Source organism: Alnus glutinosa, chromosome 6 (assembly GCF_958979055.1).
Source record: "Alnus glutinosa chromosome 6, dhAlnGlut1.1, whole genome shotgun sequence".
Taxonomy (NCBI): domain Eukaryota; kingdom Viridiplantae; phylum Streptophyta; class Magnoliopsida; order Fagales; family Betulaceae; genus Alnus; species Alnus glutinosa.
The window spans coordinates 5,786,597-5,858,039 of record NC_084891.1 but is presented as its reverse complement, the minus strand read 5'-3'; the positions used below and the strand labels follow the sequence as shown (position 1 = coordinate 5,858,039).

General features: G+C 36.9%; 4 protein-coding genes and 1 pseudogene across 15 annotated transcripts; 2 read left to right on the top strand and 3 right to left on the bottom strand.

Moving 5' to 3' along the window:
• Nucleotides 1-5,108: 5,108 nt before the first annotated feature.
• On the top strand, nt 5,109-7,323 carry LOC133870153 (gibberellin 3-beta-dioxygenase 1-like). Its single transcript, XM_062307211.1, has 2 exons — nt 5,109-5,678; nt 6,470-7,323. The coding sequence occupies exons 1-2, from the start codon at nt 5,200-5,202 to the stop codon at nt 7,053-7,055; spliced, it is 1,065 nt and encodes a 354-aa protein (XP_062163195.1). The 5' UTR covers nt 5,109-5,199; the 3' UTR covers nt 7,056-7,323.
• A 22-nt stretch (nt 7,324-7,345) lies between these two features.
• Nucleotides 7,346-7,453, top strand: LOC133872086 (U6 spliceosomal RNA; annotated as a pseudogene).
• A 6,306-nt stretch (nt 7,454-13,759) lies between these two features.
• Nucleotides 13,760-22,639, bottom strand: LOC133871863 (uncharacterized). Of its 7 annotated transcripts, none has more exons than XM_062309302.1 (12): nt 22,376-22,639; nt 22,105-22,267; nt 21,687-21,726; nt 21,320-21,453; nt 18,985-19,174; nt 18,119-18,198; nt 17,001-17,040; nt 16,733-16,840; nt 15,080-15,160; nt 14,304-14,426; nt 14,149-14,175; nt 13,760-14,058 (listed from the first exon to the last, which is right to left on the bottom strand). In XM_062309302.1, the coding sequence occupies exons 2-12, from the start codon at nt 22,110-22,112 to the stop codon at nt 14,011-14,013; spliced, it is 879 nt and encodes a 292-aa protein (XP_062165286.1). In that variant the 5' UTR covers nt 22,113-22,267; nt 22,376-22,639; the 3' UTR covers nt 13,760-14,010. The 7 variants fall into 7 exon arrangements, with proteins under 7 accessions (XP_062165286.1, XP_062165292.1, XP_062165288.1 ...); XM_062309308.1 differs by having other exon boundaries at nt 21,687-21,764; nt 22,376-22,638; XM_062309304.1 differs by having other exon boundaries at nt 18,985-19,164; nt 21,340-21,453; nt 22,376-22,635.
• A 1,277-nt stretch (nt 22,640-23,916) lies between these two features.
• LOC133870474 (transcriptional corepressor LEUNIG) lies at nt 23,917-60,761 on the bottom strand. 6 transcript variants are annotated; one of them, XM_062307607.1, is made up of 18 exons: nt 60,490-60,761; nt 59,874-59,971; nt 59,635-59,744; nt 51,972-52,373; nt 51,801-51,901; nt 50,830-50,908; nt 50,673-50,748; nt 50,384-50,433; nt 49,778-50,086; nt 49,394-49,606; nt 43,065-43,295; nt 42,848-42,983; nt 42,388-42,497; nt 42,050-42,199; nt 37,778-37,933; nt 37,247-37,363; nt 35,411-35,617; nt 23,917-24,386 (listed from the first exon to the last, which is right to left on the bottom strand). In XM_062307607.1, the coding sequence occupies exons 1-18, from the start codon at nt 60,519-60,521 to the stop codon at nt 24,243-24,245; spliced, it is 2,721 nt and encodes a 906-aa protein (XP_062163591.1). In that variant the 5' UTR covers nt 60,522-60,761; the 3' UTR covers nt 23,917-24,242. The 6 variants fall into 6 exon arrangements, with proteins under 6 accessions (XP_062163591.1, XP_062163588.1, XP_062163592.1 ...); XM_062307604.1 differs by having other exon boundaries at nt 43,065-43,310; nt 60,490-60,760; XM_062307608.1 differs by having other exon boundaries at nt 42,848-42,956; nt 43,065-43,310; nt 60,490-60,760.
• A 4,529-nt stretch (nt 60,762-65,290) lies between these two features.
• LOC133871445 (uncharacterized) lies at nt 65,291-66,023 on the bottom strand. The gene is made up of 2 exons (XM_062308896.1): nt 65,718-66,023; nt 65,291-65,647 (listed from the first exon to the last, which is right to left on the bottom strand). The coding sequence occupies exons 1-2, from the start codon at nt 66,021-66,023 to the stop codon at nt 65,291-65,293; spliced, it is 663 nt and encodes a 220-aa protein (XP_062164880.1).
• Nucleotides 66,024-71,443: the final 5,420 nt, after the last annotated feature.

The window sequence follows — 71,443 nt, the reverse complement described above, 5'->3', positions numbered from 1 at the left end:
GTAAAAAATATAGTATCTAACATTACTCTTTCGTTTCGATTAAGTGTTTTTGATAGATGCCACCAAAAAAAAAAAAAAAAAAAAAAAAAAAAAAAATCTTGATAGTAAAATATTGGATCCTCTCCATTTCAGTTGGTATAAGGAGAGGAATATCATATTTCCCTATTTCATATCCAATTTCGTATGCAATTAATTTATTACCTAAAATACTATATATATTTAATTAGTATTTAAAAGCAAATTACATTACAAATCCGCAAACCTAAATAGTTCCAGCAGCCAAGCCCACTACAAAAGTACTAGAAGATTAATTGACATTCCACTGATTTATGAGAATTAAATCCCACTATGAGATTGAATATTTCTCTCTCTCAATTAACTTTTTTAATTACTATATTAATGAGAAGATGGAGCATACCGACTCATATAAATATTATAAACCCACAGCACAGTAAAATATCTGATTTCATGATAAGAAGTACCCATTTGAGGCAGTGGCAACCATTCTCCATTTTAGGTAAAAGTAAAATGATGATGCAAATTTATAGTTTTAAAATGTGCAATTTAAAAAATAGCAATTTCAAAACGTGCATCACACCGGCCACAAGCCAACCCCTCGAAAATTCCTGCTAAAATGGATGGCGGGCCAATTTTGCTTTATTATATTTCATGATAAGAATACCCATTTGCGGCAGTGACAACCATTCTCTCCATTTTAGGTAAAGTTAAAATAATGGTACAAATTTATAGTTTTTAAATGTGTGATTTAAAAAATAGCAATTTCAAAACGTCCATGACAACACAAGCCAATCTTCCGAAAATTCCTGCTAAAATTGATGGCCAATTTTGCTTTATTAATAGGCTGTCCCAACCAATGAGAGAATTTATGCAAACACGATCGAACTGTAGTAGCCCTTGAGATATGAAAACACTTGAGGAGTATGGGTGTATATGTGGGTGGATATTAACTGTCTACATCCGCTATCCATACACGTGAATATGGATAGTGCTTAGGGTATGCGGATGCGGTTGTTAACCAAAATGACGTTGTTTTGATGTTTAATATCAAAATGAAGTTATTTTGGATTAGATATAGGTTATGTTTATATTGGTTTGATTGATTGTGTTGCTTTCTTGTGTAACATTTGGGCAAAAAGGAAAAAATAATGTGATATCAAGATATTTTCAAAAGATTATAGCTTAAAAAAAATTAAAACAAGCTCAAAACATTAAAAATCAGCCTAAATTATTTTTCAAAATCGTTTAAAATATATCCCAATAGAAACCAAAAAAAGGTTCAAAAGATTAAATATATATGCTCTTTACCTAATATGCAGATTATGGATATATAATAATCGCAATAACTGTGCGGATGCAGTTAGTAAAAACACGATGCAGATGCGAATTTTTAAAAGTGATATCTGCATTTTGCGGATATTGCAAATAACCGCATCCGCATCTACATATACACCCTTATCAAGGAGTACCAAAGATCGAGAACCGATTTAAAAATATAATTTTTAAAAATGTAGCTAATTGTTTGGTAAAATCGCACTTAATATATAAAATTTTGTGTTTTTAGAAACGCACTATTTCATGCGATTTGAAAATGCAGATTTTTCTATGTGTTTCAAATCACACTTTTAAAAAAGCACTCTCAAACAATACCTTTTTTTTTTTTTTTTTTTTGGCGATTTTGTTTAAAATCGATTGCATGGCCAAACGACTGATTATAAATTTCACAGATCTTAAAAAAGCACTCTCAAACAATACCTTTTTTTTTTTTTTTTTTTTGGCGATTTTGTTTAAAATCGATTGCATGGCCAAACGACTGATTATAAATTTCACAGATCTAATATTATATATATTGCTGCTACATAGTGAATATGTTGTCACGTGATTACATTTCTTAAATGACATAATACCATAACCCCATTTCATTTTTTTTTTCCCTAAGCAAAAAGGCAAGAGATCGAGGGCATGCAACCAGGTCATGCTCTACTTCAACGACTGAATGTGACTATATATAGAACTGTATAGAAGGAGTCTAGACGGTGAGAACCGCAGGCACTCACTCAACTCTTAAGTCCGATTAAACTATAACCTGACCCAATCCCATCAAAACATCAATAACCCATAATGATTTACACTAATCAGGCACCGATATATGACTCCATTTCGATCACTTCATCACTAGCTTGAAACAAAGATCAGGATGCTTTTGTTTGCGGCATGCAGGGCGGTTAGCTAAAGGTTAGAAATAGTGATCTCCATGATTTCCTCCTTTAGGATGATTCTCTTTGCGGCAGGGCGGTTAGCTAGAAGTTAAGAAATAATCTCCATGATTTACTCCTTTGAAATCCAACTTAATTTTCTTTCCCAAAATCATGTGCCCCTCGACTACTTCAGCCCGGCCAACATATTTTCCACGAAAACCATTGACTTAAATAATTTCGTTTTGAATATAGTTTAGACTCACTGCGGACAATTGAATATATAATTAATGTATTTTATTTTATTTTTTTAATTTTTAGTGAAAATTTAATGATTTCATTAAACTTGTCAAAGAGAAATACTCTTATGTTCTTACAATATCATGAATAAAAAGCACAATATTCTTCCGTCTAGATTTGCTCCGACAATTAATTATCGAAAAGTCGAAAAACGCTACTTGGGCAAACCCTAAGGTTTCGGCCGCTTCACCAACTCCTTTTGTGGCAACTGGCAAGCAAGCCAGGAATTAGCCTTACTTCTATTTGGTCAGAATATATATGAAAGGTCAACCTTACACCTTCATCAAAGGAAGATGTTTCTAATTGGTCCGACCAGCAAGCTAGATTAGTTTCCCACTTCACCGACTCCTAGCTTTCAAGTCCAGGCGTATGCATGTGAATGAATGGAAATAACCCTGTGAATCAAAATCAAGGCCCGACAGACAGTATGAAAGTTCGGACATCTCTTTTTGAATCGAATTGAAGGACGTACGTAAGATTAACAGAAATTTCCTCCAGTTCATTTTGAAAGTTGTTGAAGTGATTTAATTCGATCAGTTTGTTATTTATAACTTCAATATATATACATATATATATATAAGAGCAAATTAAACTCCTACATATGAAAAATGCAGATCAAAAAAGAAAAACAGAAAGTCATGACAAATAAATGGCTCCGATCGAACGGATAAGAGTTAGCTACAAACTAGTTTAATAAAGTGACAATATCTGTTTCTAAAACACGTGAGAAGCTAGCACATGTTATTAATTAGAAAAACATGTAATTCTCACGTCCTAAGTGACATATGTCACTTTATTAGATTGGTTGGTAAGAATTAATAGTTACAAATTAGTTTGTAGCTAGCTAATTTATGTCTGCCTTGAATTGGTATATTGTCGTATATATATTATATTTTAATTTGAAAGTTTCAATACTAGAAGTCTTGGAAGATGAATGGGAAACATTTTAAGAAATTAAAGTTCCCACTCAAGAATTCTTTGTTATTTTGTGAAGGCTAGGATAATTAAAAATTGAGACGTGCCATTTGTTTCTCTCTCATTCATCTTTTTTTATTTTCCTCAAATCAACCATTGAATCAGGTCCTCTAGATCTAATGATTGATTTGAAAAAAACAGAGTTTTCTATTCCAATGTTGGATTTAAAAAAAAAAAAAAACTAAAATAAAAAGCATCTACTCAATTCCCCAACTCTATATATCAAACAGAGTTCTCCTTTTTTTCTTTTTTATAAAAGATATTTAAGCATTTTGAAATGTTTTAAGGGAAATGCTATTTTTCACATCACAATCACAATATGTTAACGTGGTAAGGGTTAGTAATCCTTGGATCACCATTTGTTAAAAAACAAATTAATAATTCTAATCTACTATAGCCCATGCCACGCTAGCATAGTACTATAATTGTGGTGTATGCGAAGCATAGCGTTACTCTTGTTTTAATGTTCTTCTTTTCTTTTCCCGGCTATATATACAGATATTCAAATTGGGCATCGGTCGTATAATTTTTATACATACATTCCAAAATGAAGTTTACTTTTAAAAATGAAAGAAAAATGCTTAACTAGAGTACGTATTACTACATTTATTTCAATTTTCTTAAAATTTCACGTAACAGTTTACATGATAAGTATGTGCATATATGCCACGTATAATAACATAGGTAAAAATAATTTAACAAAATTTGACATGGTATACATGTTATATAGACTGCCATGTTAATTATAGAACTTTACGATATGTTTGAACAAATGTTGTTGCTACCTTACCCTAATTATGGTATAGGCTTTGTATTTATAGAGTAATCAGTTACATGAGATAGATGGTTACGTACAGATTTAAATCAAGAGATAAACTATATATATATTTGAATTCCCCTATATCATAGGGATATTTGAATTCTCCTCTATCGTAGGGCACGATACGATCCTTGACTTCAAACTGTATGATCGTTATCTTGTTATTGTGGTTTACACTTATCCTCAACATTAATTAATAAGGGATTTGTACTTTAAAAAAAAAAAAAAAAAAACTTTGAACCACCAAAAATGGAAAGCAAGAAAAAGTGTAATTCAGTGCAGGAAGTGCATGTTATTTTCATAATCTCTTATACGTTTTCCTCAACGTAATTATTAGAAAGCTCAAGATCGAGAAAAAAATTCCATAGAAGCAACCGATATATTTGACATGTATTTTTTTCAAATTTATATATATATATATATATAGAAAAATTTGTACAGATCGACCGACAAAGCGGCTCTTAAGACGAATTAATCACATGAAAATTTGCATATATATTGAATTAATTTTGTAATTAATTAATTTATAACAGCCTTAAAGCATCAAATTAAAGCCGATTGGTAGCTCAAGCTTATCTCCTCCTATGAATTTTTCAACTAGTGGACGAAGAGGGCATGTCGTCCTTTGTCCACAAAAGCAAAAAAGAATAGAAAAAAGAGGTCCCCCTTATCATGGAACAAAGAAACTGTTATTTTATGTATTTGAGATGCCACAACTTTCTGGTTTTGTTTGTTCCTTTTTTTGTCCTGTTCATCCCTATATATTCCCATAAATATTCAATCCCAAACCCACATACAAACACAACATCCTCCAACAGCCACCCTCACCCAACTCTTTGTCCTCCCATTTTATCTCTCATTTTTTTTTTTCTTTCACTTTGTTTGATCATCATGACTACCCTCTCCGAGGCCTACAGAGACCACCCTCTCCACCTCCACCATATCGCCCCCCTTGACTTTGCTGCCGTGCAGACCATGCCCGACTCGCATGTGTGGCGGCCGGAGTCTGACAACGATTTCTCGTTGCAGGAAGAGTTGCCGCCCGATGTGCCTATTATCGACCTCGCCGACCCCAATGCGTCGAAGCTCATACGGCACGCATGCGAAGCGTGGGGTGTTTTCCAGCTAGTGAACCATGGGGTGTCGTTGAGTCTGATAGAGGAGGTTGAGAATGAGGCTGGACGGTTCTTTGCCCTGCCGACTCCGCAAAAGTTGAAGGCCCTACGGACGCCGAGTGGGGCCACCGGATACGGCGTCGCTCGGATAACGCCGTTCTTCTCCAAGTACATGTGGCATGAAGGGTTCACAATCATCGGGTCTCCAGTCGATCATGTTAGGGAACTTTGGCCCCATGATCATGAACGGTTTTGGTAACTAGCTCGGCCATTTCCATGCACTTCCATGCACGTGGACTGTTTCATATATTAAACCAGCTGCTTTTCTTTTATTCTTGGATTTGTTTGGAAGCAAAGTTTTTTGTTTTTTGTTTTGTTTTTACTTTCGATTAGAGAAAAAAAGAGTTATTAGTCAACACTGGTGTTTTTGTTCCGCATTGGTAGTTGATGCGAATTATATGGTGGATATCACCTTGGAGGACCCAAGAGGACATATAATTCACATAGGTATTCGATCGATCATGGCCTTCATAACATGGCATGAGCCACCTCGCCATTAACTTCATATATATATATATATATATACACACACACATTTCAGAAAGCAACAAGATTGATGTAGTTTTTACTGTAATTTTCTTACAAATTTACGTGACAATTCATGTAATATTTAGCACGTTAACCAGTGAAATGTGGCATGTTATGTGATACTTATTTTCATAATATGTAAACTGCATGTAATAAGAGTATATAAATGAATTGTAGTAAAAGCTAACTATACGTAGTACATACCCGAAACATTGCATTTTCCTTGTATATATATAATTTAGTAGAAGGAGAGAAATGAATGAAGAAATTATTTTCTTTCCATCTTTTAAGTTAGGGCTTTATGACTTCTCATAGTAATTAAGCTAAGTAGATCGAGGTTGCTTCTTAATTACAAGAATAATTAATTAGCATTATATTTTGAAATAAATATATATGCACTTGTACGTACATAGCATCCTTATTAATTAAGTACTTCTTTTCTTTTTCTATTTTTGCAGTGATGTAATGGAAAATTATCAGAAGGATATGAAGGGTCTAGCCGAGCGACTCACCCGCCTGATCTTCGAGTCCCTGAACATTTCCGATGAAGAAATAAGCTGGCTAGCTTCAAGCAATGGCTCCGGCGGCGGATCATCAGCTGCCTCCACAGCTTTACAGCTAAACTCCTACCCTTCCTGTCCGGAACCAAACCAAGCCATGGGTCTAGCCCCGCACACAGACACCTCGCTCTTGACAATACTCCACCAAAGCGAAATCAGCGGCCTCCAAGTCTTCAAAGACGGGCTCGGATGGGTTCCAGTTCCTCCGGTCGCCGGCGCATTTGTGGTCAACATCGGCGATATTCTGCATATTCTGTCGAACGCTCGATTTCAGAACGCTCTTCATCGTGTGGCGGCGAACGGGACCAGGCAGCGGTTCTCGGTTGCCTTCTTCTATAACCCGCCGGCCGATTACGTCATGTCGCCTTTCTATAAGGGTTCGAGTTCAGGCCAAGTTCCTCGTTACCGGTCGGTGGCAATGAAAGAGTATGTTGGTTTGAAGGCCAAAAATCTGGAGAATGCCCTTTCGATTATAACAACATAAACGTTAAAAGTTGCGTGCATGAGCCTCGAGGCTTTTGTCATGTTGACATAAACGTTTTCTGGAAAGGCTATCCTGGATCAGGTTTCTCTTAGCTAAGCTATCTACTACTACTACTACTACTATTATTATTATTAATTTTTTTTTTTTTTTTTTGAAGTTGTTGTTGGGGTGTATAGGCTACGGATGGAGCCGTTGTATTTAATTTTCATTAAAATATTAATTAAATGATTAATTTTATTGGTTTGTATTAGTTTAAGTTTTGGGACAATATTATTTAGTGATTTAATATGGTAATACGGGCATTCGATAAAAAAAATTAGAACGATATAGAAAAAATTAGCATGCATGGCTCTTGCGCAAGGATGACAAGCATAAATCGAGAAATGGACCAAAGTTCCGGAATGTCGGCCGGTGAGCTCCCGGTATGTAGTAATGCAGTCTCTTCTTAGATATTTTGAGATGAACAGAGTTATAATGAAACTTTGAAATCGTTGTATTTCAATTATGATAAATGAAAGTTTTAAATTTTCATGCTGTAATTTATATTGCCATGAAAAGAGTAATGTTAGGAACTTTTTTTTTTTTTTTTTGTTATTTTTTAATCCTTTCAAAGTTTATGTGACTTTCATGAACGCCTGAGTTTCGCGCACTTTTAATCTACCCAAATTGAGGGTGCATGTGGCAGAAAAAGTTTTGGGACAATTAGTGATTTAAAATATATGACATAAGAACCGAAATTTGAACATTATCTCCGTAGTTTATCTTTCATTCTTATTAAAATATTTCGGATAAATTATTACTTATCCCAAAAAAAAGAAAAAGTGACAAGTTGTTTGTTATGGTAGCTAGGATGTGTTTTGTGTATAGTTAAATTTAGTAGGGCTAGAAGTTTAATATATAAAACATGATGCCATATAATTAGATGCCTTGTTTTAGATTGTCATCAAGCTCGATCTCTTTTTGTCTTTTCTCCCTGCAACTTTTTTTTTAAACCATGGTTTTGCACCAGACTATGAAGGGGTACTTAATTAAATAAATTAATAATTTTTAGAGTAATTGATCGATGGTGCATGCAGTAGTCCTTCATAAATATTAGTAAATAATATAATATCCGCGAAAATCAACATTTGTATACATGAAATGACATCTTCTAGTAGAAGAGAAGTGTATATATATATAATTATATAATTATGAATTAATAGGACACGTGAGAAAAAGAAAAGAAAAGAAAAGAAAATTAAGATGGAGACAAGAAAGTGATCAGAGGGAATTGAAAGGAAGCAAGCTAGCATCGCGGCAGCCGGCAGGAGTACTGGTCGTAGGAGTACAGCACTTGCATGTTTGAAAGCCATCATTGCAAGCACGTCTGAAAGGGCATTCATTCTTAACCCTAGCGAACTGCTAAAACACCTTTTCCCATGGAATCTGCGAATCTATACAAATTTCAGTAATAATTACACGAAACCAACAACATTGAACATTTTATATCATTTACATGAATATCTCATCCTTATCATCATCATCTTCAAACACCTAGCTTCTTACCCTGACATCACCTTTTCTTTTCAGAACTATCTACCTACTGTCATATCATCAAATGGCTCACTTTATTCCTTCTTCAACATATGTTTCAAAATAGAGTATCTTCATTCATTTTGCTACAGTAAAAGTTTACAGTAACACATATTCTTTTATTATTATTTTCTTTCATTTCTCTTTCCCTATATATCCCTCAACTTTTATGATAAGAAATACATTAAAATATAATATTTAAAGAAAGTAGTTAGAGAGTGTGATAGCTAATCTGTTAAAATTTGTATTGTAAAACTAATAGCTAAAATTTTTTAAAAAATGTGTTTAGCTAGAATAATAACTATTGCTGGAGATGCTCTAACTTATCTTATTTTCATTTAGATTTGTAGGACTCAAATTGGGTCCCAGAATTTGAAACTTAATCATATGAAGGTGAGTAAGAGATCAATGATTATAGAATAGATGTCTAACATGTCCTATATATATATATATATGCGCGCGTGTATAACAAGTTTATTATAGAAATATAGCTAGGTAGATCGAAAAAGCTCTCTTTTACCTAATCAATCTCTTTGCTTTTTTTTTTTTTTTTTTTTGGTTTTTTGGATTTTTTTTGGATTTTTTCTTTTTTTTCGTCAGATATATATATATATATAATATTCCTACCACACGTGCATGACGTACTAACCGACAGTAAAGTTAAAAAGACTCTTATTTTTATTTAATATTTTGGTTCAATTTTTAAAAAATAGCTTTTATATATATATATATATATATATGCAAAGATGAATTAAGTAGCGAAAAAAAAAAAAAAACTTTTGGGGAATAAAAAAAAAATTAGTTTTAAAGAATCCATCTCATAAAAAAAAAAAGAAAAAAAAAAGAAAAAAAAAATTAATTAAAATGCCCTCAAGGTTACATGTAGTTCCACCCATGTGTTTCGACTTCAACTTGGTGGCTCGTCTTTTCTTACCTTTGATGAGACATTTGCTTGGAAAGGTATAAGCTTTGAATACTTAGAGAAATGATTAATTATACGTTTGTCATACAAGCGTGTTAGGATGACGTGACGTTAAAAATTAGTATTTGAAAATAGCTACGTAAGGGCTTACGTAAAAATAATCAGTCATATAAACCTCTTAAAAAAACTAGTAAGTAAATTAAAATATTTAAGTTATAACTAAGTATGCCTATGTTAAAATTTTTATTTTCTGTTTTCAAAACAAAAATATTAACAAACAACTCAAAACATAAAAATAATTTTCAATCTAATCTCTCTCTCTCTCTCTCTCTATGCTAGCTGCCGGTATGAGCCACGACCCTCAGATCTCCCCGCTTTTGAAAAATTTATTTAGTATAGTATATAAATAGCTAAATTTATATATTTGGGTCAAAATAATTAAGCTCGAGGGTGTCAAGAAAATATGTTTATCATCTCTCTCTCTCTCTCTCTTTGGTGTCAGTTGCGTGTACTTAATTACAACTTGCAAGAAGTAGCATCAAATGCTGTCCAATAAGTAGAAAGAAAATCCCTTGCTAGAATACAAACTGTATCTTCAGAAAATGGAGCTCTGTCCACGTATGAATCTGCATGAAATGGACATTCTTTTGTTTCTTGTGTATCTGTATTTATATACACTTGTTTTATGTTTGTGCTACGAGACAAAGACAAAACAAAACAAAACAAATTAAACAAAAAAACGAAATTAAAAAGCATTCTCAAAAACTAGAGAATAGATATATATATATATATATATATATATATATATATATATATATATATATATATATATATATATATATATATATATAAAATAAAATAAAATAAAAGATATCTTTATGTTCCTGTACGTGGATTAATTGTTTGTGATCAGACAAGGAAATGGAGCCAAGGAAAACTCCAAAATTCTCTCCATTTTCCAGGCGATCAAATAAAGTATCACTGCAATTTGAAAATTTTAATGGGGCCCTTTCTTAATATTAATTTTTTTTTTTTTTTTTTAAAAGAAAAAAACCTTGTCGTTCATGCAAAACTCTTGGCTCAATCACAGAGGCCGTGAAGAGTATTACTGGCATATAATTGAGATGACGTGATCACAGTGGAAACTAATCTTTAATTTTTTGTTTTTTACAAGTGATGTGATCTAATGGGTGATTTCTACACTGCCACGTTATCAAATTATATGACAGTCGTACAACAGTCTAGTACGTACATAACATTACTCTTGAGGAAATTGATTCTCTCTCAGTTTCAAGTGAAATAGAAAGAATTCATTTCATAGTTTGATTAGATTAGATTTTTGCAGATTTAATGGTGAATATGTTACCACATTATTTAAAATTTTGTCACTCATTTAAACTTTTAAATGATATGATACCATGTAAATCGTTAAATACAACAAAATAAAATCTTAACCGTTAAAAAAGAGTTGATTCAAAGGCTATAGTACTAGACCTTGTGACATTAGCTTTAGAGGATATTTGTGGAATGTTTATGTGATTTGTTGCAATACTTTAACTGTAAAAATAATGTTATATACCATTCAAACGTCTTATAAATATCTTATAAAGCTGACGTGCAATTTTATTTCACTTCCAATCAGTGAGGCTTAGATATGCAGTTGGTTTTTTTTTTTTTTTTTTTTGGACAAATTAAGAGAAAGATCATCATCGATAAAAACGAAACTGGAAACTGAATAGGAGAGAGAGAGTGAGGGGATGAACTCAATCATGCAGTATAAAATAAAATAAAATAAAAAAGAAAAAAGAAAAAAAAGGAAAACCCCTAATAAAATATCTTTTATTGGACACGAAGATGCATGAAATTAAAGTTGACTATGGCCCACCTAAACTTGTCTTTGATGAAGAATTCCATGGGCATTTGCATCAAATTTCAATATATATAGGATAAATGATTACTTTGATCTTCCTACATATAATGGGGACAAATTGTGATAAGACGTCTCTCATCAAAATTCATCAAGCTTACCTCTTTTCTTTTGTATATAACCTTAATTTCTCAATCAGTAATAGCATACTTCCAAATTCCCATGTTTGTCTCGTGGCTTTTTGTGTGTTTTCAGGGGGTTGAATTTCCTTCCATCTTTCGTGACTGATGTTATTATCCTGGGGAGGCCTATTTTGAGATATTGGAGTTTGATTAGGTCAATTTAATAGTAACTTTTTGTGTTTCATTAGATCTAAAGCTTTTGGCATATTGGTTTGGTATTAACATTTTACATCAAAGCAGACACTGCATCACGTGTTTGAATCTCGATGGGGACTACCTATGAAATAGGCTACTTGGTGCAAGAGTGAAGCCATCATGAAAATAAAAAGGATTACCAGATTCATAGCGAAAGCCACCATAAAGTAAGCTGCTATAGAAGTTAGTACGCAAGCAGAGTATATGCGGTAGATTGAGTCAATTTAGTATAGAATAAGTTTTAAGGACCTAATCTTCGCTCTTAGCATATAATTTAAGCACCTAACATTGTTATGATCTTAGTAGCGCTAGAACTTTTGGCATATTACTTAGGAATTTAACATTTTGTATTAGAGTAAGCATTGCATTACATGTTCGAATCTTGGAGGAGGCAATCCATATAAAAGACCACCTAGCGCCTTAGTGAAGCCACCACAAAAGTTAAAGGGTTACCAGATCCAGAGTAAAAGCCGCTATAGAGTGAGCTATCATGAATGTTATCAAAGAAGCGCTGTGAATTGCTATAATCCTAGTGGGTCCCAAATTTGGGGTACAAATGCTAGATTAGGCTAGCCTAGTTAGTTGGGAAGCTTTTGAGATATTGTTTAGGTACCTAATAGTTAGGGATATAAATCCAGAGCCGGTTCCTGGTTATTGGCTAAAACCAGGAACTGACTTTGGGTCCCCGGTTATTAAAAATTAGTAACGGGCTCCGGTTACCCCGGGTGTACCCGAATATTCGGACTAGGTACCCAAAAAAAAAAAAAAAAATTGTCCAAGTAACCAAACGAAACCAAAAAGAAAAAATACAACCAGATTGAATCAAACAACGCATGCAAACATATACTTTGGATCTATACATAAAAAAAGAAAAAGAAAAAAAACCTAGAACCCAAACGTGTACTATGCAGCCCCATGAGCCAGAGCAGCAGCTACCACTGCTAGTGAACTTGAACGTGGAGCAAGAAGAGACAGCCAACAACTCGGCCGAGAAGGTCCTGATCATCGGCATCAATGAAGACAAGGCCCAAAGATTCGACTCTATCGGCGGCTTGCCGTTGTTCTCTTGGAAGAAGTTGTGGTGGCTCTTTATTGGCCGGAGTTCCTGATGAGCATAGTGTTATTGGACCCCGGGAACCTGGAGGGCGATCTCTAGGCGGGCGCGATCGCTAGGTACTCATTGCTGTGGCTACTGATGTGAGGTGGGAAGGGAAATCTGAGATTTGAGAGTGAGGCGAGGCATATTGGCTGGCGGAAGGGAAAAAATAGAAAAAAAGAAGAAAAAACTAGAGGAGTCTAGAAGAGTAGAAGTGATCCAAGTGAAAACCTAAGGCTAGGTGGCTAACCGGGTAGAATCGCATGAGTGAGGGCCTCTAGGCCTGAGGCGAGGCACAAGGCTGGCAAGTGGAGGCTCATTCAAGTCTCAAGAATAACATATATATACCCGGAGCCGGTTACCTGGTTATAACTGGGTTTTTAATAATCTAATAACCGACTCCGGCTCCGGGTGCCTGGTTACCCGGAGCCGGTTGGTGCCCGGTTAAGGTTTACCGTTCGGATTTACACTCATACTAATAGTGACACTTGTCACTCTTTTTGGTCTATCATCTCTCCCACCGCATACTCATAGTTAGAGTATGTACGAAATAAGAGCTATGAGAGAGAGAGAGAGAGAGAGGAGCATGTGAAAAATAGTAATGACCAGGTTTTTGATGGCTCATTGAGCAAATGGTTAAAAAAAAGATCAAACAAGAGCTCCTTCATTCTTTGTTAAAAGAGCTATTTTAGTAGCTTCAGTATCCAAAAGAGCAGTTCACAGATAATTTTGGCAGCTTTACCAACTTCAAGCAATCTATAATTTGATTGGTCGTTAATCAGAGCGTAATATGAAGTCGCATACATATGCAGAGATATAAACAAAAATGTAGGGTTGCTGAATTCTGTGTAAAGAGGGATGGGAAGAATCTTATCGTTTATTGCAATTTATTTATTTCGGAATAAGCAGCAGAAATATTATGCCATAATAAATAATATAGCCACAACTTCAGAAATAAAAGAAAAATTACAGAGCTACAAAGCGCCGAAAAAAAAAAGAAAAGAAAAAAGAAGAAGAGGAAAGAAAAGGATTAAGTGGCAATACCAATTACTTGACCTCTTTCTTGATTCAATAGGTAAGCATTCAAATTAATTGCATGCTGACACTTGGAAGTAATGCTTCTAGATAGAACTTTGGCACCGAAGCTTCTCATTCTTTGCACATTCCTCCTGGAAATTCAAAGATTTGATTAAGTCATGCCAGCCCCTCTAAGGTTTCAAAATATACTAGGTCTTAGGTTCTTTAGTATTAGAAGTAACCTGTAGACTTAACCTTTTCACCAGCTCCTTCCAAATCAACACCAGGAAAATTAAAAATAAGAGCAAAAGAGCAAAAGTTTCTTTAACCTATCATAACTGTTCGATGTTGCAAATAGAACAAGGACTAATTGCTGCATAATTATTAGACTGCTTGCCTGAAAAGCTTTTAAGAGCGTGTAGCAGTGTCTTTGCTCTGCAACTGCTGCAGCATATCGCTGTTTGAGCGCGTCACAAACCTTCTGCTCTTCTTGAAGCCCAAGTTGCACCTTTCCTTGTTTCTAAAAAATGGATGCTTGGGTAAGAACTCCAAATTATCGAAAGCAATTCAATAGACAAGTATGAACATAAGTTTGATTTTTGCTTCTTTTAATTCTTCTCATCTGAGTTGTTTTCTAAAGATCACATTCATATATATTCAGGCCCAATTAATATCCTTCCCCACCCCCGCACTCCCCACCTCTTTCAAAAAAAAAAAAAAAATACTCCAACGGCCATTATTTGAGCAACAGATCCCAATTAGAAAGAATTTTTCTCACTAAAATATTTTATTATCAGTTCAAATATAAGTCCACTCATGTAGTGGAGGTAGAAGAACGTAGTTACAAAATTTAGAATTACAGGAAAAGAGGAAAATTAGAGAGCAAAAATATACGTCATCTCTGGAAACAGAAATAAGTTAATATTTCTTTAAGATTTGGCAAAAACAAATCAATGATCCTCAAAACTAACCACAACAAACATCAAACTGAAGTAAATTTCTTCTTCATGACAAGCATAGGAAACCTTTTGGTGTGATTGTTTCCTTCATATCCCAAACAGAAAATACAAAGACACTTTAATGATACTTTGGATATTTGACGACCTACTTGGTCTGTTAATTAAATTATCAAGCATGTGGTTCCATCATATCTGCCCAAGAAGTGACAATTACCTGTTGACTGCTCTTCACAATTCCCTCCATGGAATCAATAAGTTTCGTGCGACCAGCAGTGCTAGTAATGGCATCTTGGAACTGTATGGAGTCACATGTAAAAGGAGACAGTAGTGAGAATTAAGCAGTCACGGAAAGGGCTGTAACCCTCCGCACATAATTAAATTACCAAAAAAAAGTAGCATACTTCATACCACAGTTCAGGATATTCTAGATAGATGTGTTATTTGACTATAAATGGTTCTCATCCTTCAGAGACTACGAGTGTAATAGGAGCATCCGTCGACAAAAGGATCACCCTAAGATGATCATCTCATGGCTATTGAGAACGAATCAAATCAGATAGTTCTGTTTCTCAATTTTTCTGACTTGCTCATACGGAACCAAGGTCGAAAAGATTGAGAAAAATAGGTCATTCACAACCACTGGGCTAGACTGCTGATCTTCTGGAGTAGTCTTAGCCTGGGAAACATAATGTAATCGCCGCCGTGTGATGAGAGGTGCCTTAGCCTAACATATTAACATCCCGTCCTTTTGAGTCGTAAGCAATGTTCCTTCGCTTTGTGAAAGTGATTTTACTTTTATCTTCTTAATGGAATAAGAATAAATAACTGGGCAAAGGCCCTTTTAGAAAGAAGGGAAGGGGCAGTGTATGAGAAATCAAATTATACATAAATGATAGAAGCCTCCAGGGGGACCCTACGAGAATTTAGAAATCCGATACTTTGATAGAGAAAGGTATCCAGAATGGCATGATTTTGAATATCGATTCATTAGTAAAAAACCTTCTCCTACCGAAACAAGAACTTTATGTGAGAGTCGAAGCCCCAAACGGCGAATTGGTAGAACAAGTTTTTGTTGAGTCCACAAAGCAGAACTTATAACAAATGACCCATGCACTTATGTAGCATTGACCGCATTTTTATTTTCTTGGACAGCTAAGACTAAGTATCTTAAGTCTGAAACCCAGCCAAGATTTCACACCAAATATATGGGCTGGCAATTTTTCTGAGCTTTTACAAACCAAGTTGGTGGTGTATCGTGTTAGGTCATATGGTTAGTTGCATTACACATCAAATTAAGATACCTGGAATTGCTTAAATTTTAAAAAAGTGTCCAAATCTTCTTGTTTTTTTTTAAAAAAAATTAATAATAATTTATTAGAAGAAGAGGCAAAGTTCTTGTATACGAAAAGTATACAAGAGATACAATCACCCTAATGATGAAGTCCAAATCTTGTTTCGGGGCTGGGGGTTTACTGTTTACAAGAAGGCGAGGACTAAATCTCTTTAGATGAACTTGTCCGACCTGCACATTTCAACACCATTGATCTGGGGTCACAGTCTCATTGCTAGTCAAGTGACTTAATCTTGTAATCCAATTCAAATGTAGAAAGTAGGCACTCAAATGTCATTAAAAGCACGCGCAGGCGCACCTAAAGTGCAAAATGTTGGAGGAACAGAGCAAATTTGAACAATTACTAACCTAAAACAACACACACACACACAGAGAGAGAGAGAGAGAGAGAGAATTTTTCGTAGGATATGGAATATGTACATATGTCTTATTTGACCCATACCTGTGAACTTTTTTGATGAATAATAATAATTTTATTGAAAGAAAAGGGCAAAGCCCTCGTACACGAACCCATACCTGTGAATTTATTGAATTCAACAACGATATTTCCTTCAGCATCAATTCTTTTATCTGCAAAAGGGCATTATAGGTGCCATAATATTTACGAGTTTGTCGATGTTTTTCCTACAAATTAGCAAAATTCGAGTATAAAGTTCTATAAGAGACAATGAAAACATATATGATAATACAGATTCAGGGAAAAAGGAAAAAAAACAAAAAAAAGGAAAAAAAAGAAGACGAGAAAAAAGCAGTTCAATTAAAAAAGAAAAAAACATTCTTAAACCTGGATATGGACATACAGTTCAGAAAATCGGCGTTCATACCTGAAATATATTCATCAAGAAAGCAAGTAGAATATATATAAAAAAGTGATTATTTTAAAACATTTTGTCTATAACATGAGATATGAATCTGAAAAGGGGCTAAAATAAAATCTGATGCAGATAAGTGATGTGGATAATTAGATTTGCAGTACTTGAAGGACCTATTACATTAATATGAACATGTTCAGAAATAAGTGCAACCAAAATGAGGATGGTAAGACAGATGAGTGGCAGTGCAAGAAAGGACAGAATGAGAAACAAGCGAAAAGATGTCACTAGAAGTTAAAATCACGGTTTGATTATGATGAGTTTAAGAAGTCTCTAAATTTTAAAGTCTTTTTCACAAAGGAAATAGCAAACACATAAGAGAAAATCAGAGATACAATCATATAAGTGCCTTTTTCCATAAAGAAACCAGAGTTATCAAGATTGCAACCAGTTACCATATTTGTATTTACCAAGAAATTCTAGAAGCACGAACAATTGCAAATAATTCCCTATAACAAGACATGGTTCTCTGAATCCTATTCCAAATGAAGACCAATATTTGCCTACTTCGTAGTTGAGATTAACTCCCCAACTTTTCAAAAATGTCATCATGACAGAAAATGAATAATGGACTGAACCCCAAACGATTTATGCTGTGTAAAGATAATACCCGTGGCACCCTATTAATGAAAAGCCCCACGATCTAAACTGATGAATAATAAGAGAAAAGAAATTTATCAGGGGGGGTAACCACCACTTTGTTTATTACTGTTGAATGTTTCAACTAATTATTTAGATATTTGTCACCATAATCGAAATGAATTTCAATGCAAGACGACTCCAATCACTTGAAAGAGAGGATTTGGTGAGTGAAAGCCTCTGCTTTAGTTGAAAACTAAAAACCGCTGTTAGTTAAATGTTCTTAGGTTCATCAGACTCTTAGTAGCACTAAATTAAACCTAATTCTTGTAAATGTCAAACTCCAAATAAGTTTGAAAACACCTCGATGTACTAGAAACCTACAATTTTTAAGGAGTAATAAAATGCTGTAAAGCAAAGTGAAAATGAAAGTCAGGAAAAAAGAACATACTGGATGAGTTCCGACTGGGATGGTACATCATCGAGCTGCCGCTTTACTGCTAGAATTTGCCTACATCTAGCTGCAAGTTCCTGCAAAAAGTATACAGCAAGTAATGTTTATTAGTAATCCATGTAAAACAAAATGTGTCTTTTTTTTTTTTTTTTTTTTTCTTTTTTTTTTTTTCTGTGCCACAGCTAAGTAACATCAGGTGGATTTCTGACAAAAGAGAAGTAGATAATATGAAGCAAAAGAGTAAAATCTTTTTTTTTTTTTTTTTTTCAACTTACCTTGACTGCCAAAACTAAAGGAACAGAATAATACATAAACAAAATCTAGATGAAAAGCACTTACCAAAAAAATCTAGATGAAAAGCTTAGTTTTGAAAGGGTCTAAATTGAACAGGCAGTCTTCTTTAACAGGACATAATTGTATGGGAAAACCTCACTTTACTTAATACATTGAGAAACAGAATGTTATTACCAAAACAAAATGATAAAATAAAAATTCAAATAGAGGGTGATGCTGGAATTATCATAGAAGTTGCTAGGAAAAGAGAAAATTAATTGAAAATTTCAAACTTCAGCAATTTTCTAGAAATACTATATGTAAGCTTTTTTGATAGGTAAATACTATATGTAAGTTTCAGATAAGAAAAACTCATGCTTATAGGAAAATAAATGAAGCAGCTTGGCTCAATTAGTTCGCTAGTATAAAAGATCTATTATGTAATACCACCAATTCCATGGGATCTCACACATATTGTTTGTGATGATGTTCCCAGTGGAATGTGCCCGAGGTTGTGCCTTAACATTCGTCAACAACAAAAGGAAAAATACAAAAATAAAAATATGAGCCCTCTTAACTAAACATTTTACCTTTTTTGCTGAATTCAGTCTCTCCAGTGACTCGATAAAGGAATGATTTAGAATATGAGAGATACTCTTGCTATCACAGCCATTTGCTATCCTTCCCTCCAATTCAATAACATCAGTTTGCAGTTCTGACCGTTTTACACTACAATTAGACTGGAACTCAGATTCTTGCCTTTCCAGATTCTGAACAAAGCTTCCAATAATGAGCATCAACCACCAAATGAAATAAATAAATGAGACAAGATTAATGAATAAGGATACTAAGTAAGATTACATTAAGAATCTCTCTTGTCAACTGACAAGGTGATTGATACAAAAAACTATCACATGCAAGTTTTGCTCTTCAAGCCCAAACGGCTACTCTGAGTAACACTACCAACCAATGAGTTTAATTCATACTTCACAAACGGTAAAATAATGCATGAAAGACAACAAAGTTTTCCTAAAGATGATCAAATTCTCATCTATCTATTTTCCAACAAAACAAAATTATCACTTCCCTGATCTATATAATTTTATAAAACAAAATTGTGGCCTGTACTATATATTAATATTGCTGTTGAAATCCAGTTTAATCCCCCTACAATGGTCACAATAGGTGAAGCGAAGGGGAAACGATAGAGAGTGAACCTTCCCCTTAGAGATGGTTCCAGACCATTTAAAATTTGTTACATGGCAAAGTAAATAAAAAATAATAATAATGTACCATGTTCTGCTAGCAAGTCAAGATATTATTTTGGTGGCGACCAGCAGAAGAAGAATGGACCACATAGAGAACATAACGAGTGAAACACCCAAACGCTTCAAAAGATCAACTTCTAAACTGAATAATTTTCTGAAAATATCATGTAATAGTTACTAATACTTTTTACTTATAAAAAAAAAGTAATAGTTACTAATACTTAGTTTCATTACCTCCTTACTTGTTTCTTAGTATTTTTTTAACTCTTTGATGCTTTATATTTTAATGAACTAAATGAGATGTTATGGTGAAAAAAATCCCTAATTTCTATCAGAACTCTTTGAAACTCTAAAGCTCATGGGACCCAAATCCCTAATGTGTCTACAAGATAATTCTTTTCAAATCTTGAATAAGTAAATGCATGGATAAATTACACTTCACCCCCCTCCCTTCCCCTCCCCAAAAAAATAAAATCATCACCCTATTTGCAGTTTCACCTCCAAACTACAACTCACTACAACTCGGGCCTACAAACAACCAAAATGTTTCAAGTTACCCACTATGTTAGATTTGGTCGTTAGTTTTGGATGGAAAACGCTACACGTGACTAGCCATGCACTGGATTTGTTCGCGCTGCTCAAATTACCCCTATTTTGGAGGCATCAATTATGAAATTACCATCGCGTCAGTGCTTTAGAGCATTAAAAAAAAAAAAAAAAATGAAAAAAGAAAGAAAAAGAGGAACAAGGGGGTGGCGCCAGCCCCTTGTCAGTGGCAATGGCTCACAGCCACCTCCTACTGTAAGAGATGGGGGTGGCCAAAGTGTCGGCTTCCTTTTATTTTATTTTATTTTTTCTATTAATAAACGATGTGTTTCCATACAAAACAGGGCAAATTAGTCACTCTGAAATATCTCAAAAACACGAGCCAAATGTGATATTTTTCATCCAAAAGAATGGTCAAATTTGACACGAGGCAACTTGAAACATTTGGTAGTTTATAGGTCCAAGTTGCAGTGAGTCGTAGTTCGGAGGTGTAAGTGCAATTACGATGATAGTTTTTTCTTCTTTTTTTTTTTGGGGGGGGGGGGGGGGGGGGCCGGGGGAGGGGGGACAAAATATTATTTACCCTATATATATATATATATAATATGTATTTATACACACATAAAACCTATGTATATACAAATGTACATACACACAACGTAAATACACATAATTTTGATGCATTACTAGGGATAGATCACTGAAAGGGACCTCATGGTTCTTCAATTAAATCCTTGGCTTAAGACAGATCAATCACAATCTCATTGGCCAAATATATTTCTTACGTTGCATTAGACTTCAAGAAACAAGATCTGGTATTCAGGATTTTATGGTAGCATTCATTCCTTTTGTGTTAACTATGATGAAATTTTTTGTAATCCTCAGTATGTTACATATAGGAGAAACTACAAACATTGACTTGGAGCTCTCATACCAATGTCTTTGATTTCAGTAGAGAGGGGGGGGGGGGGGGGGAGATGGTGATTGGGGATTAGGCTTCTCTGAAGTTTGTGGCAGAAACTGCACATGGAGCCCAGTTCTTGTGATGGCTTCTTTCAGATGCGTGTAAATAGCAAAAATCACATGAATTAAGATATCTGAATACACTCACAGATCAGAAAGACAGCACACCTTTAACGACTGCATTAGTGATGTCAATTTCTGCACGGCAATATTAGCGCCCTCCTTATCTATTGTCTCTCGTAAAAGTTTGAGTTTGTTCATAACATTTAGCTCTCGTCGATTCTGGAGCACAGCAAAGAAAGAACATGAGAAAGGTAAAAATGCCTAGACTTTAGTAAATCAGACCAATCCAACTACCAAAAACCTATTTAAAAATAATGCCCCTGAAGAACATCGATTAAACAGGAAAGCCAAGAAATCATGTTCCCTGAAAATTCAGAAAACCAAAAACACAAACTTGCTACATGAGCCTCAACTAGAACTAGCTCTTCGACAACATAGCACATCTCACTAACCAATTCACCCAATTGCCAATCGACATCTTTATCGAAGTTCCTGCATTGTCCAATTCCACCTCAAGTCAGCTCACATCCCTGAAAAACTTAAGCTTGTGACCTTAAGTTTGCAACTCGTTTGAATTAATTTGATTTCATCAAGTTTTCATTAAAATCCCAGAACCAAATCAATGCCCCTTCCCATTTGAGAGAGGCGTGCAAGTGGCATTGAAACCAAACAAACAGAAAATGAGAGAAAAAGCTGATTTATGCCAGTTCTCAAATTATGACATTGTAAGCCAGCTCGCCTTTTAATCTCTAGAGTTCATAAAACCCTTACGAGGACCACAACAGTTTCTATTGCATAAAATCCAATTTCAATAGCACTTCAAAATCAATCTCCAATTTCAAAAGCGTTATGTTAAAACTAGTTAGATACCTCATCATCGCCACTATGATCTTGCACAGTCCGAATACGATTAACAAGCCACTGTACAACAGGGAAAATGGCTTTGCAGTCTAGGGTTTCAATTTGAGAAGCTTCAAGAAGGTGAGGGCAACCGATCAATCTTAGACCTTCTTCAATGCGCTTTTCAACCTCACTGCACTCCATAATACAACAACGTCAACTATCGAAGAGCAAATCGAATTTTGAATTAGATTCGGAAATTATTCAAGGCGTTGATTGCAATCATATCGGAGAGAGTTACGTGCATTTCCTCCCGGCGTGTTAGGGTTCCGTCGCGAACGACGTCGTTGACGGCGGAGATGCACCAGGCGAGGCCGCCGGAGAGCTTATCGGAGGCCGAAACATCGGTTTTTGGGGCCTCGACGTAACCGACCGAGAGGAGAAGATCCAAAATCGGGCCGAGAGAACTCGATGATTCGGACTCGGACTGGGAGTCAGGCTCGGCCATGTCGTTTTGACTCGCTCAGCGAGAGGTGTTTCGAGTTCAAAATAAAGAGAGCGATGATTCTTTCAAAAAATAATAAATTAAATTAAATTAAGGATGCTTTGTTAAAAACAATGCAAAAAAATAGAATAAACTTTTCTACGAATTGGATGGAATAAAATTTTACTAATTCAATCTATTAAATTGATGAATTTTACATATATTTATAATGAAGAAAAAAAATACTAAAAAAATTATAATTTTATCTTGACGTGACATTTCAACTAATTTTTAATTTTTTTTTATATAAAAAATTAAAAAAATAATTATGAGATAAAACTATAATTTGTAGGATTTCTCATTTTAAATAAAATTAACAAAGTATAGATCCATCCTTAAAACATGTTATTCTTATTGTTGTCCACTTCACAATTTGTCCTCAATTTTTCTTATTTTCCCTTTCTCTTGGATTGTCCAGCAAATTCCTTTTTTTTTTTTTTTTTTTTTCCTAAGCACCAGCAAAATTCTTTTGTTTGTAAAGGATATTCCTTAATCTATTTTTTACGTCAACAATATAATGGTACGAAGTATAAACACCTGGTATATTCAAATATATTTTTAACCACTTAATCAATAGCATTTCCCCCCAAAAAAAAAAAAGAAAAAAAAAAGAAAAAAAAAAGAAGCCCTACTGAATCAATAGCATTGTTAGTGAACCTTGTCTTACATTTGTTGTTAATGAATCAAATAACTTACATGAACTATGTCTTGTACAGTTGTATGCATGCATGTTACTTTCTTTGTTAATATATATATATATATATATATATATATATATATATATATATATATATATATATATATATATATATATATATATATATATATATATTTTTTGTTTGAAAAATAATTTTGATGTGACGTAAAGATAAAAACTGTTCTTGTGTTTGAGTTGATTGTTAATATTTTTGTTTGAGAAGAAAAAACAAAAGACAAAAAAATAAACTTTAACAAACGGTGTCGACCTATGTTTGGTAAGGTTTGCAGTTGAGGTCTAAAAAACTAGCCTAAGCAAGCTCCTGCTTGTAATTGTGTGACACTCGTGGAGACTAACATGTGAAAGGAATCATAGTAAAAGGTGTAGTACCCAAATAGTTCATTTTCATTATAATTCAACACCTATATCCATAATTTTGTCCATTCTTGTGCAATGTCAAAGCATAAAACTTCTCCCTACCTAAAAACAACACTGAAATCCAACCGATATGCAGCACCATCAGTGATGAAGGTGCAAAATAGAGGTTAAATATTATATATATATATATATATATATATATATAGGTTAAATGTTACAAACCAAACCAAAAGCTCGAGCAGCAGAAAATATATTATGCAAAATAGAGTACATAATGTTACAAGCAGTCCACGGGAAGGGGCCATTACCCTGTTAAAACAGCATTAAAGAATTCTCCAACTTAAAACAGCAAATGATATTAGAACAACAGGCAAACAACAATATTACAAGGTTAGTTTCAGGGGTAACATGGAGGCCATGAACTCCACAAGGAAAAATACAGCTGTGAGCAGATCAAGCGATCAAAACGACCCAAACTACACGCATTTGATCAACAGTGAAGAAAAACTAATCCCGTGTTGCAAGCGTAGTTACTTAGAGATGATCGAATCACTTCCACAACTTTACGAACTTGTCGTGACTAGCGGAAGCAACCAAACCCATCACTGTTGACACAGCCAACCCAGCGATAAGCCCTTCATGAGCTGACAGAGTCATTGTCTTGTTCGCAGTCATGTTCCAAAGCTCCAAAGACTGCAACAGCAAGTGAAAAGTGAAACTCTAACTAGCAATATATAATTGACATGCCCATTGATCCAGGCAGTGAATAAGGTAGAATTGAAAGCGGACCAGCCAGAAGTATAAACCATAAATCAAAAGGTTCAACTATATCTTTAAAATTCAACAGAACAAAAGAAGCATACAAACTCGATAAGAAATGGGTAAAAAAAATGAGATAATTGCTTTGCCTACATATCCATCACTTATTTCCAAAAAACTTCACCACCCAAATAAGAGAAAATCAATTGAGTTTGAAGTTTGTATTATCCTAATACTTATACCCTGTACTTATTTCCAAAAAACTTCACCACCCAAATAAGAGAAAATCAATTGAGTTTGAAGTTTGTATTATCCTAATACTTATACCCTGTATTTTCCCAAAAAGACCTTATAAATTAGGACTTCCTAAAACTTTATTTGCAACTCAGCTGGATTGGAGAGAATACACCCAGAAGATGATAAACCAACGTATACGCTTCTCTCTCTTTCTTGCTCTTGCCCTTCTACCCATCCATCGGCATGGTAGATGCATGCCGACGGAGCTTTTCTCTTTCTGTGTCATTTTGGCTCAGGGTCGGTTGAAGTCTAAGGTGGTTGGTTGGTTGGTTGGTTGTCTGTGATAGGATTCTTAAGTTGGTTTTGAGTTGAGGCCAAAACTTTTAAGCTTTCAGTTGCAGAAGGGGCTTCAGGCTTTTTTCTGGTTGAAATAAGCCAAGGGGTGGCTCAAGTAGTGTATATGGGCGAGGTGAATATGGTCTGGTGGTTGTCTGTTGTGGGATAAATTGGTCCAGGGAGTAGTGGTGTCCGAGTTTGTTAAATCGTCGAGGGATGGCAACAAGGTTTTTTAAGCTCAGCAATGTTTGAACAAGTCTGCTCGCTATCAGGCAGTAACAGAGTACAAAAGTGGTGGCCAGCGAGGGCTCATCGTATCCCCAGAGGGCTGTGAAGGCTAGGGCAGTAGAGGATGTGCTACCGAGTTGAGGAAAAGAGGTGGGTTTTCTGGAAAATCTAGGGGAGCAAAGCTCCTTTTTCATGGTGGGTCAATGATGCGCCGCAGCTGTATGATGTGGGTGGTTCTATGTTGGTGTCTATAGGGAAGATGCGAAAGGAAGGTGTGCTGAGTAAGTCCTACACTGAGGCTGTTGGGAGGGCAGGATTGCAACAGAGGGGGTCCAGGGAACAAAGGCGTTTCTGGGTCAACAGGGGAGCTATACAGTGAACGCCTCGTCCAGCCAAGAGGGCCATGCCCCTGACAGCTGGTGCCGTACCCATCCTCATACACAAGGACAACGCCTAGGGTGTTAACAAAATGGACGTTCCCTTTATTCCTGCTACAGTAGGACATGTGGTAGTTAGGGAATTAAACAGAATTTAGTGGGGGCCGTTCGTATAATCAGAAGACAGCTGGAGGTTCTTTTAGAGGAAGTGGACTCTAGCAAAGGCGGATGTGAGCCAGTGTTCAAAAGGGCCACCAGAGTTTTATGAAGTGGACCAGGCCAAAAAAGAAAAGCCAGACAAAAGGTGTGAACCCACCTCATTTGTGCAGATGTGGAGAGGGCTTTTGTTAAGGTGGATAACGGCCCAGGTTTGAAGTAGGCCCAACTCGCTAACTTAGCAGCAGGTGCCCAAAGCCTAAATGCCTAGGAAGCCCATCAGCCTATTTCTAATACAAGTATGGAACGGTCCTTAGTTAAGGTGGACAATAATTTGAATTCGCAGCAGGCCTAGGCCCAGACTGCTATTTAAAAAGGCCCGAATACATGTCAGCTAGGGCTGACAATTTTTTGACACGGCCCACGAACCCAATACGAAATTAGCGGGTTAAGGTTTTGTATAATCGGGTTCGGGTTAATTCGAACCTGTTTAATAAACAGTTCAATCCCGGGTCAACCCGCTTAACCCATGAGTGACCTGTTTGACCCGTATAAGATTTGCAAAATCAGATTTTCTTTTTTCTTTTACAATAGAAAAACAAAACCTAAACCTAGAAGTAAAGTAAGCCATCATATACATAATATATGTTCCTTACAAATTTGTTAGTAGTGGAATCAATTTTGATATCATTTACTTAGTATTTGTTCAAATATTCCAGTTTATCTACTAGTTTATGGTGTAAAATGAACTGATTATGCATGAGTTGTGACTGTGTAAAAATAAATTTTTCCTCCAAGTGACATGTAAAGTCTAAGGAGACTGAGAAATTTTAGCTTTGGGCTTGATGTGTAAATTGAATACCTGATTTAATTTTTACTTGGGAGAACTTCACTTAAGGGTATCAAATTTTCACCATTTTTGAAAGAAGGTCTCACCCGTTTAACCATATGGGTCACGTTAGGATTGAACCTTAACGGGTTGACGAGTCAGTTGACAACACACACCAACCTAAATTGCCAGCCCTAATATTAAGTGTAAGTCAACTCATATTTTCCTCCCTAATTAAGCCATCGTTGAAACAAGTGAGTAAGATGTGTGTCCGGGAGTCCAATTATTTGGGGAAAGACCCAGGTTCCATAGCTGGTCATGTGGGTTTGAGCATCGACCAGTCTAGCGGTGTATTGGTGTCAACGCCGGCAATCATTAACGGCACGAGTAACCCAGCAAACCTTGGGGGAGGGCTGTTGCTCGCCGGAGTCCCTTCGAGTAAGGAAAAACTCATGGTTGCTCTTGTGCAACACTTTCCTCTCCCCTCTTCATCAGACATGGTTGGTGATGCGGTAGCTCTAGTCCATCTCAACACTGGGCTCCTAGAACACAAGTTGACGATGGTGGCAAAGTGTGCAGGTCAGGAGAGTTGGCAAGCTTTTTTTCGGTCAGTCAGGTCTAGTAAAATTATTGTTTTTGTCCCTATTTGTTTGAGAAAGGAAGTGATGAGAGCCAAGTCTTCGGCTGCTATGTCAGGAAAGTATTAGGCATTCGGTATGGGCCCTTTAGAAGTCGACTCAGCTCCTCCCAAGTTCTGAATGGGCGCTGGTTGTTAGTGGGGGAAAAAATTCCTTTACCTAATTTTTTTTCCCACTTCCTCACTTTCTTCTCTTGAGGTTTGGGGGGGCAGTATAGTACCAACAAAGAAAAGGGGGTTGTTTCCTATGAGATAGAGGGGAGTATCGAGGGTGTTGAGGATAGGAATGTCTCTGTTGTTGATGCAACTCCTTCCCGCTTGGATGTGGAAGTTTTTTTCTGGGGCGATCCATTAAATTCTTGCCCCCCATCCCCGTTAAAGACTCCTACAGGGACAAAATCTTCAACTTGGGTTTTACAAAAAGTGAAGGAAATCAGGCATTGTGTGAGAGTTTCATGTGAGGGATTCAAAGAGACATTTTTGGCCTTGCTAACTGCCGTCAAAGCGGGTCATTCTTAGAGTGAATTGGGCTCTAGCTCTAAGCCGGGTAATAAAAAAAATAGGGTTAAAAGGTTGTTTTGCTCTATCAACTATGATTTGAAAGGAGGTAGTACAAGTAAAGGTAAAGACAAGAAAAGGGCTTTGATTCGTTTTTTTTTTTTGATAAATAATGTCATATCATTAAAAAGAGTAGAGGGGCGTAACCGTAATACACATGAAGTATACAAAAGTGCCCAAAAAAAGAGGAAACAAAAGAGCAAGAATTTGAAAACTATGCAAACGTAACATGACTCAGGCTATGAAGCCTAAGGTATTATCTTGAAATGTGAGAGGGTTGAATGAAGTTGACAAACTACTAGGTTTCCTAGCGAAAGATCTGGAGTTGGTAGTGTAACTGCCATGAGGGACTTTTGTGATTTCATCTCTGATCAGGGTCTTATGGATTTTCCGCTTGCTGGAGGTTCTTATACGTGGTCGATTTCCTGTGATCCTCCTGTTTGGTCCAGAATTGATCGTTTTCTTGTCTCTCCTGATTGGGAAGATAGGTTTCCTGAGGCGTCTCAGAAGAGGCTTCCCCGCCTGTTCTCTGACCACTTTCCTATTATCCTCGATTGTGCTCACTCTTCTGCAAGAAGTAGGCCGTTCAAGTTTGAGAATATGTGGCTCAAGGTGGATGGTTTTGTGGGGTTGGTGAAACATTGGTGGGACTCATTTTCCTTTCATGGCTCTCTTAGCTTTGTGCTTGCTTGTAAATTAAAGGCCCTCAAGTCTAAGTTGAAAACGTGGAATGTAGAGGCCTTTGGTAATGTGGAGAGGAACAAGAGAAAGCTTCTTGAGGAGCTTCAGGCGATTGATATAGTGGAAGGTAGTAGGGCTTTGGTTGAGGGGGAACTTCAAAAGAAGCTGGAGGTTGTCAGTGAGTTAGAGATATGTTCTCTGTTGGAGGAGGTCTGCTGGAGGCAAAAGTCCAGGGTGACGTGGTTGAAAGAAGGAGATAAATGCACAAAATTCTTCCATTCCATTGCCAACTCAAATAGAAGGAATAACTCTATTGATTCCTTGTTGATTGGAGATTCCATTTCTTCTAATCCGGCAGAGATAGGGGAGCATGTGGTTCAGTTCTATCAAGATCTTTTCTCTGAGAAGCATAGTTGGAGGCCTCGGTTGGATGATCTTTCCTTTGATGCCATCTTAGAGTCAGAAGCAAGGTGGTTGGAGAGAGTCTTTGAGGAGGAGGAAGTTAGAAAGATTGTGTTTGCTTTTAATGGTGATAAAGCGCCGGGTCCGGATGGCTTCTCTATGGCTTTTTTCCAAGCTTGTTGGGAGGTGGTGCGCTTGGACATTATGGAGGTTTTTTCTGAGTTTCATGCTAGAGAAGTTTTTGAGAAGAGTTTGAATGCTTATTTTATTTCTCTTATTCCTAAGACTCCAGGAGCTTTGTCTCTCAAAGATTTCCGTCCCATTAATGGCTCACCATACGGCTTTTTCAGTAGCTCTCGAGGACTAAGGCAAGGAGACCCTTTGTCTCCCCTTTTGTTTGTGTTTGTTATGGAGGCGCTGAGTCGCATGATTACTGCGGCAGTGAGTGGGGGTGTGTTGGATGGTTTCAGAGTGGGTGATGCTTCTTTTTCCCATCTTTTGTTCGCTGATGACACATTGATTTTCTGTGATGCTAGCTCCTCAAAGATTCGGTCTTTGCGAGTCCTCTTGCTCTTATTCGAGGCTGTCTCGGGGCTTAAGGTTAATTTGGCCAAATCCAGCATTATTCCAGTGGGGAATGTCGATAATGTGGGTAGGTTAGCTGGCATTTTAGAGTGTGAAGTTGCTTATTTGCCTGTGATGTATTTGGGTCTTCCATTGGGGGCTCCTTACAAGTCTACTCGTATTTGGGATGGAGTTATTGAGAAGGTTGAAAAACGGTTGGCTAGTTGGAAAAGGTTATACCTCTCTAAGGGAGGGAGAGTGACCCTTATCAAGAGTACGCTCTCTAACTTACCTACGTACTACATGTCTCTGTTCCCTATTCCGGTGAGTGTTGCTTCTCGCATTGAGAAGTTGCAACGAGATTTTCTTTGGGGTGGCATGGGTGAAGCTTTTAAATACCACTTGGTGAGTTGGGAGAAGGTTTGTACTCCAATTTCGAATGGGGGGCTTGGCATTAGGAAGTTGGTTCAGTTTAATCGCGCATTGCTAGGCAAATGGTTATGGCGATATGGCATGGATAGGGATGCTTGGTGGAGAGTCGCGGTGGACTCAAAGTATGGAAGTTTGTGGGGTGGGTGGTGCTCCCGAGAGGTTGCTGGGGCGTTTGGAGTAGGGTTGTGGAAGTTTATAAAGCAAGGTTGGGAGAAATTCTCCAAACTCCTTAGATTTGAGGTGGGGGAAGGGAGTAGGATCAGATTTTGGCATGACTTGTGGTGCGGAGATTCGATTCTGAAAGAAGTGTTCCCTGATCTCTTTGGCATTGCTCGGGTGAAGGATGCGTCAGTGGCTGATAATTTGGAGAGTTTGGGCGGGTCCATTCAATGGAACGTGAGCTTTATTAGAGAGGCTCATGATTGGGAAGTCGATGTTTTTGCCTCTTTTTTCCAGATGCTGGGCTCCACCAAGGTGAATATGGAGAGGGCAGATTGTCTTAAATGGGTCCCATCCAAGAAAGGTGTGTTCAGGGTGAAGTCTTTTTTTGGTTCTATGATGTGTGCTGGAGGTACTCGGTTCCCATGGAAGTGTGTGTGGCGGTCTCAGGCTCCCCCGAGGGCAGCTTTCTTCACTTGGTCTGCAGCTCTAGGCAGAATTTTGACCTTGGACAATCTTAGGAAGAGGAACAGAAGATATTTCAAGTTTGATAATATATTGTTTAAGGCTGAAAGTTTTGTTGATAGAGTGAAATAGTGGTGGTCTTCCTATCATTTCCAAGGCTCCCCAAGCTTTGTTTTGGCTCACCAACGTAAGGCCTTGAAAGCTGACCTAAAAGTCTTGAACAAGCAAGTGTTTGGCAATGTGGAGCACTAGAAACGGAATCTCTTGCAGGAGTAAAGTGGTGCAGGACATGCAGTCCCCACTAAAAAAAATAAAATAAAATAGTTTTTCTTTATTTATTTTATAATCTTTTCCTTTTTTAGGATTAGGTTTATTATTGCTAATAGGATTAGAATTAGATTTACTATTGCTACTAGGATGAGGATTAGGATAACTATTACTACTAGGATTAGGCTTACTTTTTCTACAAGTATTTATCTTCTATAAATAGGCTTGCTTATTATGTAAAACTCAATCCATTGAATTATTATCAAATCAGAGAATTTTCTATCAAATACTCTGTGAAGTTTTATCTTTCTTTTAGCCTATAGGCTTGTTTTTATCTATTTGGGTAGAAGACGAAGACGTTTCTCCTTGCAGAATTAAAGATACTGCTCTTTGATTAGTTACCTCAGTCTTTCGCTAGGTCAGTTGGTATCAGAGCAAGCATTATCTTGATCAGCGCAACGGTGACATTCCCCTTAACGACGTTGTTCGTGATAGGGAGGCTCTTTGGAGAGCCAAATTCCAAGAGCTTTAGCAGATCCAACAAACAATGCGACAAATGCGGGTGATGATGGAGCGCATGCACATAGGTCCTAACCGTAATCATAGGGCCAATGATGCCCATGATGACGATGGGATTCGAGTGAGGCCTATTCCTCACCAACGACCTGCACCCATAAACTGACCATCGATCTATGAAGATCTTAGTGAAGATGAAGACTTCGTTGAAGGATTGTTCGGATAGAACGTTGGAGTAGATCGACGGGGTGAAGGACGTAGGGGCACCGGTCTAGCGGCGCAGACTTTAGAGGTTATGAGCGCAGTGGAGCTGGGCATATGGGGAATGTCTATAAAAGTGCTGGCTACCGGGATGCTTATGGAGAGCAACCAAGACATTAGGATCATGGTAGGGAGGAATCCCACGAATACCGAATGAAGATTGATCTCCCAACATTTTACGGGCATCTTCAAATTGAATATTTCTTATTAGATTGGGTGATGGAGGTAGAGAGGTTCTTTGATTATATGAGTATTAGCAAAGATCACAAGGTGAAATTAGTGGCATACAAGTTCAAGGGAGGGGCTTTTGCTTGGTGAGAGAAATTACAGATTTCCCGAGCCCGACAGGGGAAGGGACTTGTAACTTCATGGTTGAAGATGAAGTGGCTACTCAAAGCACGATTTTTACCACTAGACTTTGAACAACGGCTATTCCAACAATACCAAGAGTGTCGACAAGGAGGACGAATCATCTAGGAGTGTGTCGATGATTTCTATCGCCTATCTATTCGGAATGATCTCATGGAGACAGAGGATCAACAAGTTGTAAGGTTTATTGGTGGACTACGTGTGGCAATACAAGATAAGGTTTCTATGCATCCTGTCTTTACTTTGAACAAGGCAGTTAGTTTGGCAACTCGAGTGGAGAAGCAACTGGAGAGGCCTAGAGCACCAACTTGGGAGTGAAACCCGAGCGATTCAACGAGACCAACACAAGGTCGGGGAAAACAACCTCTAGTCCCAACCATCAAGCATTAAAGTTCATCAATAGTCAAAAGAATCTAAATCGGATACATGCTCGGTGGGTTTCTTACATCCAACGGCTCACTCTTTCTCTCAAGCATAAGCCGGGAAAACTGAATCGTGTAACTGATGCTTTGAGCTGCCCTGCTGATCATCATGAAAGCTGAAGTGATTGGATTCGAGTGCCCAAATGAGTTATATGAGGAAGACGAAGATTTTGATGAAACCTGAAAGCATTGCAAGACGGGGCAACCAATTGCCGAGATACATATTCAAGAGGTGTATTTATTTTGTGGCAATCGGTTGTGCATTCTGAGGAGTTCCTTATGGAAACAAAATAAAGAACTAGGTAATTTTGTCTGACGATGCCAGACTTGTCAGGTCGCCAAGGGGCAAACCCAAAATACGGGATTATACATGCCTCTACCAATACGAAGCACTATGGGAAGATGTATCCATGGATTGGGTCTCTCGAGAACCCAACGAGAAGTAGATTCTATAATGGTAATTGTGGATAGATTTTTCAAAATGGCCCACTTTGTTGCTTGCAAGAAAACATCTAATGTTCAAGTGGCCAATCTATTCTTCTGAGAAGTGGTTCGATTGCATGGAGTCCCAAAGTCTATCACTTCTGACCGAGACACCAAGTTTGTCTCACTTTTGGCGAACATTGTGGAGGAGGTTCGACACAGCATTGAACTATAGTAGCACGAGCCATCCGCAGACGGACGGACAGGCAGAAGTTAATCGAACTCTAGATAATTTACGTTGATGTATTGCAGGTGACAAACCGAAGCAGTGGGACCTGGCTTTAGCCCGGGCTGAGTTTGCCTACAACAAAATGGTGAATCAATTTGCTGGGAAGGCATCGTTCAAAGTCGTCTATGGAAGAACTATGAGACTTGCAGTAGATCTTGCAGCTTCACCTAAGTTATTGGGAGCAAGTGTGGCAGCGGAGCATTTAGCAGAATGTGTGAAAACTACCCAAGAGGGAGTTAGTCAGCATCTAGAAGAATCATATGCTAAGTACAAGATGGCAACAAACAAGGGCCGGCGATCAAAATTTTTTTGAGGAGGTCCTGTGATGGTGTATTTAAGCAAGGGGCGACTGCTGACTGGTGCTTCTGGAAAGCTAAGGAATAAGAAGTACGGTCCATGCAAAATACTTAAAAAGATTAGCGATAATGCATATGTCGTTGATCTTCCCGATGACTTGGCAATATCTTCAACATTCAATGTTGCAAACATTTTTGAATATTTTCCACTAGAGGATTCGACGCTTAACTCGAGGAAGAGTTCTTTTCAAGAAGGAGAGACTGATGTAGGACATGTGGTCCCCACTCAAAAATAAATAAATATTTTTTATTTATTTATTTTATAATCTTTTCATTTTTTAGGATTAGGTTTACTTTCTTTACAAGTATTTCTCTTCTATAAATAGGCTTGCTTATTATGTAAAACTCAATCCATTGAATTATTATCAAATCAAAAAATTCATTCTCAAATACTCTGCGGGGTTTTATCTTTTTTTTTGCCTGTGGGCTTGTTTTTATCTTTTTAGGTGGAAGACGAAGACGTTTTTCCTTACAAGAACAAAGACGTTGCTCTTAGATTAGTTGCCTTAGTCTTCCGCAACGTCATTAAGTGTTCATGTTGATTTGGAAGAAGAGAGAATGTTATGTGATGAAGAGAAATGGAGGAAAGACATAATTATTGGTGACTTGGAGAGGGTAACCCAGTTGGAGGAGATTTGTTGGAAGCAAAAGTTGAGGGCTCTTTGGCTAAGGGAGGGAGACAAGTGCATACACTTTTTCCATCGAGTAGCTAACTCGAATAGGAGAAACAATTCCATCAAGTGGCTGTTGGTTAATTTATCAATGTCCTCTGATAATTCTGAGATCAAGGAACACATTGTGCTTTTCTATAACTGATTGTTTTCCAAACACAGTTTAATTGGCGGACCAAGCTGGTTAGAGAGAGTTTGAGGAATCTAAGGTGTTGGAGGTGATGAAGGTATGAATAGTGATAAGACGTTGGGCCCTTATGATTTTACTATGGCTTTCTTCCAAGCATGTTGGGATGTGCTTAAAGATGATGTCATGAGGGTTTTCCACGATTTTCATAATAGAGGGAAGTTAGAAAAAAAAGCCTTAATGCTAGTTTTAATGCTCTGATTCCAAAGAAGTCCGGGGCAATTGGTGTTAAAGATTATAGACCTATCTGTCTTGTGAGTGGGGTTTATAAAATTATTGCCAAAGTCCTAGCCAATAGATTGAAAAAGGTTGGAAAGAAGATTATTTCGAAGCCCTAGAATGCGTTTGTCAGATGAAGGCAAATTCTTGACTCCGTCCTCATAGCTAGTGAATGCTTGGATAGCAGGATCAAATCTAGCTTTCCGAGTGTGCTTTGCAAATTGGATATTGAGGATGCCTATGATCATGTTAACTGGGAGTTTCTTTTGCACTTGTTGAGGTGTGGTAGTCCTCAGTGTGTAGCTGAGTGGAAGTTGGTTTCGGCCTGCCTTTTGTGGTGTCTTTGGAGGGAAAGAAATAATAGAGGTTTTGAAGATTGCGAGGACAGTGGCAGAACTAAAGTTTTTCTTCTTCAAAATTCTTTATTTTTGGACAGCTGTTTTAAATTTTAATTTGCTTAGTTTTCATGATTTGAGAAATGGTACTCTTCATACCAATTTATCACTCACTTCACATCAGCTGGTGTGGTGTGTTTTAAGTAGATTCCCATGTCAGCCACGTAAAACAACAAAAATAAAGCCACTCACGTCATATCAACCAGTGTAAAATGGGTTTGAAGAGTAACATTACTCTTCATGATTTTCTCAACTTATTTTCTCTTTCTAGCTTGGTGTTTCTTTTGTATACTCCTTGTGTACTTGTGTTGTGCTTTTTGCACTTTCAATGATATTTCATTAACATATTAAAAGAAAAAAAACAGTTTCATGGTCATGTTCAACTTACACAGGCAATTTGACAAGAATAATAGAATACCATTGGAAGAAAGAAAAAAAGGCATCACAATGATCTATATTGCCAACTTAATGAGCTGTTAAGAATATAAAGAAAGAAATCAAAGAAAAAAAGCAGATACTTGCCTGATAACAACCAATGACCAGCAATGAAGGATATGTAGGATGGAAAACACATGAATGGAACTTAAGGCCATTGCAGCTCAGCTCATGTACGCATTCTCCTTCACTCCCAGATCCAAGGGTCCAAACTCTGACAGAATCCTCACTGACAGATGCTAAGTACTCACCACAGGGGTCCCAGCATACAGAATGGATTGGCTTAGTATGACCCTGCAATTCCAAACCCACAATCCAGGAAAGAAGGTTAGCCATACCATGTTCTAGGAGGTACAACACAGAAGCTCAAAGACAAGACACTTGAGAGAACAAAAGCTCAGTAAATTGTTCAAGAATCTATAAAATAGCAAAGAATCAATATTAGTATCACTAGAAATAAGATTTCCTACTAGCTACGTGCTTCCTCTTGTATACTTCCAGTGTACTTAGGGAGCACCTTTACACTTTTAATGATAATTATCAATTAATTTTTTTTATATATATATAAAACCGTATCACTAAAAACAAGATATACACACTGGGCAAACCAAAAAAATATTTTTCTTTAACAATCCGTGTTCCTCAGTGAAAAAGCCAGCTTGCCTCAGAATCCAAGTAAACCATCACAAATAGTGGAGAGTGGCATTAAAAAGATAAATTTTTAGAGTGGCTTTCACAAAAACAATGGTGCCACGCAACCATAATTAGAACTCCATTATTTAAGTTGTTAGTTACCAACAAACTATAGTTCAATTGGACTCCTTTTCGGAGTGTGTGTGTGTGTGTAGACACTTTATTTTGTACCGGCTAAAAACCCTACGACCATGATTAAATGTGCACGTGCTGATTAAGATCTAATGTAATTCACAACTCAAACGTAATGTTTGAAATGATTGTTCTGTGATTTTCTACTCATATTTCACAAAACCCATTTCATTTGAGAGTACACATCCAGGATTTAAAACGAGTACTAATTTGACCCATTTTAGACTTTTTTTTTTTATAAGTAATTTGACCCATTTTAGACTTAAAATGAGTGAGATAAGGATATTTAGATTTGACACACCTACATATGTGAACCATAGGATTGCTATACAATTTTGGAGTTTCCATAAAGTTTGGAGTCAACGCTAGAAACATCATGTTGCTGTCCTAAATTCAATTGGGTTCCTGAGCTCTTTGTCGTCCATCATTTTGCGCATTGTTCCAGCTCCTTTTCACCCCTTCCAAGCCATATTAGAACCATAAACCCTAATCACATCCTTATGCATCTAAGCCCTAAACCAACTAATTTTCCAGACCCCATGCCCACCAAAATACATTAATACTCTAAATCCGTCCTAGGTCACTTCTATTAACAAAACAAAATACATGCCATCAGACATCACTAGGGTGTTTAACTATGTGGTTTATCAAGAAAAAGAAGCTTAAAAGCCTCCCTACATCACATATTCATCTTCTTTCCTTTTATCTATACAAATTTGACGCAAATTGATAATAAGTTCTTTTCCTCCTTTACAGTTAGCAAAAAATTTCAAATTTCCTTTTCTATTGATATTACACAAAATTAACCTTAATCATCAGACCAGATTATGATGATATATAGATGCAATATTATGCATATCATTGAGGATCTTTTTAGAATAAGACGCACAAAGCAAAGACTTTAAGAGACAACTCCAATCACTAGCCATCTGCATGAAAAGCAGTATATAGTGTTTGCAGGATTCAAGAAGGACTGCTTGTCTCTTCTGCAGCATTTACTTCACTTCTGCTTACAAAATTTAGGAAAAATTATTCACAACATAACAGCAATATATGCTTAGTCTAATTTGAGAATAGTAAAGAAAATGTTAAATCAACCTTTAATGAATGCCGGCAAGCTTGTGTCTCTATATCTAGTATAGATACGACATTGTCCGCAACTGCAGCAAGGTACCTTCCAAGACGGGGTTGAAATCTCATTTGGGTCGTACCACCCTATAATGCAAGAAGAGTATTAAAATTCAAAAACCAAGAACTATTTGGAAACTACAGTATCCAATTTCATCCACACGAGAAGTGCTATACATCCCAAATTCTTTTCCCAAAATTTGGTTCCCAAATGATGTGTCACAATCTCATGCGATCTATTAATTTGGGAAATGTGTCGTTATCTCATGGGATGATGACACATCATTTGGGAACCAATTTTGGGGATAAAAATTTGGAAAGTAGAGCATTTCCCTCCACACAGATAGGCCTGCATCAAATATATAAAACTCTTTTTTCTATTGGCAAATTGCATATCCAGTGGGTCTTGAACCCATGACCTCACCTTCTACCATACTCTTAAGGCAGAAAAGGTGCCATTTGAGCTAAGGCTTATTGAACAAAGAGTACATAGGATCCTACCTTGAACACCCTCGTACAGCTGCCGTTGTTAATACTCCAATATCGTATCTCACCATCACCATCACAAGAGCAAATGAGGTCATCTTTATTTGGGTGGAAGTCAAGTGACATAACAGAGGTAGAATGCCCCGTAAAGGTACGAAGTGAATAACCAGGCTGCATATAAGACAAATAGAGTTACAAAATATCCATTCCATGGGGGCATTATAATGAGAACATACAAAAATGCACATTTTTAGTAAAATTATAGGTGCGACTACAACATCCCAACAAAGAAAACCAAAACAGCATGCAGAAACATTCACCCACTAACAATTTGCCCGCACATTGATCGACCCTATACTCTTTTCAAGCAGATGAAGACAAAGATTATCTCCCGGACTCATCTATAATTAAAGATTAACAAGCATGGAACATCACCCCAAGCTTTATATGAGGTTTACCAAATTGCATATAGCGATGTCTACATAAGGAGCTAGGACCCAAATTTCCCAAAGAATTATATCACGCATCATGTAAGTACACTTTATATTTGTACTGTCTTCCAAAACCAACTTTCTCATTGCAAACAATCTTGTAGGTATTGTGGGACAAAAAAGTATAAGTGAGCAGCAACAAGGAATACCAGCCCATGTCCCTTTTTTCATGTCTCCCATGGATGTCAAGCCATTAAGGTTCCATATTCCAGGTATATAAATCATATAGGGCACAGTTTAAAGACCCCTTCATGCTGTTGATTGCATTAATATGCATTTAAAACCCCTTGATTGCAACTACATTAATCAGCAAATGAAATTGTTTTACACAGAAAACTTCCTCCACCATTAATAGCCAAGGGAGACAAAAACCGCAACATATTCATGCATCCAACTGATGCAGGACAAAAACACGTGAGAAGAAAGCTTGAAGAAATAGAATAAGAAGAGAGGGAGAAGCCGAGAGAAAGAAGAGAGGGAGAAGCCGAGAGAAAGAAGAGAGAAACAAGCCCAACAAGAGAAGAAGAAGAAGAGAGAAAGAAGCTATAGAGAGAAGCCAGAAAAAGGCTAGAAAGGGAGGAGAAAGAGCCCATAAAAAGCCTAGAAAGAGGGGGGGCAGAGAAGAGAAAACCAATTTCTCAACAATTTTATTCCATCATAAAGTTTGTCTCCATTGGAGTACAAAACATGTTCAAAGAGACCTCAACTAAAAACCCTGGCGCAACGCCCATTTAGTAATTTACCTAACATAGCTTAATTGACTTGCCTAACATAACCTACGGCAACGATAATGCCCATTTATTGAGTTACAAAAATAACTGACTCATAAAATTAAATAAAACTTTAACTAATACATTGGATTAAAAACCTAAATAAAATTAAAGGACCCAATAAATTCTTCTTGCTGCGTTCTGCATCATTCTCCCCTAGTCGAAGAAAACTCAACCTCGAGTTTTGGATTTTTGAAAGCTTGAAACTACAGGCTCAGACTTTTATTACTTTTTTTTTTTTTTTTTTTTTTTTTTTTTTTGTAATCCAGGCCCACTCCCAATTCTTGAGAAGAATCCACCAAAGATGCGAAAGCAGACCAATCTCGGTCTGAAACTGCAGCAAGAGTCAATTCTTCTTTTCTTTTTTTGTTGAACGACAAAAGGCCCTCTATTTTATTCTTTTAGGTCTCAAACCAAAAACTCCTTCGAAACTTAATGGAAACACTGGGATCAGACGGCACAGAGGCAAAGATGATTCCAGTAGGGGTTGGTAGTGCTAGGGGAAGACCAACTTTGGTGGTCTCCTCACAAAGGGAAATTTGATGTTAAATGTTTCTATAAGGCACTTGCTTGCAAAGAGGCACTTCATTTCCCTTGGAAAATCATTTGGCGGACTAAGGTTCCCTTGAAAGTGGCTTTCTTCGCTTGGGCGGCAGCGCTATGGAAGATTCTTACCTTGGACAATCTCAGAAAGAGGCGTGTCATTGTGATTGATAGATGTTGTATGTGCAAAATGAATGGGGAGTCTGTGGATCACATTCTTCTCCATTGCGAGGTCCCACACGCTCCATGGAATGCCATCTTCAGTCGCTTCAGTTTGTCTTGGGTCATGCCTCTTCGAGTGGTAGATTTATTCGCTTGTTGGTGGACGGGTGGTCGCTCTCGGAGTGCGGTTGTGTGAAAGATGGTACCTTGTTGCCTTTTGTAGTGCTTGTGGAGGGAATGTAACGATAGACAATTCGAGGACAAAGAAAGAACCATTGAGGAGCTCATTTCCTTTTTCTTTTATTCTTTGTACTCTTAGACGGCTGTGTTTCTCGCCCATTTAGTGCTTAGTTTTAATGTTTTCCTTGTATTGTTTTCTTCTTCTTAGCCGCCTTTCTTGTATACTCCATGTGTACTTGATTACGCTTTGCGTTTTTTAATGACATTACTCTTATAAAAAAATAAAAAAAGCAGGGGCAGTGCAATTCATGAGGATAGCAGGGCATGGGGCGCAAATGGCGCGGCTGAGCGGTAGACTGATGGTGGAGAAGGTCGGCAGGGGGGCAGAATGGTTTTGTGGGCATTGCGGCGCTGCTCTGGCGGTGGGCCAGTGGATAGGCCAGCAGGTGTAGGCGCAAGGCTATGTAGTCAGAGGTGAGGTGGGTTGTTGGGGTTGACGGTGGCGCAAGCTGTGAGACAAATCTTGATGCGGGTGTGGATTGGGTATTGGATGGCGGCGGCGGCGGCGGCGAGATGGGTGGATGGAAATTGTTGGGGTGGCTCTTTGAACTCGGTTGGTTGGGCCCGATGGGTGAGGCTATGCGGTGATGTTTTGAATGTTGAGGGTTTTCTTTTTCTTTTTTTTCTTTCTTTTTCGAACGGCCATGGTTTGGGCCATAGGGAAGTGGTTGGGTTTCACAATGTTCTGTGGGCAACAGTAGGGAGGTTTGTGATGGTGGGCAATGGCTGCCTTTGAGTGATGGTTGTCATGGTGTTTGATTCAATGGTAAACGGTGGTGGATCGGAAGATTGTTATGGAAAACAATCAGTTTAGGCTTTGATATGAAGTTGATGTAGGATAAAAACATGTGAGAAGAAAGCTTGAAGAAATAGACTAAGAGCACTAGTAGCAGTTACCCTATATTGGTTCCCTTCCCTATATTTAGGGAAAATTTCATGAAAAACATCAAAAAACCTCCCACAGCAGATGCCCTATATTTAGATGAGGGGGTTGGGAATGAATAGTGATTCCCAATGTATACATGTCTACTATTCATTCCCTATGTATTATTTTAATATAAAAGAAGAAGAATTAATTGATATAGTGAAGAGAGAAAAAGTAGGAAAGAGAGAAAAAGAATAAAATAAGAGTAAAAAAATAATATTTAATTGATATAGGGAAAAGTAAGGGAATCTATTGTGGGGTATTTTTTTATAGGGAAGCAAAAAGTAGTTTTGTTCCTTAAATATAGGGAAAATGGTTGGGAATCTGCTGCTAGTGCTCTAAGAGAGATAGAAGCCGAGAGAAACAAGACCAAGGAGAGAAGGAGAAGAAGAAGAAATAAGCTAGAGAGATAAGCCAAAAAAAGCCTAGAAAGAGAGGAGAAAGAAGCGCAGAAAAAGCCTAGAAAAAGGGGGGGAAGGGCGGGGGGAGGAGAGAGAGAGAGAGAGAAGAGAAGAGAAACCAATTTCTCAACAATTTTATTCCATCATAAAGTTTGTCTCCATTGGAGTACAAAACATGCTTAAATAGACCTCGACTAAAAATCCTAGGGCAACACCCATTTATTAACTTACTTACATAGTTTTGTTGACTTGCCTAACATAACCTACAGCAAGGATAATGCCCATTTATTAAATTACAAAAATAACCGACTCATTTTTTTTGATAAGTTACAAAAATAACCGACTCATAAAATTAAATAGAACATAAACTAATACATCGAATTAAAAAACCTAAATAAAATTAAAGGACCCAATAAATTCTTACTGTTCTACATCATTGAATTATTGCTACATACTACACCCTCATCCTACTCCCATTTTACTGGGCTGATGTGACAGTGCTTCTCAACTCTTGGATCAGCTATTGTTAAATAAATAAATAAATAAATAAATCAAAAGGCTGTCACATCAGCCCATGGGATGAGAGTGTAGCATTTAACATTTCTCTTCAATAAAACATCATTGCTATACACATTAAAACATGCTAAAGTGACAAACAAATTAGGTAAATGACATTTAAATGTATCAAGATCAATCTATGAAAAATGAAGTATGAGTTAAAAAACTACAATGAATCAGGAAGAGTGTCAACTAACATTATCAGCATCCCAAACCCTGACAGTTTTATCAAATGAAGATGTTGCAAGACGTGGCATGCTTGGACTGAAACGGACATCGGTGATCATAGATGAATGTTCTTCAAGTGAGCTTTTTGGCTTTAAAGAATCTGTGTGCCACAATACAGCCTGCATCTCATGATCATCAAGCAAACAATTTCAGACACTCTTATCTAGATCAGTAAATTTAGTGGAGAAAAAAAAACACCTTTTTTCTTTTATTCTAAAAGAAAATCAGCCACATAATTCATCATTTAATGTTCAAGAAATTAATTTTTCATACATCACAACAAACACATACAACCTCTTGCACTCACCTTCTTATCATGGCCACCACTGGCAAGTAATTTCCCATCTGATGAAAAGTGGCAACATACGACTTTGCTTGTACTTGCTCGAATAGCATTTACTTCCGTAAATGTGAAACCTGAAGTCAAATACAAGTAAATCATGATAGACAGCCCAAATTCAGATGAGAAGTTCAAATTTCAATTACCACCAATATGTGCTGGTGGACAGATCAGATATCAACATGTTTCATGACTAAACTCATGATCTTGCCCCTGTGGAAGTTTGTTATTTGCAGAAATGGAGTAACCAATATGTCCTACAATGATCCTTATTATAGGAAAATAAATAAACCCTTGACCCATGACTTAAATAATTCACAAACTGCTGCATCAGATTCAATAAATTTTCAGTACTTACACTAGACAAATAGCTCAATACTATTCATAAAACCCATGATCAATAAAATTATATGTAAATCTACTGCACCTTTGCTCACGTCCATACCACGACCAACAGTATCTCTAGGCTCTGTATCATCATGGGATAAAAAAGATTCGACATTATCCTCATCCTCCACAAAACGATCAATATCAGCCTGCAATTCAAGATCTTTATCATCCCACTGCCAAAATGGAATGCCAATGAGAATACAATGCAAGGAGTTTTGACTTCCTCAACACAAGAATATAAAGAGTACACTCACCAATTGATTTGATGGTGATGTAAGAGTGCCAGTACCATCAGCACCAAACATAATCAATTGCTTGGAAGAACTACCACTATGAGGCAAAGCAGGCATCGATATCACATCTCCAGGTGTATGCGTTGAAGGTGTTGAGGGTGCTGAACTTGGGGAGGGCCCAGCTGTGTTAGCAGTTCCGGAGCTATTGGCAGGACCAGAAGATGACACTGGCTGCTTTCTTTTTCTCCCAGTCTGGTTTTTAGAAACCTTAAAATGCATTGAGGAAAACTACATTAGGAACCTGCCCAAACTTTTAATAGGATATGCATATCAAGACTCAACCCCCATCCCCCCCCCCCCCCCCCCCGGCGCCAAAAACAAAAACTACAATCCTACCATCTCAACCAAAAAATGTGTGTCACGCCAACACATTCACCACCACCTTCATTTTTGTCACGAAGCTTCAACAGCGATATTGATATTAACTAGCATGGATGGATTGCAATATGGAATGTAAAAACATGATATCTTAGGGGAGATTAATAATAGAAATACATCACAGACGATGTCGGTCATTACATGAGAAAAACCAGGTAAGGCTTCTACTCTGCTCATTTTTGAAAAACTATAGTTAAGGGTTCAGATTCTGTCAGTTTAAACCCATCACATGCATGCGTCTGAGTTAGTAGGGCATAGAGCTTAATGATAACGTTTTATTGATCTCCCCAACCATGAAATCAAAGGAACAATAATTCTAGGAAAAATTTTGAAATTAAAGGGACAACGAAGGTAAATAGGACTGATTTCAGAGAGAGGAGGGGGGGGAATAAATAAATAAATCTGTGAGCGTGGACAGCATGTAAGTGGTAAAATCACATATCACTTATCTCCAGAATCACTCCCGCAGATAGTTCAGACATTTTTTTTTTTTTAAATCCTTCAATGAAAGGATTCACTCTCTTCATAAAAAATAAGAGGAACCAAAAAATTATTCCTTTTTCAATTCATCCCTAATTCAGGATGCAAGTTAAAGCAGTAGGCCCATTGGTCATACCATGACCATCGTAGAAGAAATCTATATTTGACCACCAATAATTATGTAACTGCTATTTCCAACTAAATCTTTGCAAAATTTACCAAACTGGTTTTACATGACTCAGACAAATGGGTGAGAAATTATTGTCTTGGAAAAATTGAATGCATGCTACAGCATATAATTATGAGTATAACTAATTCAGTAAATAGGGGTGATGTGGCATTTTTTTGGTGTAGGGGGAAAGAGAGAGAGAAAGTTTAAAAGAGGATGTATGGCAAGTCAGGAAAGTTCAATAAGTACTTTTTGGAACACTGATCTAGACAAACTAAAGGCTACTTCAAAAATTTCAGAAAAGATGGGACTCAGATTCTCTCATGTTCATGACAGAAAATATCCCTTTTATTGGTGAAAGCCCATTTAAACAATGTTGAATGCGTGGCTTTAATCCTACCAACTTGTACAGATAGGTTGTGCAATGGCTCCCACTATGATGCTACCAGATCATGACACATATTAATTGTGTATGAGAGAGGGAGATAAGAATTCAAAATTTTTCCACCATGTGGCTAATTCAAACAGAAAAAACAACACTGTTGAAGCTTTAGATGTTAATGGTTTTGTTTCTTCAGATATTACAAAATGAAGAGAGCATATTCTGCAGTTTTACAATTGTCTTTACTTTGAACAGTTTAGTTGGCGGCCTAAATTAGATGGTCTTTTGATTCTATTGATGATGAGGAGGTTGTATGGATGGAGAGAGCTTTTGAGGAGAATAAGGTTTTTGCGATGGTGAAAGCTTTTAACGATGATAAGGCCTTGGCGCCTTCTTTTAGACTTGTTGGGAGGTTCTCAAAGAAGATATCATGAATGTTTTCCATCAATTTCCATGCTTGAGGTAAGTTTCAAATAAGTCTCAATGCGATATTTATTGCCCTTATTCCTAATAAAGTGGGTGTTGTGAACATTAAGGATTTTCGTCCTATTAGTCTAGTGGGTGGTGTCTATAAAATTAGGGATAATTGCATCATTGGTCCTTGTGGTATGCCATAATTATTTTTCACTCCTTATGGTTTAAAAAGTTCATGGAAGGTCTTTGTGGTAAAAAATAATTACAAATTGATCCATGATGTCAAATTTCGTTAAAATTTTTCACAGATTCTGTTAAATGCCACGTCAAACCAATAAGAATGCGACACGTGTCCATCTTCATAAAAATAAATAAATAAATAAACTTATTTTTTTAAAAAAAAAATTAAATTTCAAAAAAAAAAAAAGAAAAAAAAAAGGCCTATGGGGGTGGCGTGCGGCCACCCCTTGCTTTTTTGTTTTTGTTTTTTTTTTTTTTTTTTTATATTTTGAATTTGAATTTTTTTTTTTAAAAAAAATAAGTATATTTATTTATTTTTATTAAAATGGACACGTGTCGCATTCTTATTGATCAGACATGGCGCTGACGTGAAATTTAACAGAATCTGTCAAAAATTTTAATGGAATTTGACGCCATGGATCGATTTGTAATTATTGCTTATCACAAGGACCTCCCATGAATTTTTTAAACCATAGAGAGTGAAAAATAATTATGGCATATCACAGGAACCAATGGTGCAATTATCCCATAAAATTATTTCCAAAGTCCTAGTTAATAGGCTGAAAACGGAGTTGGAAAAGGCTCTATAAATTGGATCTAGAGAAGGCTTATATGTTGAGATGTGGTTTTGGGGAGAAATAATGCGAGTGGATAGCACATTGTATCTCTACAGTATGTTTCTCTATTTTGATTTATGGAACTCCCATTGGCTTCTTTAATAGTTCTTAGGGCCTGGGACAGGGGATCTGTTATCCACTCTGCTTTTTGTTGGGCAGAGTCGGTGATGATATCAAATTCCATCTATTATGTTGGTTAGAGATTTGTACTCCGATATCCTCAGGTGGTTCGGTGGTTAGAAATTTGCTTTTGTTTAACCAAGCTATTTTAGGGAAGTAGTTATGGTATTATGCTACGAAGAAGGAAGCTTTGTGGAGAACGACTGTGGAAATTAAATATGATAGCATGTGGGGATGGTGGGCTTCTAATGTGGTTATTGGGTCTTTGGGGGTTAGGGTGTGGAAATATATTAGGAGGCGGTGGGGGGAATTCTCAAGATTTATTAGATTGGGGGAAATGCTAAATGTACAACTCCTTAGTACAACTTTAACACAACCCACTCACAATGGGGTGGGGCCCACGTATTGTGTCAAAGTTGTGATGGGGTTGTTCCCCAATCATGTCCCTTAGATTGGAGGTGGGTGATGGTTCTAAGATCAAATTTGGCATGTTGTGTGGTATGGAGATTAGACTTTGAAGGCAGCTTTTCCGGAATTGTTTAGTATTATCTCACTTCAAGGAGGCTTCGGTGGGTAGATCCTTCGCAATTTGCTAACAACAGTTTACAGTAGAACATCACCTTTAACAGATCAGTGCATGACTGGAAGGTGAAGTCAATTACCTCGTTCTTTAATCTTGTGTACTCTCAGGTTAAGACCAGGTGGCGGGGATAAAAAATTTTAGACCCCTTCCAATAGACGGGTGTTTGAGGTTAGATCTTTTTACAATATACTTATTCCCCACGCTAGCTCACCCCTTCCTAGTAAAAGCATTTGGAGAAATAAAAAATTGGTATTGTATGTGTAAGAAGGGCGGGAAAACCATTGATCATCTTTTGCTTCATTGCGAAGTGGCTAGAGACTTGCGGGAATCGATCTTCCGTCTTTTTGGGATAGAGCGGGTCATGCCCCAACGAGTGGCGGAGCTGTTAACTTGTTAGAGAGGTCAATTTGGAAGCTAATACAACATAGAAGTTTGGAAGATGATTCCTCTATTTAATGTGGTGTAAAATTCTTTTTAGTATAGTAAGGAACAAAGATGCAATGGTGGCGGATAATTTGGTTGTTCATAATGGTATAATTCAGTGGAATGTTCTCTTTACGCGACAAATCCAGGAATGGGAGATGGATATGGTCCTTTCTTTCTTCGATCGACTATACTCCATTTCGGCTCGACCAGGAGAGGGTGACAAGTTAATGCGGAATCCCTCTAAAAAAGGTTTATTTGAGGTGAGATCCTTCTTTTTTTTTTTTTTTTTTTGATAAGTAAGAGAGATATCATTAAAAAGCTCTAAAAAAGGTTTATTTGAGGTGAGATCCTTTTTTTTTTTTTTTTTTTGATAAGTAAGAGAGATATCATTAAAAAACGCAAAGCGCAATCAAGTACACAGGAAGTATACAAGAAAAGCAACTAGGGAAAAAAAGAAAACAGAACAAGGAAATCATTAAAACTAAGAGGTAAAGGTGCGAGGAACGCCGCCACCCAAGAATACAAGGAATGAAAGAAAAAGGAAATGAGTTCCTCAATAGATCTTTCTTTGTGCTCAAACTGCCTGTCATTGCGTTCCCTCCACAAGCACCACAGAATGCAACAAGGGACCATCTTCCACGCAGCTGCACTCTGAGAACGACCACCCGTCCACCAACAAGCGAATAAATCTACCACTCGCATAGGCATAACCCAAGACAAACTGAAGCGACTAAAAAAGGCATTCCAGAGAGCGCGTGCAACCTCGCAATGGAGGAGAAGGTGATCCACCGATTCCCCATTCGTTTTGCACATGCAACATCTATCAATCACTATGACACGCTTCTTCCTGAGGTTGTCCAAGGTGAGGATCTTCCCTTGCGCTGCCGTCCAAGCAAAGAAAGCCACTTTCAAGGGAACCTTGGTCCGCCAAATACTTTTCCAAGGAAAATGGATAGCCTCTTTGCAAACAAGAGCCTTGTAGAAAGATCTAACATCAAATTTCCCTTTGTGAGAAGGATACCACCGGAGCTGATCTTCCCCATCACAATTCACTCTAGTTGAATACAGCAAAGAGAAAAAAGAAGCCAAAACATCCACCTCCCAATCGTGGGCCGCTCGGAAGAAGCTAATATCCCACTGATAGGACCCGCTTACCACAACCAAATGGTCTGCAACATGTGCGTCCTTGTCACACGCAATGTCGTACAAAACTGGGAAAGCTTCCTTGCGAGGCACCTCACCACACCATATATCATCCCAAAAACGGACCCTAGATCCATTTCCCAGAATAAGTCTAGTATAGCTGCAAAACAACCTCCACCCCGTCCTAGTATAGCTGCAAAGCTTCTATGAAGAGCTTATTAGGAAAGATGGCCCATCTTTTCCATCTTTTCCATATTTTCCCTGTAAGAATATTTGGCGTGTTAAGGCTCCAACAAGGGTGGCTTTCTTCGTATGGTCAGCTACTTTGGGTAAAATATTGACGCATGATAACTTGCGTAAGAGGAATGTTATAGTGATTGAGTGGTGTTGTTTATGTAAGAAGAGTGGGGAGTCTATTGATCACTTGTTGCTTCACTGTGAAGTCGCCCGGGATCTTTGGAACTACATTCTTATTTTATCTGGGGTAGAGTGGGTTATGCCACTAACGGTATTGGAGTTGTTGAAAAGTTGGGGGGCAGCGATTGGGTGTGGTCATGCTAAAGAGGCTTGGCGGTTAGCTCCTCTGTGCTTGTTGTGGTGTATTTGGAGGGAGCGGAATGCGCGGTTGTTTGAAGATGTAGAGACATCTATGGTGGAGCTATGGAAGCGGTTGCTCAATACGTTATATATTTGGATAGCGCCCCATCATAGTTTGAGTGTTTTTACTTATATAGACTTCTTAAATTTATTCTTTGTTCGTCCCTTTTAGGGGTTTTCTTGTATACTTCCCGTGTATAAGGGTTGCGCCCCTCTGCGCGTTTTTTTTTATACATTGCAATTACTTATAAAAAAAAATGTGGTGTATATGGAGAGAACACAATGAGAAACTAAGAAAATTGTGAGAGGACAGTGATGGAATTAAAAGCTATTGTGTTCAAATCTCTATATGTTTGGATGGTTGCTTGCAATTGTTCTCTTTTTTCTAATTTCTTGATTTGTGTTCTTGTCCTTAATTTGGCGTTTCTCTTGTATACATATCGTGTACTTGGGCTGCAACCCCTGCACTTTTTATGAGATTGGATTATTTATCAAAAAAAAATGTGTATGAGTGAGATTTCACTAACATGAGTCATGTTGTACACATGAACAAGAGAACTGAAATCCAAAAAGTTGTTGATATGGGCACAAGAAAATTTGTAACTTCAACAATAGTGCATCTCTCAAAAATAGTTGAACAAATAATACTAGCAAAAAGAGTGCCACATAGGGAGTAGATAATACCAAGAGAAAAGCATATCTCAAAAATGTATGGTTAGAGGTGACATAAAAAGGACTGACCTGATCATTTCCACGAAAGGAATTCGACATGCTACCATCCACAGTGACACTGCCAGCACCCCCCATTTTATCTTGCTGGTGAAGATTGTGATTTGAACTCTGAGATTGCTGATTTGAAAGAGCGTGCTGCTGAAGCTGCTGCTGCTGCTGCTGCTGCTGCTGTGAATTATTGTTCATTTGCTGGTGTTGGTGCTGTAACTGAGCCATTTTTAACTACAGAAACAAAGACTTTAAGAAGCAGAGAGACCATGATATTTATGGTAAAAAGAGAGAGTAACACCTTAAGGTGGGGAGGGCTTAAAAACATACAATGACAATGGTAACAACTAACATAGGAACAACTATAACTGCAGATGGAAGGGTAATTGACAGGAAAAGAAGAACCTTAAGCAGCATATCCGTGTCACCACGAGCCAAAAGAGGGCCACCAGCTGGAAGAGGTGATCCAACATTTGGAACCACATCACCAACAGAATTTGTGAGGCCATCCTTCCCAAGAGCCATGTTCCGATTATTCAAAAGCAGTCTCAGTCTTCTATTATCATCACTTGCAGATGGTGATGTCAAGTTTTGCTGTGCAAGCATAAGCTGTTGTTGTTGTGGTGTCAACATCTGAAGTTGATGAAAGGGCTGAGGTGCCTGAATAAATGGCTTTTGTTGCTGAAGAAGCCCATTGCGAAGTTGATCCAGTCCCTGAAAGATAAGAAAAAAGGTTAAACCATTACAATAGCAACAGCAGCAGCAATAACAATAATTATAGTAATAATACAAGCAGTAGTAGTAGTAATAATAATAACAATAACTAAGAATAAAAATACCAAATTTCAATAAGGCATATTTAAAAGTAATAGATATTTCAGACTAAAAAGAAAGACATTAGTGTTCACACACTCAAAACAGAGTGATAAATATTTGCCAAAAATAGGATCGGGAAGGGGGGGAAAAAAAAATCAATCCACTCTTAAGAGATGGGCAAGCAAATAAACTTACTGTGAGTGGCCATCCTTTTAGTGTCAAATTGTTACTACCTTGATTTGATCCTGAAACAATAGGACCTTTAATGTTAGACACAAGCATCTTTATGCAATTAATTAAACAACCTCATAAAATTTTGCAACTAGTAATTTCTGTAATCTATTCAGTACATTAGGCTACTAAATTAAAAGGGGCAAACAAACCTAAAGGATTTGAGCCAAATGGTGTCACAAGTGTGCTACTCATAATTCAGAAGAATGAGACAATTCAATCACAAAAGAGAAAGAAATAGAGCAAAGAATACCAGGAATTCCCAGCAATGAACCTTCAGGAACTGCAGATCTGGGATTTAAAACTGGATTAATCTCACTCTTTATGTCCTGACACCACATTGAAGTCAGAACTACATAAGGATAAGGAAAGTGAAAAATAAAGAGGTCACTTGAACGAAAACACCATACCGGTGTTGACCCTGGTAGTTGTTGATTGCGAGCTTGAACTTGTGGAGACATCCCACCAGCTGTACCATGCAAAACTTGCCTGAAATTAAAGAGATTAAACCCCACTAAAATAATGCTCATATAGGATCAAGAATGTCTAGGTGTTATATCTTTATTATCTGAACAGGGATAGAAAATGATTCCATATAATTATCCATAGCACTTGAAGGGGTACACCCAAATTCACAAGGATTCGTTTCCCAAAGAAAAAGGAATCTTTGCCAAATATTCTAATAACCATTTGAAGCATTACTTTTGTACATTCTAAAACTTTCTTACTCATTGAACCAAATACAAGCCCAATTCAAATGTTATGCACAACATTTTTTATTTTATTTTTGTGGTACCCAAGGGCTCATGAAATACATTTTTAAAGGAAAAAAAAAAATCTAAAATACATTTTTTTTAGTCCTAATTTTGGTGTCATTGTCAATTTGACCCCTAAATTCTCAAATTAAGCAATTAACATTCTAAAGTTTGGATTTATTTTCAATGCAGTCCTCCCATCTTATTCCGTGCTAGTGACGTCAAGCTTTGAATTGATGACCAATTTCACAATGGAACCCCTTGAGTTCAGATGGAGGTCAGAGGAGTGAGAGAGGAGGCAGAATGAACGCAGAACACCAAAATCACAAGGTTTAGCAGTGAGGTGCACAGATGGTTATGTGGGTATCTATGAAGAGAGGAACCAACAGACAGGGCTTTTGGTTGAGAGAGAGAGAGAGAGAGAGATGAGATGGGTTGAAGGAAAAAAAAATTGTAAGGAGCTTAACGCCCCCAATTTTGGCGAAACCAGATAAGGGCTACATTGACAGTAAACCAAGCTATTGGATGTTAATTGCTCAAGTTGGAATTCAAAGTTGGATGTACTAAAATATATTTTAACCCAAAAAAAAAAAAGAGTACAAGGGTTGAGTCTCAGAGAAAAGCACCCTGAAGGCTGGCCAGTTGCTGCAGCTGACTTTAGTATTGAGGCATGATTTGGATCCAAAAGCTGGCCCACATTTTCACCAAATCTTTGCTGCAAGGATTTCTGAAGATGGTTCACAACTTCTAAAAACAATAATAGTCAGGCTATCAAGAAAACCAAATAATCAAACTACCTTCATTGCTGCTTCTTCCAAAGGATCCCTCTGAAGGGGAAGTTTTAATCTTTCCTCATACATCTTAGTCGCCAAGGCATTTGCAGTTCCAGTGTTCTGCCGCATGAGAGGGTCATTTCCAACAAGGCCATTTGTATTGCCATTAAGGAGGTGGGCCCCATCTCTCCGCTGCTGCTGCGGCGTTGGCGGCTGCTGTTGCTGCTGTTGCGGCTGCTGTTGTTGTTGTTGCTGTTGTTGCTGTTGCTGCTGCTGCTGAGCGTGCCTCTGCATCAAGAGCTGCTGCATCTGCATATGCTGTTGCTGATGTTGTTGTTGTTGATGTTGTGGCTGTTGAGGTTGTTGCTGCTGCTGCTGCTGTTGTTGTTGATGTTGTTGCTGCTCCCTTGCTTTAATCAACTGCGTCTGCAATTTTGTAGTTACATAAGCATCCAACCATTACCGCTTTTTTCTCTCTTTTTCTTTTCTTTTTTCTTTTGCATAAGAACTTCAACAAACACCATTGTACCATACAGGTTAAAGTTTGCAGTCCACCATCAATTTCATAACCACAACAGATACATCAAATAAATCATTAACTTTCGAGGAATTCACAAATAAATGTTTTACAGAATTTAGGAGACAGAAATCTTCAGGCTATTTGATGCCTCTACTGAAAGGAATCCACATATCCTGACATGCACAAAGTTCCCTCTCACCTAACTACGAAAGCCCTCAACTACTTCAGGATGGATTACTTGTTTGGCACCACAGCCAAACCTACAAGGGTTTCTCTAAGGATGTAAATTAAGTTTGAAGAACACCCTACAGATCACTAGTTAAAAACATTGAGTCGAGGAGAACAAACACAAGGAAATGTGCTTGTTTGGTGGACGAAATTCATATTGAAAAGGTTAGAAACTTAAGCGACAATGGTGTTGTAGTACATCTATTTTAATTGCATATGCAGGCACAGAAGCTAGTGTAACTATTGTAATGTCAAAATAGGTTACTCTTTAACATTTTCCTGGTGAAAGGGGAATTTATGCTTGTTGTAGAGTTTGCATGAAAAAAACATTAGAGAGAAAGAGGAGGCTCGTTACTTCTCACGTAACCTACCTCACATGTTGTATTATATAGATTGAAAAATATATTAATAACCAACATGCTACATATATATCAAATAAACCCAACTTGGAACAAATAAACCCTAACCGGTAACGTAACAAAGAGTTTGTAAACATGCCAGTGAACTGGGCTCCAAACTTCACAATTTTTTTTTTATAGATAATAAAAGAAATAGCATTAAAAAAGCGTGTAAAGGCGCCCCTAAGCATACATGGAGTATACAAAAAGGACACCAAAACAAAGGAAAAACAGGAAAAAAAAAAAAGAAAAAAAGAAAAGAAAAGGAAGAACACCCGAAAAAACCCAAAAGACAGAAGAAATGCTACATTACACCCCCAACCTCTTGCCTCTAACCCGACTTTACAAATGGTGTAGATATATCTCTATTGTGTATCTTGTCTCGAATGAAATAATAATTAGCCTCAATATGCTTGGTCATTTCAAGAAAAATTGGGTTAGACGCAATATGTAAAGCAACTTGGTTATAAAAAAAACAATGGGATAGGAATAAGAGCTGAAAACCCAATCTTCTGAAGAAAATGTTGTAACAACGTCAACTTACTAGTAGTATGAGCCATTGGCATGTGCAGATCGCGCCACCACTTTCTATTTCTTACTCTTCCAAGTTACCAGATTATCTCCTAAGAATGTATAATATCCTGCAGTAGACCGTTTATTTGAGGGAGAACCTATCCAATATGCATCAATAAAACCTTCTACCTTGAGATATCTATTCAGTCTATACAATATCCCAAGACCAGGAGCCCTTTTCAAATACCGACTAATACAAGCAACAGTTTCCCAATGTGAAACCCGAGGAGCCTCCAAGAGTTTACTGTTAGGGGATTGATTATGAGGAAATGTTTGCTCCAGTAGCAAAGATGAACTCAATTAGGGTTCTACTTTCTATAGCTGCGAACTTGGATTGACCTCTACATCATTTTGATGTAAAAAAAAAAAATTGCATTTCTTCATGAAGACCAAGAAGAAGAAGTATACATGGAAACTCCCCTTGGTTTGGAAGATTTATCCTCAGTGGGAAAAGTGTGCAAACTAGTAAAGGCAGCTTTGTATGGCCTAAAACAATCTCCAAGAGCATGGTCCTAGTGGTTTTCCCGGGCTATGCAAAGATTTGGTTACAAGCAGAGTCAGACTGATCATACACTTTTCATTAAGCATTCCACTCAAGGAAAGGTAACAGCTTTAATTGTGTATGTTGATGATATTGTCTTAACAGGAAATGATGATGGGGAAATATAGAACTTAAAACATTGTCTTGCTAATGAGTTTGAAATAAAGGACTTGGAGAGACTGAAGTACTTTCTCGGCATTGAGGGAGCAAGGTCAAAGCATGGTATATTTATCTCCCAACGAAAATACATACTTGATCTTCTCAACGAAAATGCATCCAATGCAGAGGCAGAATTTAGAGCTATGGCTCATGGAGTGTATGAAACATTATGGTTGAAAATACTCTTGAAAGAGCTTGGGTTTGACTCCAAGGACTCAATACGATTGTATTGTGACAATAAAGCGACTAAGTATTGCTCATAATCCAGTCCAACATGACCAAACCAAGCATCTTGCAAATGATCGACATTTTATCAAAGAAAAACTCCAAGGTGTCATATGTACTCGATAGGAGAACTTGCAGATATCTTGACAAAGGGAGTATCTAGTCGTGTTCTTCATATAGTCTTATGCAATCTGGGCATGCGAGACATCTATGCCCCATCTTGAGAGTGAGTGTTGAAGATTTGTTGAATATTTGATCCACCGTGATTATTGCTTATTTATGTTTATTTGATTACGTTGTAATACTTTCCATATTAGGTTCTAGGTTTTTATATTTAACCAATGTAGCCACATGGAAGATTAGAGCAATAAGAATAATTCTCTTCTTTTCTCAATTCTGTTTTTCTACTAGCTGATGGTCAAGGGCAACGCGTATAGACCTAGAATGGAACAGTCGAGCATGTGGGAAACAAGACTTGACAAGGAGGAGAGGTAGAAGCAAATAGAGGTGAAACTGACAATAGAATGGACAAAAAAAAATGCTCAAGAGTAGACTCGCGCAAAGTATCAATAGTAAAGCAGGGAGTAAACTCAACAAATGTGACATTGGCGCTAGAGAAGTAGCGTCGAAGAACATGACTATAGAAAGAAAGACACATTTGGTACCACAGGATCGAGTTTATCAAAACCAAGACCCAAGTTCTAAACATTTCCTAAGGTTGTCCTAGATACTCACCCAGGACAACCTTAGGAAATGGCATGTTATCGTGATCAACCGATGCTGCATGTGTAAGAAGACCAAGGAAACTGTGGATCATCTGCTTCTCCACAGCGACGTAGCTTTTGTTTTGTGGAATTCTCTCTTCAGCCGTTTCGGGATGTCTTGGGTTATGCCTAGGCGGGTTATTGACTTGCTTGTTGTCGATGGTCATCTGGTAGATCAAGGAGCGCTGTTGTTTGGAAAATGGTGCCTATTTGTATCTTTTGGTGCAATAGGAGTTTTGAAGACTTGGAAAGATCCTTAGAAGAGATCCTTTCTATCACTCTATGTATTGTTGGACTTCGGCTTATGTCCATCCTTTGTATATTTCTTTTTCTGACTTTCTCACTCGTTTTTCTATTTTTAGATAGGTGTTTTCCCTATATACTTCCAGTGTACTAAAGGGCACCTTACGTTTTTTCTATAAAATTAATCTCTTACCTATCAAAAAAAAGTTCTGAACATAACAGGCACCCAAAAACCTTCAATGGCAAGGAGAATGGGTAGGAAGAAAATAAGAGAATTTGAAAGAGACAAAGCAGGGCATCCGATTACTAAGATAGCAAGAAGTAAATAACCACAAAAACTAGCTGAAAAGCCCACTGGCGATGCTGAAATATGCCAAATAACTACAAGAAGAAGCTAAAAAAACCATTGACAGTGCTGGAATAGGCCAAAAATCACAAGAAACAGCCCAAACCAAAGCAAAAACAACCAAGAAATTGCGTAAATGAACAGAAACTGGCTGAAATAAACCTGTGTCGAGCAAAAACTACTCAAAACTAGTCGGAACCGGACGTAATAGACAGAAAACTAACCTGAACAGGATAAAATTTGTTAAAAAACAAACTGGAACCGGCCAAAATAATCCCAAATTTGCTGAAATCCAATGAAAACGTCTTGGGAGGTGACCGAAACCGGCAAGACAAGTAAAATCGGATCAGGTTGGGCTGACGAAACATGCTGACCCAATAAAGGAACCGGCTTGACCTGACTCGACGCTGGGTTGAACCGACTTGATCCCTCCTTGGTTTGGGCTGGACTCTACCCAAACTGAAACTTGGATATCCTATTCCTAGATTACGAATGGTTTGGATTGAGCTATGGATATCCTCATCCTAGATAAGGGGCAATGAGAACCTATAACCAAACAATTGTCTTTCTTCTCCAAAACTCACAAGAAATTTGCCAGTGACACTCGGACCATGCCAGCAACCACTGCAACGACGATGAAACATTCAAACAAAGATAACAACCACGCAATATCCACCGCAAACCACCATTGCACTCAGCTCTGGCCACCAAAGACCACCAACCAACCACCTAGATCGAGTTTCGACACAAGAAACCCTTAAATTACAATAGTCACGATTGCAGTTCTGTTGGTTACATCAAAACCACCAACTATGGCAGAACAAATAGCTGTTGGTGGTACGACATCACATCATTGATGACAGTGATCTCGACGCCTTCACTCTCCTCAAACTGGCATTAAGCCCAATAGCTCAATATCCTTCAATCAGTAACAAAAACAAATTGGGTGAGAGAAAGGGGGGAAAAAAAAAAGAAAAAAGGGAAAGAGAATAAGTAGGGAGAAAGGGAAAGATCACAGGGTAGAGGGTTAAACCCTAAGCTCTGATACCATGTTGTAAAGCTTGCATGAAAAAACTTTAGAGAGAAAGAGGAGGCTAATTACTTCTCACGTAACCTACCTTACACATTTTATTATACAGGTTGAAAAATATATCAATGACCAAAATACCCATGTACACCAAACCCTAACAAACTCTTCTAACAATGCCCTTCAAAGTTATATAAGATAGAATAAATACAATTTCCACAAAGATGTGTATTGATGGGTAGCTTGTGTGAGATGACTATAGCCGATGAAATCCAATTGAGCTTCAAACCCACAACCCATCCCTTAAAAGGCCAAATTTCACCACACAGCTACCAAAAAGAAATAGCAAAGAAGTGAATAAATGAATAAATGAGAACACTTCTAAGGACTAGTGTGCATTAGACTGAACAGCATAAATGAGATAAATGACTAGAATCTCTAAAAACTGCCATTCACTCAACTGTCGATGAGCGAATGCAGAAATATAAAACATTTAAACACGGACATGCCTAAAAAAGGTCAAGCAGAAGGGGGTGGAGATCTACTCTTGTTGAAGGTAGGAAAAGACAATCAAAAACCAAGCACGGAGAAGGAGAAACCACCACTCAAAAGGCAACTTCATTAGAGCATTTGCAGTGAACTAGTCAAAATTTAAGCAAATTTTGGCTAAAAAATTCACTGTTGTTATTTTAGCTAAATACCAAACTCTCTAAATATTCTCTACTTTAAATAAATACTACTTTTTATTGGTTTTAAAGTAACCACTTCCATCCACTTTTCAACCACTTTCAACTGTCATGAAACCAAAATTTATTGGTTTCACCTTCATTTGAACATTTCATCTACAAGGTGCCCAAACATGGTGTACAAAGAACCCAAATCCAACTTAAAGCACGTACATTGGTCACAAATGTGCACTCAAAAAATGGGTTTATGATTCAAACAAGGTGAAGCCAAGATACATGTGGACAAAAAAATTCACAACCATTACCAGAACAACTCAACATTCAAAAGCCAAAACAATGCATGTAATCTGAATAAAAACCACATAAAAGAGAACTTTTCACATTCCTTCCCCCTCACCCCCTCAATTTTTTGGGGAAACAACCGAACAAAACACTAAAAGCAATCAAAATGCACAAAACCCATAAAACCCAAACCCAAATAACCAAAAACCATTCACTTAACCACACGTGCCACAGCTCTAGACACACCAGCGAGGTCGAGGCCGAAGTGCTCAGAGCAGGGGCAGAGCACCACGACGAAGCGGAGGAGTCATACGATGGCATTTCATCCTCAAGAACCCCAGAAACCAAATTCTCATACAACCCACCACAAACTACAATCCCAAAACCCTAAAACCCAATTCTTTCCCCTCCAAGAAACCCAAAACCCCAACATTAACGAAAATTCAAGCAAACCCAAGCCCTAATTCCCCAAACAAAACACGCCCAGAAACCCAAATCACCCAAAAAGCAAGCAGATTTAGAGTGAAAATTTACCACTGCTATCGTATGGCTCGTAGTCCATAGCCAGTTTACCACCCAAAGTCCCAAACCCCCTTAAATTCCAAAGAAGCAAACCCAAAACCCTAATAAATCCACAGCTAAATCGGAGACCGAACCACACCGAAGACTGCGCGATTCAGCTTAAACTGACACCGCAACACGAATGCGTCGATCTCCCTCTCCCGTGCATCTTCTTCTATCTCCGGTAGACACAAAACTAGCGCGAAGGAACTTTGAGGCTGAACGAATACGCGGGGGAATGAAATAAAAAAAAAAAAAAAAAAAAAAAATGAAAAATAAGAAGAGACAATCGAAAGTCGCTCGGCTGAAGAGATGATCGTGTCTGACAATCGTCTGAATTACTATATCAGTAGAGAGTTTGCTGCAGACATGGTTTTGAGAAAATTCGGCAGAATTTGGTGAATTCGTTGTTTTGATGAGTTCACTACAAGTACTCTTAGGCTTCTTAGCATGTAAAGTATCCATTATTCTCGACTCTCAGTTGTTGTCACAATCAAGGACAAATGCAAGTTAAAAATTGTCAGCAACAATTGTTATGGGGAATGCAATGTTACAAGATCCCAAAAGCGGATACAGAAGCAAAAGCAAGTTAGTATCAATTTCCAGAAGCTTAGGGACACAAATGAAATGATAAACAGCAGAAATCCATTATACACACTAGTCACAGAAATAAAACCAACAATTTTAGAACAAGTAAACCACAATGTTAGCTGATATCCAGGATCCCAAAGGAAAAACATTAAACAGCAAGCTCATTAAACTAATGTTTTTCAAAGAATCTTACTAAATAACTTTGTTTAGCAACAACTAAGCTCGAGATAAAAAAAATAATTAAAAATAAAAAATAAAGGAACCAAGAATTTCCCAAAAAAATCGATGACACAATAGAGCTTGAGTTGATTCTGCACAGGATACTCAAAGTCCAAACTTTCCATGAAAGTCAGTGTCTTTAGATGAAACAGTTTTGAGTATGCATTAATGAACTGTTCTAATAGTCTTTAAACTGCAAGTATCTGTCTCCTCTCATTACAAAGGATATTTATCACATTTCCTCCTCTGTAGTGCTCTCACCGTCAAAACACTAACCTAAGGGAGAATATTAAAATATCAGTAACAAAATATTCTTAAACCAACCTCGATGTAAGATGCAGCAACTTCCGAGTGCTTCTCATTAGTCCTAGCAATAAAAATATCCCAGAATACTGACCACCACTCAAAGAGAAAACCTCCGGGCGCATCAATAGCTGTAAATTCATGTTCCAATAGTTTAAACCAATCAAAATCTCTTTCAAAATTTAAAGAAAAAGAACCTCAGAACGGAAAAGTTCTTTGTTTTCCTACATCATTGTTTTCATGTTTTCAGATATACTTACCAACGGGATCAGACGAAACTTTTCCTTCAGCTTGAAAAGCCTGTGCAGAAGCCTTTAAATCCCTCTTCACTAAATAATCGTGGATATACACATCTAACCTGTTATTTAATGATGGGAAGAACATATTATATCAGGCATGCGTATTAGGGAAAAAGATTAATCTTTTATGGAGAACCATAGCTAAAATATCAAGAACTCAAGATTGCAGTAAAAAATAGAGATGATAAAAAACCTTTGAAGAACAGTGGGGTTACTACACAAATTCATTCCTGAAAAAAAAAAAATCATGCCTAGAAACCAAAACAACTAGTGCACAAACTTAACCACATTAAACATCAGAAAACACAACCCCCCCCAAAACAACCCAAAAGTTACAATACATAAAAAATACAAAACAGCACGAGAGTAAAAGAACAAACCTAGAATCAAAACACTGAAAAAACAAACAGAACCCACAAAATCCCAGAAACCCAGAACCCCAAATCAAATAGAAAACAACACAAAAAAGCCATTTACTGACAAGAAAAGAGAAACCAAAATACAAAAACCCAGATATAATGAAACAACAAAAGAGAAAACAGGACAATATGCAGGAGAAAAGGCAAAAAGTACTCGCATTTTATCAGCTTCCCAGTTAGTCTGAGACATGGTGTTGAATCCAAGTGCTCACAGGAGCACGGGACAGAAGCGTAAATATTCCTGGGGCCAAAACCTGCTTCTGCTTCTCTATACCTCTATAAAGATTATCCACAAACCCAGAAGGGCAGAAACACCAAATTCTTGTCTCTGGACATGGAAACCCAAAAAAAACAAAAGGAAGAGACACTGCAGAGAAAGAGATAGAAAGAGAGAGAATCTGTGTGAAGGAATGGAAGTAAAGCCTCAAATTGTAGCGAATTAAAACCCAGAAAATAATTTAATACAACATGTGTTGGGTATTATATAAATGCATTAATATTTTTTTTTTTAATTGAATATAATATAAACAGAAAGTTAAGGATTGAAAGAGATACCTTGCAACTTGCAACTTCCACCTTCCAAAAACCTTCCCTTATTACTTTATAAGTTTATAACTTCAGATCTTTTTACGACTTTGAAAATAAGATACTTAAACTTTAAAAAGTGTTGATTTAAAATCCATCTTTTTGTTTAGAAATAGTAAAACTCCTTTTAATGTTCTTTTGAAGACTTTCTATACCGACATGACACCTTATTTTTAATAAAAAAAAAAAGTACAAGATGTAATGTGCATAAGAGAACCCCAAAAGACACTAAAAGGAGTTATAGCATTCTTTTTTTTATTTATTTTAACCATCCGTTAGAATTTTTCTTTAAATCTTATCAAAATTCTTAAAATACTCTTGTATTTTGTTTTAAAATTTTTTTTAAAGATTCATGCATAAGTATTTTTGTAAATTCTGTTAAATTCTGACTAAAACTTAAATTCTAGAAATTTTTTTTTCTAAAAATAAATAGGAGTATTTTGAAAATTTTGGCATGATTTAGCAAATTGTTGAAATTAAAAAAAAAATTGAAAACTAAATACCTTAAATTGTTATTTTTTTTTTAAATTTAGGTATCTTATTTAAAGAAATAATAAAAAATTTAAGAGTTATAAGTGAAATTCTTCAAAATAAAAATAAGTAAATAAATAAATAAAAAAATCGGTTGTGAGCTTTTTTTTTAATTTATTTTTTTCTTTTTTAAGAGACTCTCAGATATCACTGTCTTTTGTTGAATGAATTTACCAAACGAGCCCTCAAATTGCATCATATTTTCATCATCTGACACTCGGCCCATTGTCAGCTTTTACCATTAAATGACCCAAACAACCTCATAAGTTGGTAATATTACTATTCAATATTATGTACAGAGTTGTTAATTTGGTGAGTAGAGAGGGCTGGTTCGGGAGTTTCATCTGCGCCAAGTTCACCAGTGCCTTTTTTCTTGTCGGACTTGTGTTTTCCTGTATTTATGAATAGACCCCTAATTTTTTGCTTATTTTAGAAGTTTCCCCCACAGGTTTTAGAATCAGCTTTGTGCTTATCCTTGACCTAACTCTAATCATTCTTGGTGGGTAGCCCTACCCTTGATTATCAACGTGGAAAAGACGGTTTTGACCAGATTCAAAGGTCAAAACGACTTCCGCTAAAAGAAAAAGAAAGAAATTAATTTTGATTCATTTCTAGAATTCTTATAATAAATAAGTAATATATATATATATATATATATATATGAAATACATTAAATTATTATTCGCTGATTGAATATCAAAATATAGATTTATACTTACCCGACAAGTTAGAGTAAATGATAAAAATTAAGCAATAAATTTTGACAGTTAAATTAATTAATTAGGAGTAGCGTTAGGAATATTATAATTTTTATTACAAAGTTATTTTTAAACTAACATGCAAAAAAATAAAAAATTGGGCTTAATTATTTCACCAATTATGTATTGTCACATTAATTTGTGAACGATTTTGTACGAAAAATTGTTGTACTTTAAGGATTTTTCAATTGTTTAGTGATTGATACAATAAATATCACGTTGAATATCATATCAATTGATAAGTAATTTGTAATATTCCTAACAGCATTCAACGGTATATTAAATATCAAAATAATTTTGACTTAACGGTTGAGAATGTAATAGTTATTTCAACAATATATCTTTTTTTTTTTCTTTTTTTCTTTTTCAATTGTTTAGTGATTGATATGATAAAATATCACGTTAAATATCATATCAATTGATAAGCAATTTGTAATAAAAATTGTAATACTCCTAACAGCATTCAACAGTATATTACATATCAAAATAATTTTGACTTAACGGTTGAGAATGTAATAGTGCGTTTGGAATTGTGATGTAATAAACAAAAAGTGCGATTTTAAACCAAATAGCAAAAGATGTATTATTTGAGAATTTTGTTTTTAAAAAATTAAGATTTAAAAACGCATAAAATTACTTTTTTAAATCGTAGCCAAGGGGATACTTTTTTGAAAACACATAATTTTAAAAGATAATTTGCGAATTTAAATGTCAAACTACGATTTTACCGAACGCTTAAATACATTTTCAAAAATTACTTTTTAAAATTGCACATTTTAAAATTGTTATTTTTAAATCGCACTTTTTGAAATCACAAATTCAAACAGACCATAAAATGAATCATGACACAAACTCAAAGGATTTTTTTAAAAAAAGTGATACATTAGAATTAAGAAAATAAAAACAAAATTGAACAATATGAACGTGATCTTCACAATGTTTATCACCCAATAATACATAATGATTATTAAAATAGACATATAATATATATTATATAATTCCTTTTGCTTCCCAAGATATCTTCTTCCATAAATATCTCATGTTATTATTCAGATATTTACAGAGTCAATTATATAAATAATTTTTTTACAAAAAAAAAAAAGAATAAAAATTGTTTTGCTTGTCATTTTCAATCATCGTAGGTTATAAGTAACCGAAGTGATTTTGACAAGACCAAATTCATCTTTATACGCAATGCTCTGAGAAAAATAAATGAATAAGTAAATATATTTTAATTCAAATTAAAAACATTTATATTTTTCTATATAACATCAATTACTCTTAATTATATTTAACAAAAAAAATATATTAAAAAACATAACTCTTTTTACTTTTCTTTATAAAAAAATTACAAACTTTTTTATACTTTATATCACATTAATTACTTTTTATTACTATTTAAATAAAATTTTCACTAGAATATATATATTTATTTTAGGTAAGATTCTTTAAAATTATGATAAATAAATCCCTGACTACGTGGTTTAAAATGTTCAAAATTTTTCTCTCAAACACGACCCTTTTCGTGATTTTATTTAAAATAATTTCTTTTTCTTTTTTTTTTACCTCCAATTAACCTTTTCACTTTTGTGGTAAAAATCATGGTAAAATTAAAAAAAGAAGAAAAGCCAAGGCTTAATGAACAATAGTACCGAATTAGCGTTTTTTGCTAAAAGATAAAAATATTAATAAATAATTTTAAACATAAATTATTTACAAAACACTTGGAACGAATTTTATTTTTACGTCACATCACAATTATAATAATAAATAAATCGTTTTAAAAGTATGGAGTATATTCACGTCAATGAGTTTAAAAGCAGAGTTGACGAACTTTGGGATTGACCTGTGAGAATAGAATGAAGATCCTAGACAGAATAGTACTACTACTACTCCAAAAATCCTTTGTACTTTCCATCAACGGTTGGGATTATCTCAGTGTGGCTTTTTTTCATTGCCACGTGTCTTCCCTTTTTTTTTTTTTTTTTGTTGAAGAAACGTGTCTCCCTTTTGTTCTTTAGATTTAAAGCAAGCTTTACTTCATTAACACCATTCACATGAAAATTGCAAAGAAATTCAGGGGGTGACCAAAAGGACGAAAGGAGTCAACCCATTTTCAAGAATTGTATACTTTTCTTAGTGGTAGTTCCGTCCTTTGGCCAAAACCAGCAGACGTGTGGGTGTCGCTTCCTCAAACTTCCTTCTATGCACTTCATTTTTCTCCAAAATATCGCTTTCTCACTGTCGTGGAATTATGGTTGGTTGGAGTTTGTGATTCTAAAATGTAGTTTTTAAAATTTTAGTATAAGTATTTTTGTAAAATTATAGTTTGGCCTTTTAAAATTATACCTTCAAAAAAAAAAAAATCACATTGCCTGAAATTTGAAAAGGTAGATTTTTAACGTTTTCAAATCGCAATTTTTTAAAAATATAATTCCTTAACGATTCATTTCCTGCGATTTGATTTAAAATCAAATTTTTTGTCTATGAAATCGCAATTTCAAACGCACATTTAATGTGTCGAATAAGAACATGTTTTATTCAAGTCGGGTTCCAACCAATATGTATTCAAAATGCAGATGATTTTCATGTGAATTTTTAATTCACACACACACACATATATAATAAATTCAACTTTTTAGGGTTTTTTTTTTTAGTAAAAAAACGGAAGTATTAACAAATAACTCAAAACTATTTTTATATTTATGTCGCGTCACAACTAAAAAGCAAAAAAAAGTTTTGCCAAACGAATTTTCTTTTTATACATGTCAAATTAATAAAGTGAAATAAAAAAAATTCTTCCTACTCAAATCTCTTTTTTTTTTTTTTTTTTTTTTTTTTTAAAGAATTAATGATTCTTATTAAATCAGAAAGATGAAACTTGCTTAGCAAATACAATATACTGGATGTATGAAGGGCATTCATCCACCCACAATTTATCTAACAATTGAGAAATTGCAAACTTAGCTAATGTATGGGCTACTATATTCACAGCTCTACTAGCATGTTGGATCACCACCGGATGCAAACTTTGGAGCTTCACTTTTGTATCTTCAACAATCTATCCGTGGGGACTCCAATTTGGCTAGGTCTGATTCAAATCTATGACTACAATCTTAAAATCCCCCTCCACCACTACATGGTGAAGTCCTCTACTCGCACACAGATTGACTACTTGCCATGTTGCCACAACCTCAACAGTGGTGGAATCATCTATAAATGGAAGGACTTTGGCCAAAGTTGCAACAACCTGCCCTTGATCATTCCGCACCACCACCCCTACACTCATGTTCCTTGATATCTTGTTAAGAGATGCGTCCCAATTTGCCTTCATCCAACCATCATTCGGTAGCCTCCATTTTGGAGGAGTGTTGGCCACTGCCATTGGAGGTAGAACCCCTCCTTGAAAAGCTTCTGAAAAGCCCTTAGCCATTTCCTGAGCCTTTGAAATGATTTGTCCAGGGGGGAGAAAATTACAATTGAACACACAATTCATTCCTTCTTAGCCACACCTGACGCAGCACCATCATAGCATCAATAAAGTCTTCCTGATCCAACCTTTCCTTGAGTAGCTGGATGATGTGCATCCCATCGCCCTCCACTAGAGTCATCTTCTGCAAACGCCTGCAATAATCTTGCCATACAGCAACAGCAGTCGAGCAACTCCACAGTGCATGGAACACAGTTTCTACGTGGTCTAGGCAAAAAGGACTAGAAGAGTCTTGTACTATACCTTTGTGAAATAATTTCTCCTTTGTAGCCAGAATGTTACTACCCAATTTCCATAAGAAATTTTTTGCCACAAGTGGAATCTTCATGTTCCACAAATCCTTCCAGAAGCTTTGTTTTTTCATAGTGTTAAAGGATTCCCCCGTTTCCTAAATCCGTCTAGCCATTGCCATGTGATATGCACTTCTGACTGTATAGCTCCCACTCTTAGAGCCCATCCATATCAGCTTGTCTTCTTGTCTCAGCGGACTTGGCACCACACTGCACACCTTTGCTGCCTCCTTATTGTTGAAAATTGCATGTATTAAGCCATAGTTCCACCAACCCGTATTTGGGTCCAACAGTGCAGCTACCTTTGCATCATGGGGGAATACTTGGATCGTGTAATGCACACCATGATCAGAGGAGGAAGGGATCCATCTATCCCCCTAAATCTAAACTTTTTCGCCATTCCCAATCCTCCACATCAGCCCTTGCTCCAGAAGCGGTTTAGCTTTAAGCATGCTCCACCAAGTGAAAGATGGATTAGATCCCAACTAAGCCTGTAAAAAGGAGTCTCTAGGGAAATATTCCCTTTCAAGCACCTGTGCCACTAGTGAATTAGGTTGTTAGATCAACCTCTAGCATTGTTTTGCAAGAAGGGCTAAATTAAAAACCTCTAAGTCCCAAAAGCCAAATCCTCCACTCTGTTTTGAAAGACCCAAACACGACTAGCTCATCCAATGTACTCCTTTAGAGCCTGAATTGTTCCCCCACCAGAAGCAGTTCATCAAAGAGTGGAGTTTTGAGCACAAGGATTTCGGGAGCTGGAAAACGCTCATACAATATGTCGAGATGGCTTGCACCACAACCTTTAGGAGGATCTCCCTTCCCGCCAAAGAGAGGGATTTTTCTTTCCAACCTTCCAGCTTCATTCGGACTCTTGAAACAATACCAACAAATGTTCTTAACTTTGATCGACCCACCATGGCCGGGAGACCTAGGTATTTCTCAAAAGAGGCTGCTAGGGGGATTCTTCCTGAGTCATGAATAAAGTCCTTGAATGCTTTTTTCTCATGTTTTTGCTGTAAAAGATAGATGTCTTTTCACTATTTAGCTTTTGCCTAGATGCCAACTCATACCGATGTAGAATATCAAGAACAGCTACCCATTCGATGAAGTTTGCCTGACAAAATAAGAGGCTATCATCCGCAAAAAAGATGTGACTAAGCTTTACATCCCTTGCAGAAATTGGTGCCCCTGAAATCTTCCCTTCAAGGCAAGCTCTTTGAAGCAACGAACTTAAGCCCTTCGCACACAAAAGGAAGAGGTAAGGGGAGAGTGGGTCCCCTTGCCTTAACCCTCTAGTTGGTGAGTGTTAGTATTTTATATTGGCTACATTCTGGATAAAACAAAAACACTTTATGTAATGGTTGCGTTTTAACAGGATGGTCGGTTTTCAATTCAGAATCTTCATGTATTTAGACAATGATCAAATTAAAGACAATAACTGATTACAAGCTTGTTAAAGATGTCCATGAAGAGTCCTTGCAAAATCTAAGACAAAAACAACCGGTTCCTGTGCAACCGTCCGGACGGGTCTTTGAAGGCGTCTGGACGCTCCTCAGTGTCCAACAGACAACGATGAAGATGCCCGGACGTCAGAGCAACATCGTTCGAATGCCAGGTCAATCAGTATTCAACAAGGAGTTGGATTTTAGAAGCCAACATTGTTTGGGAAGTCTCTGCAAGTCGTCCAGACGACGTGGCAGCACGTCCGGACGATGTCCAGTATTTCAGAATATTCCAGAGTTCTGTTCGAATGCGGAAAGGATTTTAGCGAAGACCGTCTGGACGCTTGGTCAAGCCGTCCGAACGTAAACCTAATAAAGATAGAATTACGCTGTTTTTGAAAGGATATCGCAGAAAACTATCCAGACATGGCTAACTTCTGTCCGGACGCTCGCCAGCCAGAGTCTGAATCTTAGCAGTTTTTGAGGTCTCTTTAAGCCTATAAGTAAGGGGCTCTAGGCTAGTGTTTTGTTTAGAATTCGACAGTGAATTCCATAGTGCTTTGAGAGGGTGTTTAGGGAGAATCGAAGATCCGCTAGCTCTCAAGCCGTTGCTGGTGTGTGCTTAGTTGTTCTTGTGAAGTCTATCTTAGACGTCGGCCCTAAGGTAAAGGAATCCATCAAAAACCCCTTCAGGTGGAAGATTTGATTGGGAAGCGTTCTTGTTGGGTTACACGTTAGAGTTAGAGGTATGACTACTGCATAAAGGTATGTGAGTACGAGTGTCTTGTAACTAGCTTTGTTTTTGGATAGTGGATTTCTTGGGTTTGGCTAGCCCGAAGTGATTTTTTCTCTTCACAAAGTTTCCACTTTAAAAATATCTTGTCTTATTTAAATTCCGCATTTAAGATATTTGTTTGCACACAAATACACACACTTGGTTTAAATTAGAAGTCAATAATTATTTTCAATTGGTATCAGAGCTTGGTACACTCTGGTTAAGATTTATTTTTAGAGTGTGATCTCTTTATTGACTTCTTTATTTCTAATGGAAAATTCTTGTGATATGAGTAATAATAATACTACATCTTCTTTACATGCTATGCCTGCTCATAGAACTATGTTTGTTAAGCTTGGCATGCCTACTCATTATTCATCTAGTAGGAATGGAAATAAAAGGTACAAATCTATCCATACTTATCATTATTGTGGTATTATTGGTCATACTTGTCCTAACTGCTTTCAAATACGCTCTTAGAAGCCATGGGCTAAAAAACACGTTCTTAGGGATAATGAGCCTGGTATTAGAAATAAGATCAATAATCTATGTGATCAAGTAAAACTCATCAGTGAAAAATTAGAGAATCCTACCATTTTTAAGAAAAATTCTGTCATGTCTGAAAAGGAAAAAGATGTCTCGAATAAACATGTTTGGGTTAAGAAAAGTGGCAATCTATGTTTAGTTGCTCATACTGCTTTAAAAGTCCTAGATACTTGCTTGTGGTATTTGGATAGTGCTTGCTCCAAACATATGACAGGTGACAGGGCACTCCTCAAAGATATTCAAATGGCCAGAGGAGGAAGAATTACTTTTGGAGATGGAAGCCAGGCCAAAGTGATTGGAAATGGGCAGATTAACATTCCAGGGATAGAAGTATCTCAAAAAGTCCTATATGTGGAGGGTCTCAAGGCAAATCTTCTCAGTATCAACCAATTGTGTGATGATGATCTGGTTGTCCAATTCTCTAAAAAGGAATGCAACATCTTTGACAGCAATGGAAAGTGGCTAATGGGAGGAGAGAGGACTAGTGACAACTGTTATGGCATTCCAAATCTCTCTTCAGATTCTCAAATCATTTGCAATAAAGCTACCATTGATGAAAGTGAGCTATGGCATCAACGATTGGGTCGTTTAAACTTCATCAACATGTTCAAAATTGCAAGCAAGGAAGTTGTCAAAGATCTTCTTAAAATGAAAGATACTGGAAAAGGAGTTTGTGGTCCATGCCAGCTGGGAAAACAAACTCGTACTACTTATAAGAAGACATCAGGTATCCTTACTTCCCGTAATGTAGAATTGTTGCATATGGATCTCATGGGTCCCACCCAAACCTCTAGTCTCGGTGGGAAGAAATATATTCTGGTTATTGTAGATGACTATTCTCGATACACTTGGGTTATTCTTCTTCGGGAAAAATCTGATGCCTTTGAAGCCGCTCAGCAGTTGTTCAAAAAAATTCAGATAGAGCAAAATTGTCATATCATGAGGATTCACAGTGATCATGGCAAAGAATTTGAGAATGCTCGGTTTCAAGAATACTGTCACTCATATGACATTCAGCTGGAGTTTTCTTCTCCTATTACTCCTCAACAAAATGGGGTTGTGGAGTGGAAAAACAGAGTTTTACAGGAAATGGCTCGAGTAATGATTCACTCTCAAAATCTTGCTCAACATTTTTGGGGAGAAGCTATCAATACTGCATGTCATATCATCAATAGAGTCTACCTGAGGCCAGAAACTAGCAAGACTCCATATGAGATTTGGCAAGGTAAGAAACCCACTGTTAAATATTTTCGGACTTTTGGTAGTATATGCTATATTCTACGAGACAGGGAAAATCTGGGAAAGTTTGATCCCAAAAGTGATGAAGGCATATTCTTGGGATACTCCACCAACAGTCGTGCCTACATAGTCTATAACACCAGAACAGAAACAGTGATGGAGTCCATAAATGTGGTCATTGATGATGAGATTAGAGCACATAGCAAGGGGGAGATTTCTCAGTCCACCCTAGAGACACTACCTTCTCTCACAGGTAATGTAAGTGAGACTTCCTCTGCAGCAGTAGAGCCTGTATCTATTCCTCCTATCTCTCCTACAACAGCAAATGTTCTTCCTGACTCAACTGATGTTGTACCTACTGAGGAAACTGATCCTACATCAGATCAAGATTCAGAGCCGATAAATCCTTCAATTGAACCTGCATCTTGGGTCAAGCTCAATCATCTTTCCAGGCAGCTTCTTGGGAATCTCAATGAAGGTAGATGGTTAAGAAGCAGAATAATCAACCCTTTTAATGAGGTTGCTTATCAAGTGACTTACAATTGCAATCTAGCTCAATTTGAACCAAAAGAAAGTGGAGGAAGCCTTACAAGATGACAGCTGGGTTACTGCTATGCATGATGAGTTGCATTAGTTCTCTCGTAATGATATCTGGACCTTGGTTTCTAGACCATCTGATCAAAATATCATCGGCATAAAGTGGATTTTCAAGAACAAATCAGACGAACATGGCACGGTAATCCAAAATAAAGCACAGCTTGTTGCTCAAGGGTACACTCAGACTGAAGGGGTAGATTTTGACGAAACCTTTGCTCCAGTTGCCCGCCTTGAATCTATCAGAATTCTGCTCTCTATATCTTGTCATCTAGGCTTCAAGCTTTATCAAATGGATGTCAAGAGTGCTTTTCTAAATGACATTCTTCAGGAAGAAGTTTATGTAGAGCAACCAAAAGGATTTATGGATCCTCACTATCCTCAACATGTCTACAAACTGAAAAAAGCCTTGTATGGTCTCAAACAAGCTCCACGAGCATGGTATGAGAGATTAACCACTTATCTTCTGGAAAAAGGGTTCACAAGAGGACAGGCAGATCAGACCCTCTTCATCAGAAATCAAGGAAATCACAAACTCATTGCACAAATCTATGTAGATGATATCATCGTCGAAGTAACCTTAGATTCTCAAGCTCATGAGTTTGCTGAAGAAATGAAACAAGAATTTGAGATGAGTATGATAGGTGAGTTGACCTATTTTCTGGGGATGCAAGTCAAACAAACTTTTGAAGGGATATTTATTTCTCAAGCTATATATGCAAAAGATCTGGTGAAACGGTTCGGTCTAGATGGGAAAAGCCATGCTCGAACTCCCATGAGCACAAATCTCAAGATTAGTGCTGATCTAACAAGCAAACAAGTAGATCATATTCTTTACAGAAGTATGATTGGTAGTCTTCTC

Excerpts from the sequence above, each read along its gene's own strand:
- LOC133870153 (XM_062307211.1), top strand. The coding sequence starts at position 5,200 with ATGACTACCCTCTCCGAGGCCTACAGAGACCACCCTCTCCACCTCCAC. Across the intron at positions 5,679-6,469 it reads CATGATCATGAACGGTTTTG|TGATGTAATGGAAAATTATC; the intron begins GTAACTAGCTCG and ends CTATTTTTGCAG.
- LOC133871863 (XM_062309302.1), bottom strand. Across the intron at positions 16,841-17,000 it reads AACTGTATGTCCATATCCAG|GAAAAACATCGACAAACTCG; the intron begins GTTTAAGAATGT and ends GCTAATTTGTAG. Across the intron at positions 14,059-14,148 it reads TGAAAAGGTTAAGTCTACAG|GAGGAATGTGCAAAGAATGA; the intron begins GTTACTTCTAAT and ends TTGAATTTCCAG.
- LOC133870474 (XM_062307604.1), bottom strand. The coding sequence starts at position 60,521 with ATGTCTCAGACTAACTGGGAAGCTGATAAAAT. Across the intron at positions 51,902-51,971 it reads TGGAAGAAGCAGCAATGAAG|AAATCCTTGCAGCAAAGATT; the intron begins GTAGTTTGATTA and ends AACCATCTTCAG. Across the intron at positions 50,087-50,383 it reads TAAAAGGATGGCCACTCACA|GGACTGGATCAACTTCGCAA; the intron begins GTAAGTTTATTT and ends CTTATCTTTCAG.
- LOC133871445 (XM_062308896.1), bottom strand. The coding sequence starts at position 66,023 with ATGAAGATTCCACTTGTGGCAAAAAATTTCTTATGGAAATTGGGTAGT. Across the intron at positions 65,648-65,717 it reads CTATGATGGTGCTGCGTCAG|GCTCAGGAAATGGCTAAGGG; the intron begins GTGTGGCTAAGA and ends ATCATTTCAAAG.